The sequence below is a fragment of the Quercus robur genome, chromosome 2 (genome assembly GCF_932294415.1).
Source record: "Quercus robur chromosome 2, dhQueRobu3.1, whole genome shotgun sequence".
Lineage (NCBI taxonomy): Eukaryota > Viridiplantae > Streptophyta > Magnoliopsida > Fagales > Fagaceae > Quercus > Quercus robur.
The window spans coordinates 59,676,295-59,738,473 of record NC_065535.1 but is presented as its reverse complement, the minus strand read 5'-3'; the positions used below and the strand labels follow the sequence as shown (position 1 = coordinate 59,738,473).

The 62,179-nt window shown below is 33.7% G+C and overlaps 3 protein-coding genes across 20 annotated transcripts; all 3 read right to left on the bottom strand.

The window, feature by feature from the left end:
• Window positions 1-1,829: 1,829 nt before the first annotated feature.
• LOC126714282 (caffeoyl-CoA O-methyltransferase-like) lies at window positions 1,830-22,370 on the bottom strand. The gene is made up of 4 exons (XM_050414366.1): window positions 22,266-22,370; window positions 3,824-3,892; window positions 3,645-3,724; window positions 1,830-2,022 (listed from the first exon to the last, which is right to left on the bottom strand). The coding sequence occupies exons 2-4, from the start codon at window positions 3,890-3,892 to the stop codon at window positions 1,851-1,853; spliced, it is 321 nt and encodes a 106-aa protein (XP_050270323.1). The 5' UTR covers window positions 22,266-22,370; the 3' UTR covers window positions 1,830-1,850.
• On the bottom strand, window positions 8,690-39,232 carry LOC126714279 (probable caffeoyl-CoA O-methyltransferase At4g26220). Of its 18 annotated transcripts, none has more exons than XM_050414353.1 (10): window positions 38,988-39,232; window positions 37,235-37,474; window positions 31,864-32,220; window positions 30,189-30,620; window positions 17,991-18,059; window positions 17,769-17,848; window positions 16,010-16,154; window positions 15,795-15,926; window positions 15,536-15,683; window positions 8,690-9,031 (listed from the first exon to the last, which is right to left on the bottom strand). In XM_050414353.1, exons 4-10 carry the CDS (start codon window positions 30,240-30,242, stop codon window positions 8,889-8,891), a joined length of 771 nt encoding a protein of 256 aa, XP_050270310.1. In that variant the 5' UTR covers window positions 30,243-30,620; window positions 31,864-32,220; window positions 37,235-37,474; window positions 38,988-39,232; the 3' UTR covers window positions 8,690-8,888. The 18 variants fall into 18 exon arrangements, with proteins under 18 accessions (XP_050270310.1, XP_050270309.1, XP_050270308.1 ...); XM_050414352.1 differs by lacking the exons at window positions 17,769-17,848; window positions 17,991-18,059 and adding exons at window positions 29,004-29,083; window positions 29,183-29,251 and having other exon boundaries at window positions 38,988-39,208; XM_050414351.1 differs by lacking the exons at window positions 16,010-16,154; window positions 17,769-17,848; window positions 17,991-18,059 and adding exons at window positions 27,645-27,789; window positions 29,004-29,083; window positions 29,183-29,251 and having other exon boundaries at window positions 38,988-39,207.
• Window positions 39,233-52,797: 13,565 nt separating this feature from the next.
• LOC126714278 (uncharacterized) lies at window positions 52,798-59,227 on the bottom strand. Its single transcript, XM_050414347.1, has 7 exons — window positions 58,976-59,227; window positions 58,656-58,788; window positions 57,885-57,988; window positions 56,696-56,867; window positions 56,471-56,611; window positions 56,071-56,317; window positions 52,798-55,953 (listed from the first exon to the last, which is right to left on the bottom strand). The coding sequence occupies exons 1-7, from the start codon at window positions 59,005-59,007 to the stop codon at window positions 53,003-53,005; spliced, it is 3,780 nt and encodes a 1,259-aa protein (XP_050270304.1). The 5' UTR covers window positions 59,008-59,227; the 3' UTR covers window positions 52,798-53,002.
• Window positions 59,228-62,179: the final 2,952 nt, after the last annotated feature.

Here is a 62,179-nt window from a genome sequence, read left to right as displayed (position 1 = left end):
AAAAAATGTCACTACATTGATCAATTATATATAATTATATATAGACAAGAAAACAATCGGAGCTAGACAAAGAGAGTAAACCAGACTTGGAGATGTTTTGTACCACTAGTTGCTCTTGTGGATTCATAGAAATGAGACTCTCATGGGATTTCGAGAATTGTGTTCCTCCCCAGATGTTTTGGTTCGGAAAGTAGCTGATTTCAAGATTCAATTCTTGGAACTGAATGATGGAAACATTATAGGGTTGCATGATATGTTTCAAAACTTTGTGTAAAGCTCTGTACTAGGGCTACTCTTGGGTTGGTAGTTTTGCTATAGGGCTGCAACTTTTCTACGGTAGGACTAGGATGGCGGAATCCACCTCCATCCATGTTTCTTTGAGTTTTTCGTACTCAGGTTGTACAGGTAATATATAGTTTCTGTTGGTGCAAAAATGCTAGAACATTTTCTCTTTCAATAAAATCTTCTATTGATTTTTTTTTTTTGAGCAAAAATAAAAAAGATCTTAAGTTTCACTGTGCAGGCCATTATATAAATAGAGATGGCTCATTTTCGCTTTTATATATATATATATATATATATATTTGTTTAAGGATAATGGAAGATCTCTTCTAATATTAAGTTTCCTAAAAAAACACATGAAACCTAGGACAATTGTTAATAAATCTCGTGTTAATTATTTTCATAAATCATAAGAAGTAGTTAATATAAACAAGGGTCATGTTAACGGATGCCTTCAAGACAATTGCTAATAAACCATATTAGGAAGGGTTTTACATAACTTTTATAGGAAATATAAAAAGTTGTCAACAAAATTAATTGATTTATTATTTTTTCATAAAATATTTCTAAAAATGGTTCTTAAATCAAAGTCCTTATGTCGTTTTTTAACATTTCCCTATAAACAAAACCTATGTTGTATATTTTGTTAAAACACTTATTATTATTTTATTTAAAGAAGTTGATAAAAACAAATACGTTGTTTTTATCTAAAAAAATTGTTGCAATTTAGTGTAGCCACTTGGCATAATCACGACTTGTATATATGCCCAAATTTTATTATATAGTATATAATACGACGTTCTTGCGACAAAATTAACCAGAGTACATTCAAAGTCTCTTACAAAATAGTCCAATTCTTTAGCAGTTGTTATTGAACAAAGACTGATGACAAATCATGGTCCAGTTTTTATTTCTGATTTCAACAGGTTCACAGAAAGCCTTGTCTGCACACATTTTTAGTCACAACTGAGTGAATATTTAGCAAATTCGCCTGCAGATCAGGACGCCATCACCCACTGAAGCATGAGATATTTCAACACGAGGGTCAGCAGAGATGGAGTTACTGAACTCAATTGTAGATTGCCTCCCAGCTCTTTTCTTTTCTGGAACATCCTCTTCAGGCAAAGCAACATATCCTCCCCACAGTGTGTTATCGTAGATAATTATCCCTCCAACTTAACCAATCTCATCATCCTCTCATGGTAATTCCAATAATTAACTTTGTCAGCATCAACAAAAGCAAAGTCAAAACTCCCTTCATTCTTTGGCTGCAATGTAACATATATAGAGTAAAACATTCTAATTCTTGAAAAGTGATCACGAAAACTAGAACATTTTTTTGGTGAAACTTAGAAAGTGCAACCACTACTAAAGCTTACATCTTGTAGCAGTTCATTAAGAATTGGTAAAGCTCGTGACTCGATAAAGTTAATTTTGTGCTCAACCCCCGCTTTTTGTATAATTGGCAATCCTATCTCATATTTTGTTCGATCAACATCTATGGCTGTAATCTGCAATTAGGCATTACAAGGCATAAGGATTTTGCCAAGACAATGTATTTAACATACCTACTGATCATGAATGGTTTGCATGCCTGCCATCATCAGGAATTGTAAGGGCCTTGAGGAGAGAGAGTATCCTGTAAAGACCCCAATTTCAATTGTCTTCTTTGCATTCACTATCTTCAAGAACATAGCAATAATTAGCTGACCTGCATCTGGTGATGTACCAAAGTATGCCCTGGACAAGATATTTGTCACTCAACCTGTTAGAAGTAATCACGTGAAAGTATAGCCCAGAGTCAATGAAACCATGGAAGTTCAAGTAAGTTTAAAGAAAAGAACCTTCTAGGACGGTTCATAGTTTTCCAATACCCCTACATACTTCTTTATTTACATATATACCGGGTGTGATTCATTTTTTAATAACCATTAACCATATTTGAACTTAGTATTTAGTAACCAATCTCATAATTACATCACTTATTCACTTTTTAAGGAATTTATTTTTATACTCTAAAAATAATTAATTTAAATCAGATAGTATACATACATACATATATATATATATATATATATATATATATATATATGGTGCATAAGCCTGAAACGGTGCATTGGAACACATCCACATTGAAATTTTCCGTTCCCCTAGTCAACCCTAAACGCCTTTTGGAACGGAATTCAAAATCTTGATTAGAACCATAAAATAAGGGAATGAAGTAGTTGTAGCAGAAAGTTTGCTCAATCATCTCTATTTAGTTGCAGTTGCGACAGATTATGGAGAGATCTGAATTATTCAACAAGTTCACCATGTCTCCATTGCACAGAGAAGGAGAGAACTTACAAGCTCATGCAAAGGCCAACCATAAAAGGCATTGTGGCAATGGAGGATCACAAAAGACTGGTAATACGTACAAAAGGAGGAAAACTATAGTTCCAAAAGGATTGCCAAGTCATTGCGGCTAAAAAGTAAAAAATATGTCTTAGAAGGATGGACAAGTATGAAGTATCGTCACAAAAAACAAAAAAAAAACAAAAACAAAAAGTTCCAACAAATATACCTTTATGTCATTCACCAAGGAAAATTAATTCATGTTGGAGGTTGATCGAATCCAAAAAAGACAACATGTAAGAAACCAAAGAAAGTTACCTCGAGGCGAGAGAAGACAAAAGAACCATGAGGAAAAGAGTGTCTTTTTAGAGGGGACGAATGTTATAAGTCTAATTTATTTTAGTTAGTATTGGGTAAATAATGACAGATAAGTTTTATTGGTTCCCTCGGAAAAACTAATCAAGATTCATCCTAATCAAATGGAAGTTAGTATTTATCTTTTATCCAAATGGAAGTATGTTCCTTATAAATTTAGATGTTGACAATAAGTATAGTCATGATTTTTTAAGTTATAAATTGTTAGTTAGTTTAACTGAGAGGACTAGACTCTCAAAATAGTTAATTATATCGAATTTGGAGTTCTTTAGCAACCAATAAAAAATTGTATCCCTTGTGACATTGTTTGTACAGATGCAAGGAAAAGTTGACAGTCCATTACTTCATATCAATAATGCTTTCAAACAATCTCTAATGGTCCGATTGGATTGAGGGAGAAGGAGGGGAAGTAGAATAGAGTAGAGTAAAGTAGATTTGGCACAAAATTTACTTATTTTTAGCCAATTTTACTCTACTCCCCTCCACTCTCCCTCCTTCCTTCCTCTATCCAAACAAGCCATAAATGATTTTGATGTGAATCATGTGAAGACAAAAGAAAATGAAGAGAGAGAGAGAGAGAGAGAGAGAGAGAGAGAGAGAGAGAGAGAGATATTTGGTGGTTTAGCGTAGTTTAAGATAGAAAGAACTATTACAATGGTTGGGTTGCAGTAGCTTTCCTCAGCTCCTTAAGAGGCTCTGGTTCTCGTGGGTACACACTAGTGGCCAGAATGTACTGCTAGATTAATGAAAAATTAGATTGAACGTCATTGACTTAAAAAGAGACAAAACAGCTAAACTCAAGAAAAAATGTCAAGAAGATAATAGACAGTACCTCATATAACTCCTCACTCTGCAAAATTAAAGGGTTTGTCAGATTTCCTTGCTTTTTTGTGTTCTCCATCTATATCCATGTGCACAAGAAATTATGACATTTCTCTAAGCCTTCGTTTGGGAGGAGGGAATGGAATGAAATGGAAATTAATGAAAAAAATAATTTTATAATATTCTTCACTTCCCTTTTTTGAGAGTTTTAATTGAGGGAATGAAAAATCCATTCCATTGTTCGAGAGTTAGATTTAACAGGTAAAAGGGAACACTCATTCCTCTTTTTTCCTTTAAAATCTCAAATTTTCATTCCCCCGAAATTGGAAGGAATGAGAGAGAATAGAATTAGATTTAATGAATTTTTTACTAAAACTCTCAAAATACCCCTATATATTCAACCATTTATTTTAAAATAAAGGTCTAATAGTAATATTGTTATAAAATGAATTCATTTCATTCCTTCTATTTTACTCCTAAACAAGATTACTTACATTTCATTTAATTTCATTCATTTCCATTCCTTTATTTTAACACATCCAGTCAAGGTTACGTAATTCCATTTTATTCCATTCCTTTCCCTTACTTAAATACATTCCATTCAATTTCATTTCATTCTATTTCATTTTATTCACTTATGAACTCCCAAACAAAGCTTTAGGAAAAAAAGTTGCTAGTATAATAACTTTTCTCAAAGGTATTTAAATTTTTTTTTGCTAAAACTTGTCTACTATAGTACTCCACATTCATGCTAAGAGAAGACACACACATATGACAAATCATAGTCTCTTAATTATGAGAAAGATTTTGGTTTGGGTTTTTTCAAAATTTCAAAATTTTCTTCTTTGTATGAATTTTCAAATTTTTTTTTTTTTAGTTTTTTTTTAAACAGTGTCATTTTGGAGGTTGGAGGACTGAAATAATCAAATTTATTTATTTTTCCTAGGACGCTTTGTGAGAGCTATAGCCACCTTGACGTACTAGCAAGGGGAACAGGTTCAACAAAAGTCACAATAAAGGAAGTTCATTGGGTTTGTGTTTTGCCTATAGTTGATGGTTTGAGCCCAACTCACAAAGTTATAGGACTTGATTGAATTCTGAGCAAAGTTAAGAGGTACAATTTGTAATCTAGCCAAAAAAATTACCAAGCATCTCATAGTCTAATGGCATGTTTGGTTAGGTTGTGTATTAGTGCCGGTTTGTTTCAACGTTTTCAATCCAAAAAGCTCGTTTTGAAAAAAGCTGGAGTGGAAAGCCCGTTTGGTTTAGCATAAAACGCAACTTTTTGGAAAAAGCTGTGTTTTGGGCCAAGGCTGAGAACACGCAAGCCATTATGGAGCTTTGGAGGTCCATTTTAGAAAAGTCCATGCGCGTTCTCAGCTATCCGTTGGACTCTTCGAGCAATTACCAAATTACCTTTCAATAAATCATGTTAATTTCCTCAGTTCTCACGCCTGTCCCTCATTCCTCTCATCTCATCTCTCTGCTCTGTCTTTTGCCCTAAAGCTCACTCACACCTCTCATCTCTTGTCTCTACTTTGCCTTCTCCGTGTTGCTACAAACACAGCACCACCTAACTATCACCAGTCTACCACCACAACCCATTTCAACATTTGATAATCCAAACACAAAATCAAACCAAAAATAACTCAAAATCAACACAAAAGTACAAAACAACTTAGAATCAACTCAAACCCATCCCAAACCCAACTCAAAATCAACCCAAAACAAAATCAAACCCAAAATCCACAGAAAATCAACTCAAAATTAAACCGTTAACTGAAAACCCATAACCCAAACCCAAAATCAAAATCAAATACAAACCCAATGGTGGCAGAGACTTAAGGGATCTGAGAATTAAGGAGAGAGATGAAGGATTTCCTTATGTTTCAATCCTTCATCTTCATCATCATCATCATCTTCTCTCTTCGCTTTCGAACTGTCCAAAAAAAAAAGCACTATTTAAGAGGTAAATTACCAAAAATGACAATGTATATATCATTTTGAGGGGATAAAAACAAAGGACTTGTCTCTTCATATCCTTTACCCAAATGTATACATTGTCCTTTGTTTTTATCCTTTACCCAAAGTGTATATCATGCCTTGTCAAAATAAAAAGTATGATAAATCATTGTTGACAAAAATTCACTCATGTCTATTCCACTGTCTTACTGCATTCCAGTTCTTTTTCCTTCCATTTATATATTAAACACTTAGATTTTTTCAAATTCAAGTTTTAAACTTTAACAAAATATAATTAAAAAAAGGACACCATAGAGAAAAATAAACAAGAAAACAATTGAAGAAAAGTCCCAAAACGACAAATTTTTTATAATTTGACAAAAATATTGAATTTCTTTTCCTTTTTTTTTCCTTCTTTGTTCCTTTGAGGTAGCATGTTTTTTTTTTTTGGTTTTATTTTTTTTTTATTATTTGTTTCCTGAACCAGCTCTCTGAACAAGGCTAGAAGCCAAAACAGAAATTAAAAAAAAAAAAAAAGTTCATACTATGCTCCATCAAAGTCCCTTCTAAAAATCCTTTTCGCTTCGATTCATTCATCCTCAACCTCTCTCTCTCTCTCTCTCTCTCTCTGTACATTTACTTATTCGCTAACTACCACAATTTAAAGAAAAAAAAAAAAAAAACCAAAGACCCAGTTTTTTTTTTTTTTTTTTCATCTCCTTCACAACTAATCGATCCTACTAACTCCGATTCTCTTCACAACCACTTCCCTAAACCCATCTTCACCTCTCATACCCATGTTCATACCCATATTCATACCCATACAAATCCCAGACCCAGCTCCATTTGCTCCTTTAACCCGGTCATATAACTCCTCACTTCCTTCTTTATCATCTCCTGCATCACCGCCATTAACTCAGCACTCAATTATATATGAAAGAATGGATATAATATAATAAATAAATGAACGAAGCAATCAAACACTCTGGTTTCCTGAACACAAGACCATGTGAGAGAGGGAGAGAAGATGAAGATGATGATGGATAGAGAGTTAATGCTGTTTTATATTTTTCTATTTTTAATAAGAAGAATTAATGACTTAGTTACTAATTTTTAGGGAACAATAAATACATGATTATAAGTGTTTTTTCACTTTTAGATCTAATACAAATCAATGGTCCAAAAAAATGTTTACACCATGTGTAACTTGAACCCATATATATATATATATGTGTGTGTGTAGGTATTAATTTTAGCAATTTTGTTCCATAAATTTACACTTTGCCCCCTCAATAATATCATTAATTCTTTTGAGAGTAATGCTATAGTAACAAAATTTTCTACAATATTTTTACAAACCGTTAAGTTAGCAAATTCTTATTAGTTTGCATCTGAGACTACTACTCAAATCACTTTTTTACATAACAATAACTACTAACCACATCAGCAATTTATAAAAACGTTTGTAACTCTAGCATTTTCATCATTTTAAAGACTAAAAATTTATTTATAGATATAAAATCTAAAACAAAATATACAAGCCCAGAAAATTAGCCTAGCAATAAAAATTACCAATTGCAAAAATAAAAATAAAAATAAAAATTAAGCTCAGTCAACCAATTTTACTCAAAACAAACAACTCGGCCATTAAAAAAAATTTTAACCAACTAATTTTATCCTTACCTAGCAGTACACATTAAAGACACACAAAAAAAAAAAAAAAAAAAAAAAAAAAAAAAAAACCCTCACAGCTAAACAGCAAATTTAGAAGCCAAAACCAGTCAATAGCAAAACCACCCCCCTAATTCCAAGTCCTGGCTACGTCCCTATCTCCACCCCTCTATGTCTTTGAAGACTTTAGGACGATAGAAATTATTTCGTTAATTAACATCCCATTGAGCAGTCTTTTTTTTTTTTTTTGAGATAAATATCACTTTGGGAAAATTATCTATTTGTTCCCATACCTTTTAAATGTGTTGATATTGTGTCAAAAAAATGATCCTTAAAGTGATAAATGAAAAATGCTATCCTATTTCTCAAGAAAAAATAATAAAAAACTAACTTGATTAACAGCTAAAATAAAATATTAGTTTCATTCCATGTAAATTTCCACCTGCACTGCCATGTTACGATTGCCTAAATGAAATAAAAACTTGCTTAGTGAGTAAGCTCACGTGCAAACACATGAGGTTTAATTTGGGATCAAAATCCCTCACAAAAGTAGTACGATGTTATTGGTGACTGGACTGCTTCACTTTCTTCAATTATGAAAGAAATTCATTTATTGTCATAACTTAATGACATATATATATGCAATTGTGAGTGGTGGAGAACAAATATGATCAATGGTTCATCAATCATAGTCACACATGTCATCAAATATGAAAAGTTGTGGCAATTGGCAAAGTGTGTGGTATAGAATAACTGCTTTTATATGAGTCCACTATTGAGACTATTTTATTGTGTATCAATAATAGCTTGACACATTAGTTGAGTCATGAGTGTAAAATTTGGTGTATCCCTAGATTTATAGAAAATATTTTAGTTTTTCATCATGTATATTTAGCACAAGGAATAGAAAAGTGAAATGATAGATATTAAATTACTATTATGCCCTTATTGCAATTTGAAACAATGAGGTAATGAGGGTAATTTTTTAATTTCATTATTCATGGTCACTTCTCAAGTTGAAAGGAAACAAATTGGTGGGCGGGTGAAAATCACCGATCACTATTTTATTTCCAACCAAAAGATAGATAATATTAATTCCTCTCTCTCTCTCCAGATTGTAATTTTGTTTATGTTTTTTCTTTTAATTTATTCTTTATCATTTGGGTGTAAAGTATATAGACTGTATATTTAATTAACTAAAAAGGAAATTGGATTTGCAAAATTTTAATTATTTGGTCTTCGATTGAACAGAAGAATCAAAATTCATGCAAACTTAAAGGGATGAAAACAATAAAAAAAATTGTCCTTCCGACAAAACCAGAGCACATTTTCCCTAAACATTCCTATGAAATAGTCTGGTCCTTAAGAAATTCATAATAAGCACTCGTGCTTGTAGGGATGAAAAGATTTATTAATGAGTTCAACTAGTTGTCTAGAAATACTTAGCAAATTCGCCTGCAGATCAGAACGCCATCACCCACTGAAGCATGAGATATTTCAACACGTGAGTCAGAAGAAATGGAGTTATTAAACTCAATGGTTGACTGCCTCCCAGCTCTTTTCTTTTCTGGAACATCCTCTTCAGGTAAAACAACATATCCTCCCCACAGTGTGTTATCATAGATAATTATCCCTCCAACCTTAACCAATTTCGTCATTCTCTCATGGTAATTCCAATAATTAACTTTGTCAGCATCAACAAAAGCAAAGTCAAAACTCCCTTCATTCTTTGGCTGCAATGTAACATATATAGAGTTAAACATTCCAATTCTTGAAAAGTGATCATGAAAACTAGAACATTTTTCTAGTGAAACTCAAAAGGAGCAAGCACTACTAAAGCTTACATCTTGTAGCAGTTCATCAAGAACGGGTAAAGCTCGTGACTCGATAAAGTTAATTTTGTGCTCAACCCCCGCTTTTTGTATAATTGGCAATCCTATCTCATATTTTGTTCGATCAACATCTATGGCTGTAATCTGCAATTAGGCATTACAAGGCATAAGGATTTTGCCAAGACAATGTATTTAACATACATACTGATCATGAATGATTTGCATACCTTGCCATCATCAGGAATTGTAAGGGCCGTGAGGAGAAGAGAGTATCCTGTAAAAACCCCAATTTCAATTGTCTTCTTTGCATTCACTATCTTCAAGAACATGGCAATTAGCTGACCTGCATCTGGTGATGTACCAAAGTATGCCCTGGACAAGATATTTGTCACTCAACCTGTTAGAAGCAATCACATCAAAGTATAGCCCAGAGTTCCCACTATCTTTTTTTGGGTACAAATGGAAATATTATAGATTAGCTACAAATTAGTCCAGTATAGAAAAATGGTCCACTAGTCTCACTTAGAGATTTGGACTCCCTCAAAATAGTCCATTATCAAATTTGGAGGTCTTGATTTCCTCGAAACAACATATTAACACTAGGTATGGAGCCAAAGTTTTGAATTTCATTCCATTTTGGCCAGAATTTTTCATTCCGGTGGACAACCCAGTGCTTTCGGCTCATGCTCACTAATATCCTTAATGGGGTTGGGTGCACAACTATAACTCATCCGGATCTCCTGCTCCCGTAAGCCTAGGCCCAACGGGTAGAGTGTCACTATATTCACGCCTAGGTGGAAGACGCCAACTTCGGTTCCTCCCCTCTACCCATTTTTCATTCATTTAAAAAAAAATGATAAATATGTTTTATTGATTCAAATAAATTAGTGTGGATTAGTATGAATCATGATTAGTTTACTGAGGGATTATAGGAAGTTAGTATTTATCTTATATCCAAATGAAAGTATTTCTATAAATTTTGATGTTGACAATAAATGAAGTATAGTCATGATTTTCTAAGTTACAAATTGTTAATTAGTCTAACTTGGAGGTCTAGACTCCCAAAATAGTTAATTATATCAAATTTGGAAGTTTTAATTCCCTCGGAGCAACCAAAAAAAAAAATTTGTATCTATTGTGGCATTGTTGGTACAAATGCAAGGAAAAGTTGAAAGTCCATCACTTCATGTCAATAATGCTTTTAAACAATCTCTAAATGATTTTGATGTGAACCATGTGAACAAAAGAAAATGATGAGAGAGAGAGAGAGAGAGAGAGAGCAATTTGGTAGTTTAGTGTAGTTTATGATAGAAAGAACCATTACAATGGTTGGGATGCAGTAGCTTTCCTCAGCTCCTTAAGAGGCTCTGGTTCTCGTGGGTACACACTTGTGGCCAATATGTACTGCAGATTAATAAAAAATTAGATTGAACGTCATTGACTTAAAAAGAAACAAAACAGCTAAACTCAAGAAAAAATGTCAAGAAGATAATAAACAGTACCTCATATAACTCACTCTGCAAAATCAAAGGGTTTGCCAGGTTTCCTTGCTTTTTTGTGTTCTCCATCTATATGCAAGTGCGCAAGAAATTATGACATTCCTCAAAGAAAAAAAGTTGCTAGTATAATAACTTTCCTCGATGGTATTTTCAATTTTTTTTTTTTTATCAAACTTGTCTACTACAGTACTGCACATTCATTCTAAGAGAAGACACACATATGACAAATCATAGTCTCTCAATTAAGTATACTCGAAGGTATAATTACCGTTCCAACATGTCATACACTTTAAGAAAGTGATCTGTCAGAGACTTCTGAATATCCATGCTTTAACACGGTAAAGAACTAACCAAACCAAAGCCCTGAACCTGAATCACTGATATTTTACTTTGCTCTTAATTTCAACGACTTCCTTATGTTTCTTCAATATGGATTCGGTTCCACCATTATGATTTGTCAAATCTCAATTACGTATGCAGATGATTCGTGACCTCCCAATTTGAAAGAGTTTCCCACTCAAGATATTTAGATCTCTAATTTTTACCACTAATGCCAATTTTATGGTAATCACTAATCACAAAATGTAAATCCCAATTGTGTACAAGATTAGCCAATTGACATTAGCATGCATGGATAAACATTAAATAAAGCAAAACCACGTAAGATCACAATAACCCACAAGACAACAAAGTGTTTACGAGGAGGAAAACCCGAGTATTAGGTGGAAAAATGTTTCTGAGGCATCACAATATCAAATGATCCACTAAAAAAAAAAATGGTTGTAGCATATCTTACATACAAAGTCCTTTAAGTAAAGAAGTAAAAAAAATATATTCAATACCTCCAAGCTCCTGCTAGCAACCGATTTCTCGAGTCCTTTCTCTACTCTAGTCACGAAATCTACAATTGAGCCTCCAATTGCAAACTCCAATGCGTCCCAAGTGAATTGACACAAAAACTCGAAAGGTTGGTTTGTGTGAAAGATTTGATCTCCTCTCAAGAATTAGGCAATGGTGAGAGCAAGAAGATGAGACTTTGGGGTAACAAATTTGTGGGAAATGGAGCTTATATCGGTGGGCAAAAAGGTTGTATCTGTAGAAAAAAAAAGGTAAATGAATTGTCGGGTTCAGTGATGTACATCAATTCACAACTTCAATTTCAGCCCATGATCTTTTCACCTCACCAACTTAATACAAATAAATTTGCACAAACAAATGGAAATTTAGACCAATAAGATACAAATAAGTTTGACGTGGAATTAACCAACAATTATAGACCTTACACAATGGTGCTCATGACAAGTCGTAAGTGCCCCTAAAAAGCCATAGTAAGTTCTTGACAAAGAACATCGTTATAATTATATTACTAGTAGACCCAAAATTTTTGATATAACTATTTTTAATGGAGTATAATTAAAATAGTATATTAGAGCATTCCGGTTATGCAAAAATATATATATATATATACATTTTATTTTACTAAAACCCATTTTATCTATTTTACAATGCACTATACATCTATTCTATATTTTATAATATATCACATTAAAATAATCTTACTTTAATGCTACAATGGGAGAGAGAAGAGAGAAAGTGAGACAAGAGAGGAGGCTGAACATAAAAAGAGGAATAAAAAAAAATTTGCATGTTACAATGCTTATGTATATTTGCTTAAGCACTATAGCAAGTTGTAAATTTTTTCGCATTTTAGCCCAATGGATGGTGTCTTTTGTGCATTTTTGGTAAATAGTGTTATATATTAAGCACTATAGCAAGTTGTTAATATATCATTTATTTTGGCCCAAAAATTTTAAAAATTTAAATGAGACATATGGTGCAAAATTGAGAATCCCATTAAAATCTAATTGGATTTTATTTGAACTTTACCTCTTAATATATATATATATATATATATATTTTACCATGTGAGCACATTACAAATTATAGTAGAAAATCTATCATATATCCGATACATGTATTTATTTTCTCACATGAAGGTGAGTTTCACAAGTATGAGATCCACTCATATATGAGAGTCTGAGAGGGTAGATACATGCAACCAATAAATGTAATACCATGTCCAAATGATTAGTCACCCAATTATGTATCCTTGAAAGTAAAAGCTACCGATTATAAAATAAAATAAAAAAGTAAAAGTTACCGTGCCTACACATCAATCTCAATCACAAAATCCCCAAGAAAAAGAGAAACGGCATACCCAAACGACGAGACATTTTTAACTATACTGTATATCAGATTATAAAGCTACAAGTGCAACAAAAACGTGGTGTCAAGAGACTTCTGAATATTCATCCTTTAACACATAGTGAAGAACTTAGAACTAACCAAACCACAAAGCCCTTAAAATTTAGCAACCCCTTCACCCCCCAAAAAAAAAAAAAAAAAAAAAAAAAAAAACCATGCAAATAAAATGAAGAGAAGGAGGCATACCTTGTAACTTCTGGCTTGGGGAAAAGAAGAAGAAAGTATTTGAAGCTTTGAATTGTTAAGAGTCTATTGTTTCAACAACTTCCTATTGTTTCTTCAATACAAACTCAGTTCCACCATGAAAGCTCTCTTATAGACTTTGTTTTAGACTTTTAGTCAAGGGCCTCTCGCAAGCTTTGGCAATTTTCAACTTTCACCTATAATAATGTTCCCTTGCATAAGGCTTCCTCAGTCCCTTCCTCTAGTTTTTTATTTTATTTTTATGTTTTCCATAAGAATATTTCCAAGCCAATGTCATCAAAAGCGTCGGTGACTGGTATTTTTTTTTTCGAAATGGTACGCATGGTACAGCTAGCTCACGTATGCTACTTTGACAAGTAACAAGTAAACCAGATTAATTCCCAAGGAAAACAATTTTTTTGCTCTTTTCGTTGGCTGCCAACCATTTTAATATGTCAAACTTCAAATAACGTAAGCAGATGGAATAACCAATCCATTCGGTGCTCAAGAATAAGTCGTAAGTCACTCAAAGGGTATAAAAGTTCGTCAAAACGACAATTGTTGTTATTATTATTAGTATATTATTGTTATTAAATTCTTGGAAGGACAATTATTAAATTACATGAAAGATATATTAAGCTACAGTAGCACTAAACAGGCTTGCATTTCTGCAAATAAAGACAATAGTGAGTTTGACAGCATCTAATCCCTCAACATGATCCTGTCCATTGCTGAACTAAAAGTTTACGATAAACTCGAACCTGGTTATTTACGATAAATCTAATAACACAAAATTTTCACAACACTTTTTCATAACTTAATGTGATTGGTTTAATAAAAATGATGTTCATAATTGATCCACATGTAAAGATGATGTTTATCCAATCAAAAGACATCTCTAGTGGGGGTGGCAAATGGACGGGTTGGGTCATAAATGGGTTAGGTGTATAATTACCCAACCCATTTAATTAGTAATCTATCTATTTAACCCAATATGACCCAAATACTTCTAAAACTACTTGAATACCCTTTTACTTCAAAATACCCTTAAATACCTAAAATGACCCAAATACTCCTACACTTCCAAAATTACCAATATACCCTTGGACATCCAAAATTATCCCCAAAACCACTAAAATGACCAAAATATCCATGAAACCTCTAAATGACAAAAATACCTCCAATATCTCTAAAATCACCAAATATGCTCAAAAACCACTAAAATGACCATAATATCCCCAAAATCTCTAAAATGAGGAAAATACACATGAAACCTATAAAATGACTCAAATACCCCTGATATCTCTAAAATCACCAAATATACTCAAAAACCACTGAAATGACCAAAATACTCCAAAATTTATAAAATACTCCAAAATTTATAAAATAACCAAAATACCCCCAAATCTAAGTTTCACTGTGCAGGCCATTATATAAATAGAGATGGCTCATTTTCGCTTATATATATATATATATATATATATATATATTAGTTTAAGGATAATGGAAGATCTCTTCTAATATTAAGTTTCCTAAAAAAACACATGAAACCTAGGACAATTGTTAATAAATCTCTTGTGTTAATTATTTTCATAAATCATAAGAAGTAGTTAATATAAACAAGGGTCATGTTAATGGATGCCTTCAAGACAATTGCTAATAAACCATATTAGCAAGGGTTTTACATAACTTTTATAGGAAATATAAAAAGTTGTCAACAAAATTAATTGATTTATTATTTTTCCATTAAATATTTCTAAAAATAGTTCTTAAATCAAAGCCCTTATGTCATTTTTTAACATTTCCCTATAAACAAAACCTATGTTGTATATTTTGTTAAAACACTTATTATTATTTATTTAAAGAAGTTGATAAAAACAAATATGTTGTTTTTATTTAAAAAAATTGCTGCAATTTAGTGTAGCCACTTGGCATAATCACGACTGATATATATGCCCAAATTTTATTATATAGTATATAATACGATGTTCTTGCGACAAAATTAACCAGAGTACATTCAAAGTCTCTTACAAAATATTCCAATTCTTTAGCAGTTGTTATTGAACAAAGACTGATGACAAATCATGGTCCAGTTTTTATTTCTGATTTCAACTGGTTCACAGAAAGCCTTGTCTGCACACATTCTTAGTCACAACTGAGTGAATATTTAGCAAATTCGCCTGCAGATCAGGACGCCATCACCCACTGAAGCATGAGATATTTCAACACGAGGGTCAGCAGAGATGGAGTTATTGAACTCAATGGTAGATTGCCTCCCAGCTCTTTTCTTTTCTGGAACATCCTCTTCAGGCAAAGCAACATATCCTCCCCACAGTGTGTTATCGTAGATAATTATCCCTCCAACCTTAACCAATCTCATCATCCTCTCATGGTAATTCCAATAATTAACTTTGTCAGCATCAACAAAAGCAAAGTCAAAACTCCCTTCATTCTTTGGCTGCAATGTAACATATATAGAGTAAAACATTCTAATTCTTGAAAAGTGATCACGAAAACTAGTACATTTTTTTGGTGAAACTTAGAAAGTGCAACCACTACTAAAGCTTACATCTTGTAGCAGTTCATTAAGAATTGGTAAAGCTCGTGACTCGATAAAGTTAATTTTGTGCTCAACCCCCGCTTTTTGTATAATTGGCAATCCTATCTCATATTTTGTTCGATTAACATCTATGGCTGTAATCTGCAATTAGGCATTACAAGGCATAAGGATTTTGCCAAGACAATGTATTTAACATACATACTGATCATGAATGGTTTGCATACCTTGCCATCATCAGGAATTGTAAGGGCCGTGAGGAGAAGAGAGTATCCTGTAAAAACCCCAATTTCAATTGTCTTCTTTGCATTCACTATCTTCAAGAACATGGCAATTAGCTGACCTGCATCTGGTGATGTACCAAAGTATGCCCTGGACAAGATATTTGTCACTCAACCTGTTAGAAGTAATTAATCGCGTGAAAGTATAGCCCAGAGTCAATGAAACCATGGAAGTTCAAGTAAGTTTAAAGAAAAGAACCTTCTAGGACGGTTCATAGTTTTCCAATACCCCTACATACTTCTTTATTTACATATATACCGGGTGTAATTCATTTTTTAATAACCATTAACCATATTTGAACTTAGTATTTAATTAGTAACCAATCTCATAATTACATCACTTATTCACTTTTTAAGGAATTTATTTTTATACTCTAAAAATAATTAATTTAAATCAGATAGTATATATATATATATATATATATGGTGCATAAGCCTGAAACGGTGCATTGGAACACATCCACATTGAAATTTTCGGTTCCCCTAGTCAACCCTAAACGCCTTTTGGAACGGAATTCAAAATCTTGATTAGAACCATAAAATAAGGGAATGAAGTAGTTGTAGCAGAAAGTTTGCTCAATCATCTCTATTTAGTTGCAGTTGCGACAGATTATGGAGAGATCTGAATTATTCAACAAGTTCACCATGTCTTCATTGCACAGAGAAGGAGAGAACTTACAAGCTCATGCAAAGGCCAACCATAAAAGGCAATGTGGCAATGGAGGATCACAAAAGACTGGTAATACGTACAAAAGGAGGAAAACTATAGTTCCAAAATGATTGCCAAGTCATTGCGGCTAAAAAGTAAAAAATATGTCTTAAAAGGATGGACAAGTATGAAGTATCGTCACAAAAAACAAAAAAACAAAAAGTTCCAACAAATATACCTTCATGTCATTCACCATGGAAAATTAAATTCATGTCATCTTAAAATAAAAGGAATGAAGAATTCAAGAAAGGGAGGTTGATCGAATCCAAAAAAGACAACATGTAAGAAACCAAAGCAAGGTACCTCGAGGCGAGAGAAGACAAAAGAACCATGAGGAAAAGAGTGTCTTTTTAGAGGGGACGAATGTTATGAGTCTAATTTATTTTAGTCAGTATTGGGTAAATGATGACAGATATGTTTTATTGGTTCCCTCGGTAAAACTAATCAAGATTCATCCTAATCCAAATGGAAGTTAGTATTTATCTTTTATCCAAATGGAAATATGTTCCTTATAAATTTAGATGTCGACAATAATTATAGTCATGATTTTTTAAGTTATAAATTGTTAGTTAGTTTAACTCAGAGGACTAGACTCTCAAAATAGTTAATTATATCGAATTTGGAGTTCTTTAGCAACCAACAAAAAATTGTATCCCTTGTGACATTGTTTGTACAAATGCAAGGAAAAGTTGAAAGTCCATTACTTCATATCAATAATGCTTTCAAATAATCTCTAATGGTCCGTTTGGATTGAGGGAGAATAAGGGGAGTAGAATAGAGTAAAGTAGATTTGGCACAAAATTAACTTATTTTTAGCCAATTTTACTCTACTCCCCTCCACTCTCCCTCCTTCCTCCTTCTATCCAAACAGGCCATAAATGGTTTTAATGTAAATCATGTGAAGACAAAAGAAAATGAAGTGAGAGAGAGAGAGAGAGAGAGAGAGAGAGAGATATTTGGTGGTTTAGCGTAGTTTAAGATAGAAAGAACTATTACAATGGTTGGGTTGCAGTAGCTTTCCTCAGCTCCTTAAGAGGCTCTGGTTCTTGTGGGTACACACTAGTGGCCAGAATGTACTGCCAGATTAATGAAAAATTAGATTGAATGTCATTGACTTAAAAAGAAACAAAACAGCTAAACTCAAGAAAAAAATGTCAAGTGCCTTCTTCAGTCAAAAAAAAAAAAAAAAAAAAGTGTCAAGAAGATAATAGACAGTACCTCATATAACTGCTCACTCTGCAAAATTAAAGGGTTTGCCAGATTTCCTTGCTTTTTTGTGTTCTCCATCTATATCCATGTGCATAAGAAATTATGACATTTATCTAAACCTTTGTTTGGGAAGAGGGAATGGAATGGAATGGAAATTAATGAAAAAAATTAATTTTATAATATTCTTCACTTCCCTTATTTGAGAGTTTTAATGGAGGTAATGAAAACTCCATTACATTGTTCGGGAGTTAGATTTAATGGGTAAAAGGGAACACTCATTTTTTTTTTTTTTCCTTTAAAACCTCAAATTTTCATTCCCCCGAAATTGGAAGGAATGGGAGAGAATGAAATTAGATTTAATAAATTTTTTACTAAAACTCTAAAAATACCCCTATATATTCAACCATTTATTTTAAAATAGGGGTCTAATAGTAATATTGTTATAAAATGAATTCATTCAATTCCCTCTATTTTACTCCTAAACAAGATTACTTATATTTCATTCATTTCCATTCCTTTATTTTAAAACATCCAATCAAAGTTACTTAATTCCATTTCATTCCATTCCTTTCCCTTACTTAAATACATTCCATTCAATTTCATTTCCTTCTGATCATTTTATTTCATTCCATTTTATTCTCTTATGAACTCCCAAACAAAGCCTTAGGAAAAAAAGTTGCTAGTATAATAACTTTTCTCAAAGGTATTTAATTTTTTTTTTTTTTGCTAAAACTTGTCTACTATAGTACTCCACATTCATGCTAAGAGAAGACACACACATATGACAAATCATAGTCTCTTAATTATGAGAAAGATTTTGGTTCGGGATTTTTCAAAATTTCAAAATTTTCTTCTTTGTATGAATTTTGAAAAGTTTTTTTTTTTTTTAAAGTTTTTTTTAAACAGTGTCATTTTAGAGGTTGGAGGACTAAAACAATCAAATTTATTTATTTTTCCTAGGACGCTTATTGAGAGCTATAGCCACCTTGACGTACTAGCAAGGGGAACAGGTTCAACAAAAGTCACAATAAAGGAAGTTCATTGGGTTTGTGTTTTGCCTATAGTTGATGGTTTGAGCCCAACTCACAAAGTTATAGGACTTGATTGAATTCTAAGCAAAGTTAAAAGGTGTAATTTGTAATTTAGCCAAAAAAATTACCAAGCATCTCATAGTCTAATGGCATGTTTGGTTAGGTTGTGTATAAGTCGAGTTGGATTATGGTTGTGGTATTTTTCAACCCAACTCAACTTCTCTTGTTTTAGAAATCTTTAACCCATAACAACTTTAAAAACTGAACCTAATTCGTAGTGATAGAATTAAATTGGGTTAGGTTGTCACATCGAGACCCACTTTTCTAGACCTAAAACAAGAAGGATATCATTCAAATATTTAAGTTAATCATTGATGGTTTTTTAATTTTCTTTTATTTATAAGTGATTAATTATTATAATTTACATAATTCAAATTTCATCAAAACTAAATCTCAATAATCAAATAAATAAATAAATAAATAAATGTAAAATTCATATATTCTTTAAATGGTAAAATGCAAAAGTCTCCCCGGATTTGGGTCTATTGCAAACTAACCACTATATTATCAATTTTGTATTATAATTAACCTCCAAGGTTTAAGAATTATCCAAAATGACCTCTTCATCTTAATTTCATTAACTATAATTGATAGAATATTGTCATTTGCTATGCACATATTATTTTTAAAACATTGTTGGTTTGTTCTGATGGGTGTATGAATTTGTGTAGAGCTTTGTCGTTATATTTAGAAGATGGATTGAGAAAAATAAATGAATTAATGATATATTGACAAACCAATTTTTTTTCTTCTTTCACAATTGAAACCTATGCAAAATGAAGTTTGGAAAAAATATGTTCAAAAGCAATTTTTAACCTTTTTTTTTTTTTTTTTTTTTTTATAATGTGAACCAAATAGTCCCAATGATATGAAAATTTCCTAACTCCAATATAAATCTTTTTTTTTTAAAGTTATAATAGTCATGAAAAGGCTAAGAAAACAACAATAGAAGGAGATATACTTTACCAATTAATTAAGTGTAAACATTTGTTGTTGGTCTAGTGGCTATAGTTCTTAATGTCTCATGAGATTCACAAGGCTATGAGTTTAAAACCTCTAGCTACCATCTTTAGACCTTGAGATTCTTTTCCCTAATTATTTCCTGTGTGCTAAGACATGAGTACTGTATACATTTTAGAGAATAGTCAGGTACTCGAAAAAATATAAATACCCTCGTAAAAAAAAAAATAGAGATGGTAGGAATCGAGGGAAAAAAGAGAACTAAAAAGATAAATTACCAAGCTGGTTTTTTTTTTTTTTTTTTTTTTTTTTTTTTTTTTTTTTTTCACATTAAAACCTATATAAAAATATGCTTTGAAAAGAAAAATATTCAAAACCACTTTGTACCCTTTTTGGAAACATACATATTCTAAAAGAGATTAAATTAGGTCAGGAGCTGGCGTAAAAGTCGTGATTTACGCCAGCCAATCCTGACTTGACACGTCAGTAAATAATAAAAAAACATTTTTCTTCTCCATCTCCCTCACTTTACCATAAACATTGAAGGCTTGAAACAACGTTGAAGGAGCCACAGGACACCCTCAGCAAACAAAGCCAAGAACAACAACTGAATCATTTCTCTCCTTCAACAAAGCAAGCCTTGATTTTTCTTTCTCTCCAATGCCAATTAATATTCAAAAAAATTTATAAAAACCCACTTCACCAAAAACAAGTTTTAAGCTTTAAAAAATGAGGTTTTTTCAAATCCATAGATCCGCAGACCCATCCATTAACAAAAAGCAAGAAACTTTCTTGCAGAGACCCATTTGCTCTTTCTGATTGGAACAAGAAAAAAACACACCAGAACCATATCAGCAGTAAACAAATGCAAAAGCCTTAATTTTCCTAAAATGGGTTGAGGAAATAAAGGAAACCCACTTGAAAAAACCTGGTTTTATCTTAAAACAATGAGGGTTTAACGCCATAGATCTGTGCATTTAGTCATATGTAGATAGAAAGAAAGAAAGAAAGAGCAGAGACCCATTTGTTCTTTTAATGGCTTTTTTGTGAAAATTGATTTGGTAATTTTGGCTTGGGGATTAACGGGGTTGTAAATAGGCCAATTGGTTTTTTCTCATTTGCTTTTTTTAGGCCAAAAGGTATAAAAGGGGCCAAATGAAAAGAATGTAGACACTGCTGGGTTGAATTTTTTTTTTTTTGGGTGGATCTGAGTTTGTGGGATGGGTTTTTCACTGTATTTTTTTGTGAGTTCCATTGATGGATGGTTTGGGTGCGTGAACAGCTCCTTTGCTGGGATAATTTTAAAAAATTTGCAGGCTTTAAGAGGATTTTGGATCCCGTTTCGATTTGTCCAGTGGAATGGAATATTTCGGTATCAGCCAATTTCGACGTACTGTTTCAGGGTGTTTTGGAGTTCTTAAAAGATAATTTATGTATATTCTTATAGAACATAGAATTGTCAATTCTAATAAATAAATAACTAAATATCAAATAATAAAAATCATTTAGTCTTAACTCTTAAGTCTTAAACATCAATAACTTGAAATATAACATCAATTTAACATCACACAATAAGAAGATTACAAGACAATAACTAAATATCAAATAATACAAGATTTGCTCCTCCTCCTCATCATCATCCATGAGAGAAGGATCAAATTCATCATCAAAAGAACTCCCAAATATAACTTTTTTTTATTAAAAAAAAAAGTTAATAACAGGCCAAATCTGGTATCGGTTGAAATTTGCATCTCGGCCGGAATTGGCCGAAATTGGCTGGAATGATTGGAATGGACCGAAACGGCCCGAAATTTGACCCGAGGTGGAACGTGGGGTATTCCGGTACCAGTTTGCATACCAGTACGAAAAATTTCAGCCGTTCTGGCCGGAATGGAACGGAATCAATAACAATGGTCTTGAAAAGGCTAAGAAAATTAACCATGTAGATGTAGAAGGAGATTTCTTTTACCAATTCCCACGAGATGGATGGGATCTTTCATACTCATAGACCTTGATACGTAACTTGGCTTTTTGAAACTATCTCATAACATGGGAATAGTCATTATTATTCTAAAACAATCTCATAATATTCAGGTTTCTCACTCATGATTAAAACAATAACAATATTATTATAAAAAAAACATGTTGACGATCCAAATGATTTGAGTGCTTGAGAAGAATATAAAATTTTATTAAAAATTTAAATTTGGCAATAGAGATGGATGGAAATTACCCGGATCGAGGAAATGGTTGAGGACTCACCCTGAGTCTTGAGTTCCAGCACCAGAAAAAAATGAAATTGATTCAAGTACCATTCTGGAACCACACATTTATGAAATATCTGTAAAACCAAAAACAATATTAAAAAAAAAAAGTACCCAAATCATTGTAACAAAACAGTAAGGTGTGTCTCAGTGTGTGTCCCCACTCCACCCAATGACAGAACCACTCCTCCATGTGTTAAAAATACTTAATATTCTCAAAAGAAAAAATAATGAATTAATTCCACATTGAAAAATAAGCGTGAGTTAAAGAGATTTAAAACCTGTGCTGTATAAACCTTCTCCCCTCTTCCCGTGTGTATTAAAAATACTTAGTATTCTAAAAAAAAAAAAAAATTAGTATGTATATATATGAGATGTGTTCAAGTTACAGTGTAACTTCATAAGAGTTACACATTTTTTAGATCATTGATTTGTGTTAGATCTAAGGGTAAAAAAAAACCCATTATGTGTTCGTTTGGATTGAGCTTATTTTTGCTGAAACTGAAAACACTGTAGCAAAATAATTTTAAATGTGTGAATAGTACCGTGGGACCCATTTTTAATTTTTTTATGAATAAAGTGGCTATGGGTCCCATGAACAGTGTGTGAACAGTACTAGAACAGTGTGTGAACACATTTGTCTCATAAACAGTAAATTTTGTCTCCTCCCTGAAACGGGTGAAAGCAAAAAAAAAAAAAAAAAAAAAAAAAAAAAAAAAAGAGAAAAATGCAACGCAGGATTCAACCGCTGAATCCAAACGGCATCTACATGTCATTATTGTTCCCTAGAAATTAGTAATTAAGTCATTAACTCTTATTAAAAAAAAAAAAGCATTAACGCTCTACTCTCCATCATCAGCATTAACTCGGTGAATGTTATCTATTTAAGCATCACATTCACTGACCCAATTTGACACAACCCTAGCCCTAAACGATTGACTAAAAAAATCATTGTACTCCCTGATTAAAATTACACACCAACAAGCGTGATATGATCTACCATTCCCAGCCATTAACTTGCCTTTGTACACATGACATGAGCAGTAACTGACAATTGATGGTTTTTGTTTTTGGGTCAAGGTTAGGTCCAATGTCCAGTAGTACTAGACCCGTTAAGATGATGACATGTGTCCACTTTTGAACACGTGTCATTATCTGACCGGGTCCAGTGCACTGGATGCATTGAACCTAAACCAAGTCCTTTGTTTTTATCCTTTACCCAAAGTATATATCATGCCTTGTCAAAATAAAAAGTATGATAAATCATTGTCGACAGAAATTCACTCATGTCTATTCCACTGTCTTACTGCATTCCAGTTCTTTTTCCTTCCATTTATATATTAAACACTTAGATTTTTTCAAATTCAAGTTTTAAACTTTAACAAAATATAATTAAAAAAAGGACACCATAGAGAAAAATAAACAAGAAAACGATTGAAGAAAAGTCCCAAAACGATAAATTTTTTATAATTTGACAAAAATATCGAATTTCTTTTCCATTTTTTTCCCTTCTTTGTTCCTTTGTGGCAGCATGTTTTTTTTGTTTCCTAAACCAGCTCTCTAAACAAGGCCAGAAGCCAAAACAGAAATTAAAAAAAAAAAAAGTTCATATTATGCTCCATCAAAGTGCCTTCTAAAAATCCTTTTCGCTTCGATTCATTCATCCTCAACCTCTCTCTCTCTCTCTGTACATTTACTTATTCGCTAATTACCACAATTTAAAGAAAAAAAAGAAAGAAAAAAAAACCCTGTTTTTTTTTCATCTCCTTCACAACTAATCGATCCTACTAACTCCGATTCTCTTCACAGCCACTTCCCTAAACCCATCTTCACCTCTCATACCCATACCCATACCCATGTTCATACCCATACAAATCCCAGACCCAGCTCTAGTTTGCTCCTTTAACACGGCCATATAACTCCTCACTTCCTTCTTTATCATCTCCTGCATCACCGCTATTAACTCAGCACTCAATTATATAGGAAAGAATGGATATAATATAATAAATAAATGAACGAAGCAATCAAACACTCTTGTTTCCTGAACACAAGACCATGTGAGAGAGGGAGAGAAGCTGAAGATGATGATGGACAGAGAGTTAATGCTGTTTTTTATTTTTCTATTTTTAATAAGAAGAATTAGAGCCTGTTTGGCCAACTATTTTTTATCACTCAATTTCCATAACTCATCACTCATAACTCATAACTCATCACTCATCACTCATCACTCAATTTTTCACACCCGTTTGGCATCATCACCCAATTTCCATCACTCAATATTTTTCACACTATTTGTGGGCCCATACCTGTCAGCCGGTGTAGCTTTTTCTCTTTTTTTTTTTTTTTTTTTTTTTTTTTTAGTACCCAAACTCACCGAAGCTAAAAAAAAAAAAAAACGAACTGAAGACCGAACTAGTGAAAAAAAAAGAAGTCAAAAGGTGGTCAAAAGTTGCGGCTGTGGGTCCCTCCATATATGTTTATTTACGAAAATGCCATTGAGTTATGAGTTATGGAAACTGAAAACAGCCTTTGGTAAGGTTGTTTTCAGTTTCCAAAGGCTGTTTTCAGTTTCCATAACTCAAAAATCAGAGAATTGAGTGATGGAAACAGAATTATTGTTTGGCCAAACAACTTTTTTGCTATGGGTCCCATTATTTTTGAGTTATGAGTTATGAAAACTGAGAATTGAGTTATCAAATTTAGTTGGCCAAACAGCCTCTTAGTTACTAATTTTTAGGGAACAATAAATACATGATTATAAGTGTTTTTTCACCCTTAGATCTAATACAAATCAATGGTCCAAAAAATGTGTACACCATGTGTAACTTGAACCCATCTATATATATATATGTAAGTATTAATTTTAGCAATTTTGTTCCATAAATTTACACTTTGTCCCCTCAACAATATCATTAATTTTTTTGAGAGTAATGCTATAGTAACAAAATTTTCTACAATATTTTTACAAACCATTAAGTTAGCAAATTCTTATTAGTTCGCATCTAAGACTACTATTCAAATCACTTTTTTACATAACAATAACTACTAACCACATCAGCAATTTATAAAAATGTTTGTAACTCTAGCATTTTCATCATTTTAAAGACTAAAAATTTATTTATAGATATAAAATCTAAAACAAAATATACAAACCCAGAAAATTAGCCTAGCAATAAAAATAAAAATTAAGATCAGTCAACTAATTTTACTCAAAACAAACAACTCGGCCATTAAAAAAAAATAATTTAACCAACTAATTTTATCCTTACCTAGCAGTACACATCAAAGACACACACCAAAAAAAAAAAAAAAAAAAAAAAACCTCACAACTAAACAGCAAATTTAGAAGCCAAAACCGCAGCACACAGTCAGTAGCAAAACCACCCCCCTAATTTCAAGTCCTGGCTATGTCCCTGTCTCCACTCCTCTATGTCTTTGAAGACTTTAGGACGATAGAAATTATTTCGTTAATTAACATCCCATTGAGCAGTCTTTTTTTTTTTTTTTTTTTGAGATTAATATCACTTTGGGAAAATTATCTACTTGTTCCTATACCTTTTAAATGTGTTGATATTGTGTCAAAAAAATGATCCTTAAAGTGATAAATGAAAAATGCTAACCTATTTCTCAAGAAAAAATAATAAAAAAATTGATTTGATTAACAGCCAAAATAAAATATTAGTTTCATTTCATGTAAATTGCCACCTGCACTGCCATGTTACGATAGCCTAAATGAAATAAAAACTTTCTTAGTGAGTAAGCTCATGTGCAAACACATGAGGTTTAATTTGGGATCAAAATCCCTTACAAAAGTAGTACAATGTTACTGGTGACTGGACTGCTTCACTTTCTTCAATTATGAAAGAAATTCATTTATTGTCATAACTTAATGATATATATATATATATATATATATATGCAATTGTGAGTGGTGGAGAAAAAATACGATCAATGGTTCATCAATCATAGTCACGCATGTCATCAAATATGAAAAGTTGTGGCAATTGGCAAATTGTGTGATATAGAATAACTGCTTTTATATGAGTCCACTATTGAGACTATTTTATTGTGTATCAATCATAGCTTGACACATTAGTTGAGTCATGAGTGTAAAATTTGGTGTATCCCTAGATTTATAGAAAATATTTTAGTTTTTCATCATGTATATTTAGCACAAGGAATAGAAAGTGAAATGATAGATATTAAATTACTATTATGCCCTTATTGCAATTTGAAACAATAAGGTAATGAGGGTAATTTTTTAATTTCATTATTCATGGTCACTTCTCAAGTTGAAAGGAAACAAATTGGTGGGCGGGTGAAAATTCACCGATCACTATTTTCTTTCCAACCAAAAGATAGATAATATTAATTCCTCTCTCTCTCTCTCTCTCTCCAGATTGTAATTTTGTTTATGTTTTTTCTTTTAATTTATTCTTTATCATTTGGGTGTAAAGTATATAGATTGTATATTTAATTAACTAAAAAGGAAATTGGATTTGCAAAATTTTAATTATTTGGTCTTCGATTGAACAGAAGAATCAAAATTCATGCAAACTTAAAGGGACGAAAACAATAAAAAAAAAAAATTGTCCTTCCGGCAAAACCAGAGCACATTTTCCCCAAACATTCCTATGAAATAGTCTGGTCCTTAAGAAATTCATAATAAGCACTCGTGCTTGTAGGGATGAAAAGATTTATTAATGAGTTCAACTAGTTGTCTAGAAATACTTAGCAAATTCGCCTGCAGATCAGAACGCCATCACCCACTGAAGCATGAGATATTTCAACACGTGAGTCAGAAGAAATGGAGTTATTAAACTCAATGGTTGACTGCCTCCCAGCTCTTTTCTTTTCTGGAACATCCTCTTCAGGTAAAACAACATATCCTCCCCACAGTGTGTTATCATAGATAATTATCCCTCCAACCTTAACCAATTTCGTCATTCTCTCATGGTAATTCCAATAATTAACTTTGTCAGCATCAACAAAAGCAAAGTCAAAACTCCCTTCATTCTTTGGCTGCAATGTAACATATATAGAGTTAAACATTCCAATTCTTGAAAAGTGATCATGAAAACTAGAACATTTTTCTAGTGAAACTCAAAAGGAGCAAGCACTACTAAAGCTTACATCTTGTAGCAGTTCATCAAGAACGGGTAAAGCTCGTGACTCGATAAAGTTAATTTTGTGCTCAACCTCCGCTTTTTGTATAATTGGCAATCCTATCTCATATTTTGTTCGATCAACATCTATGGCTGTAATCTGCAATTAGGCATTACAAGGCATAAGGATTTTGCCAAGACAATGTATTTAACATACATACTGATCATGAATGATTTGCATACCTTGCCATCATCAGGAATTGTAAGGGCCGTGAGGAGAAGAGAGTATCCTGTAAAAACCCCAATTTCAATTGTCTTCTTTGCATTCACTATCTTCAAGAACATGGCAATTAGCTGACCTGCATCTGGTGATGTACCAAAGTATGCCCTGGACAAGATATTTGTCACTCAACCTGTTAGAAGCAATCACATCAAAGTATAGCCCAGAGTTCCCACTATCTTTTTTTGGGTACAAATGGAAATATTATAGATTAGCAACAAATTAGTCCAGTATAGAAAAGCTCGACTTTATCAAAAGCTAGCAAAGTAACCGACACTAGCCGTGGGGAATCAAAAGTAGCAAAGTCTAGCACTCAAGAGTCCCCAATAATAAAGATATGTTTTATTGGTTCAAATAAAATAGTTTGGATTCTTATTAGTTAGATTTTTTTGAATTAGGATTAATTCTAATTGAAGTTAGTATTTATTTTTTATCCAATTGAAATTTTGCCATGTACAAATTCATATGCTGACAAAAAATAAAGTATGATTCCCCAAGTGACAAATGGTCCGCTAGTCTCACTTAGAGATTTGGACGCCCTCAAAATAGTCAATTTATCAAATTTGGAGGTCTTGATTTCCTCGAAACAACATATTAACACTAGGTATTTGAGCCAAAGTTTTGAATATCATTCCACTTCGGCCGGAATTTTTCATTTCGGTGGACAACCCAGTGCTCTCGGCTCATGCTCACTAGCGTCCTCGATGGGGTTGGGTGCACATCTATGACTTATCCATATCCCTTGCTCCCGTAAACCTAGGCTCAGCGGGTAGAGTGTTACTACAGTCACGCTTAGGTAAAAGACGTCAACTCAGGTCACTCCCCTCTACCCATTTTTCATTCATTTAAAAAAAATGATAAATATGTTTTATTTATTCAAATAAATTAGTGTGGATTAGCATGAATCATGATTAGTTTACTGAGGGATTATAGGAAGTTAGTATTTATCTTTTATCCAAATGAAAGTATTTCTATAAATTTTGATGTTGATAATAAATGAATTATAGTCATGATTTTCTAAGTTACAAATTGTTAGTTAGTCTAACTTGGAGGTCTAGACTCCCAAAATAGTTAATTATATCAAATTTGGAAGTTTTAATTCCATTGGAGCAACCAAAAAAAAATTGTATCCAATGTGACATTTTTGGTACAAATGCAAGGGAAAGTTGAAACTCCATCACTTCATGTCAAAAATGCTTTTAAACAATCTCTAAATGATTTTGATGTGAACCATGTGAAGACAAAAGAAAATTATGAGAGAGAGAGAGAGAGAGAGGGCAATTTGGTGGTTTAGTGTAGTTTAAGATAGAAAGAACTATTACAATGGTTGGGTTGCAGTAGCTTTCCTCAGCTCCTTAAGAGGCTCTGGTTCTCGTGGGTACACACTAGTGGCCAATATGTACTGCCAGATTAATAAAAAATTAGATTGAACGTCATTGACTTAAAAAGAAACAAAACAGCTAAACTCAAGAAAAAATGTCAAGAAGATAATAGACAGTACCTTATATAACTCCTCACTCTGCAAAATCAAAGGGTTTGCCAGGTTTCCTTGCTTTTTTGTGTTCTCCATCTATATGCAAGGGCGCAAGAAATTATGACATTCCTCAAAGAAAAAAAAGTTGCCAGTATAATAACTTTCCTCAATGGTATTTTCAAATTTTTTTTTTTTTTTTTGGCTCAAACTTGTCTACTACATTACTGCACATTCATTCTAAGAGAAGACACACACATGACAAATCATAGTCTCTCAATTAAGTATACTTAAAGGTATTTGGGGTATTTAAACAACGGTTTTTGTTGTTTAAAAAATACAACATGTATTTCCACAATACTTTTTTATCTATACATATTTTCAAAAAACTTAAATAACGTTACTAGAACAACATTATCAAACGGGCCTATAATTACCGTTCCAACATATCAATCTTAATCACAAAATTTCCAAGAAAGGGAAAAACAACAAACACTCAAGATAAGACAAAACGTGGCGTCAAGAAACAGAACATATGTAAACAAAAAGAAAATAAAACGTGTCATACACTTTAAGAAAGTGATCTGTCAGAGACTTCTGAATATCCATGCTTTAACACAGTAAAGAACTAACCAAACCAAAGCCCTGAAACTGAATCACGGATATTTTACTTACTCTGCTCTTAATTTCAACGACTTCCTCATGTTTCTTCAAAATGGACTCGGTTCCACCATTATGATTTGTCAAATCTCAATTACGTATGCAGATGATTCGTGACCACCCAATTTGAAAGAGTTGCCCACTCAAGATATTTAGATCCCTAATGTTTACCACTAATGCCAATTTTATGGTAATCACTAATCACAAAATATAAATCCCAATTGTGTACAAGATACAAGGAGGAAAACCCGAGCATTAGGCGGAAAAATCTTTCTGAGGCATCACAATATCAAACGATCCACTAAAAAAAATGGTTGTAGTATATCTTACATGCAGAGTCCTTTAAATAAAGAAGTAAAAAAAATATATTCAATACCTCCAAGCTCCTGCTAGCAACCGATTTCTCGAGTCCTTTCTCTCCTCTAGTCATGAAATCTACAATTGAGCCTCCAATTGCAAACTCCAAGTCTCTTCGGCTGTTTTGTAGTGGCTCCAATGCGTCCAAGTGAATTGACACAAAAACTCAACAGGTTGGTTTGTGTGATAGATTTGATCTCCTCTCAAGAATTTGGCAATGGTGAGAGCAAGAAGATAGAGAGATTGATTTGGGTTTTGCTCTAAAGTTATGGGTTCTCTCAAAAATTTTCAAATGAGACTTTTGGGTAACAAATTTGTGGGAAATGGAGCTTATATAGGTGGGCAAAAAGGTTGTATCTGTAGACAAAAACGTAACTGAATTGTCTCAGGTTCAGTGAAGTACGTCAATTCACAACTTCAATTTCAGCACATGATCTTTTCACCTCACCAACTTAATACAAATAAATTTGCACAAACAAATGGAAATTTAGACCAACAAGATACAAATAAGTTTGACATGGAATTAACCAACAATTATAGAGACCTTACACAATGGTGCTCATGATGAGTCGTAAGTGCCACTAAAAAGCCATAGTAAGTTCTTGAAAAAGAACATCGCTATAATTATATTACTAGTAGACCCAAAAATTTTGATATAACTATTTTTAATGGAGTATAATTAAAATAGTATATTAGAGCATTCCGGTTATGCAAAAAATAGAAAAAATATACATTTTATTTCACCAAAAACCCATTTTATCTATTTTACAACACAGTATACATCTATTTTATAGTTTACAATATATCACATTAAAATAATCTTACTTTAATGCTATTATGGAAGAGAGAAGAGAGAAAGTGAGACAAGAGAGGAGACTGAACATAAAAGAGGAATAAAAAGAAATTTACATGTTGCTACAATGCTTATGTATATTAGCTTAAGCACTATAGCAAGTTGTAAATTTTTTTGCATTTTAGTCCAATGGATGGTGTCTTTTGTGCATTTTTGGTAAATAGTGTTATATATTAAGCACTATAGCAAGTTGTTAATGTATCATTTATTTTGGCCCAAAAATTTTAAAAATTTAAATGATACACACTGTGCAAAATTGAGAATCCAATTAAAATCTAATTGGATTTTCTCTGAACTTTTCCTCTTAATATATATATATATATATATAGATTTTACCATATGAGCACATTACAAGTTATAGGAGAAAATCTATCATGTATCTGATACTTGTATTTATTCTCTCACATGAAGGTGAGTCTCACAAGTATGGGGTCCACTCATATGTGAGAGCCTAAGATGGTAAATATACGCAACCGATAAATGTAATACCATGTCCAAATTATTAGTCTCCCAATTATGTATCCTTGAAAGTAAAAGCTACCGATTATAAAATAAAATAAAAAAGTAAAAGTTACCGTGCCTACACATCAATCTCAATCATAAAATCCCCCAGAAAAAAGAGAAACAGCATGCATACCCAAACGTCGAGACATTTTTAACTATACTGGCAATCCTAATATCAGATTATAAAGCTACAAGTGCAACAAAAACGTGGTGTCAAGAGACTTCTGAATATTCATCCTTTAACACACAGTGAAGAACTAACCAGACCACAAAGCCCTTAAAATTTAGCCCCCCCAAAAAAAAACCATACAAATAAAATGAAGAGAAGGAGGCATACCTTGTAACTTCTGGCTTGGGGAAAAGAAGAAGAAGAAGAAAATATTTGAAGCTTTGAATTGTTAGGAGTCTATTGTTTCTTCAATACAAACTCAGTTCCACCATGAAAGCTCTCTTATAGACTTTGTTTTAGACTTTTAGTCAAGGGCCTCTCGCAAGCTTTGGCAATTTTCAACTATAATAAAATTCCCTTGCATAAGGCTTCCTCAGTCCTTTCCTCGAGTTTTTTTTATTTTATTTTATTTATTATTATGTTTTTCATAAGAATATTTCCAAGCCAATGTCGTCAAAAGCGTCGGTGACAAGTATTTTTTTTTGGGAAATGGTACCCATAGTACAGCCAGCTCACGTATGCTACCTTGACAAGTAACAAGTAAACAAGATTAATTCCCAAAGGAAAACTATTTTTTTGTTCTTCTCGTTGGCTGCCAACCATTTTAATATGTCAAACTTCAAATAACGTAAGCAGATGGAATAACCAATCCATTCGGTGCTCAAGAATAAGTCGTAAGTACTAAGTACCACTCAAACGGTATAAAAGTTCGTCAAAAATACAATTGTTGTTATTATTATTAATATATTATTGTTATTAAATTCTTGGAAGGACAATTATTAAATTACATGAAAGATATATTAAGCTACAGTAGCTCTATAAACAGGCTTGCATTTCTGCAAATAAAGACAATAGTGAGTTTGACAGCATCTAATCCCTCAACATGATCCTGTCCATTGCTGAACTAAAAGTTTATGATAAACTCGAACCTGGTTATTTACGATAAATCTAATAACACAAAATTTTCACAACACTTTTTCGTAACTTAATGTGATTGGTTTAATAAAAATGATGTTCATAATTGATCCATGTAAAGATGATGTTTATCCAATCAAAAGACATCTCTAGCTAAATGGTCATTTTTGAACAATGTTTTTGGATCTTTTGATGTTGGTTTTGGCCCTCCCTGTTTTGAGATTATCATTAAGGATGAGGCTCTTGAATCCTCTTTGTAGTTCGGTTTGGTCTTGTGAATAAAATTCTTGTTCATAAAAAAAAAAAAAAAGACATCTCTAGTAGGGGTGGCAAATGGACGGGTTGGGTCATAAATAGGGGTGGCAAATGGACGGGTTGGGTCATAAATGAGTTGGGTGTATAATTACCCAACCTATTTAATTAGTAACCCATCCATTTAACCCAATATGACCCAAATACTTCTAAAACTACTTGAATACCCTCTTACTTCAAAATACCCTTAAATACCTAAAATGACCTAAATACTCCTACACTACCAAAATTTCCAATATACCCTTGGACATCCAAAATTATCCCAAAAACCACTAAAATGACCAAAATATCCCCAAAACTTCTAAAATGAGCAAAATATCAATGAAACCTCTAAAATGAGCAAAATACCCATGAAACCTCTAAATGACCAAAATACCTCAAATATTTCTAAAATCACCAAATATGCTTAAAAACCACTAAAATGACCATAATATCCCCAAAATCTCTAAAATGAGGAAAATACACATGAAACCTGTAAAATGACTCAAATACTCCCGATATCTCTAAAATCACCAAATATACTAAAAAACCACTGAAATGACCAAAATACTCCAAAATTTATAAAATGACCAAAATACCCCCAAAACCTCTAAAATGACCAAAATACCCCAAAGTCTAAAAAATGACCGAAATACACTCTAAACCTAAAAAATGATTTTTTTTTTTTGCCATTTAGCATCATTTTAGATACAATTTCGTTAGTTAGCATGTTTTTGAAACATTTTAGCAAACTAACATCTCGAGTTTTTTGAACTCGATTTCAATTGACGAAATCGAGTCTCACGCACTCAATGTTGATGCTCTAGAAGGCTGATGTGGAAATTTTTATACACCTAGAACTCGAGTCTCACGCACTTGATTTAGTTTTACTGATCTAAGAAGCAAAGAAGAAGAATGAAGCAAAAAGAAGGAGAAGAAGAAGAAAGAAGGAAAAGAAGAAGAAGAGACCCACCCCATGAAGTCACTTGCAAAACCAAACCCACCCACAACAAAACCAAATCCACCCCTTTGTTGCCATCTCTACCTGCAAAACCAAACCCACCTGCAAAAGAATCTTTCTTTCTTCTTCTTCTTCGTGTTCTCTAAATCCAAAGCCTAAATTGAGTGTATTAGACTCGAGATCCACATGTACAAAAAATCCACATCAGCCTCTAGCAGAGCATAAATCAAGTGTATTAGACTCAATTTCCTTAGTTGAAATCGAGTCTAACAAACTCGAGACATTAGTTTACTAAAATGTTTCAAAAACATGCTAACTAACGAAATTGTTGCTAAAATGATGCTAAATGGGGAAAAAAAAAAAAATCCCCTATAAAATGATCGAAATACCCCCAAAACTTGAAAATGACCAAAATATCCCTAAAACTTGGAAAATGACCAAAATACCTCCAAAACTTGAAAACTACCAAAATACCCCCCCCCCCCCCCAAAACCTAAATGACAAAAATGCCCCTGAAACTTATAAGATGACCGAAATACACCCTAAACCTAAAAAATGGCCAAAATACCCTCAAACCTATAAAATGACCAAAATACCCCTAAACCTTTAAAATTTCCAAATACGCTCAAAACATCTAAAATGATTAAAAAAAAAAAAAAGAGGAACCCGAAACCTCAAAAATTACCAAAACTTCCCTAAAACCTATAAAATGACCAAAATACACCCAAAACCTCTAAAATGACAAAAAATAACCCAAAACCTCAAAAATTACCAAAATACGGGAAAACTTTCTTTCTTTTTTTGGAATACTTTTAGCTAAAAAAAAAAAAAAAAAGTTACTCTAATTATGCCTACCCTAGTTGGAAAATCAGTTTGGAACCAATTCTTTTCTCCCATATAAATTTGCTGTAGATGAGTTTTGCTTCATATAACGATAAATCTACCTTCACAAACTTGAAACCATTTGATTACTTGTATTACCTAGTAACTGATTATATCTTATGCTGAAAAATAAATGGTTTTACCAAGAAAAAAAAAATTAAAGGAAATGTATTTGGAGTAAACATAAATGTATTTCATCCAGGGTCACGAAAACAATGTAGATCGATGTAAGAAATGATGGTGTACTTTGGTGATGCCTTGTATTGGTACTTTTCTAGAAAATTAATGCACTTTCAAAGTGGTAGGGAAACCTATACTGGCCATCAAAGAGGATCTGCTACTAAAATTGGTAAGAAAACAAGAAGAGTAACATTTAGGGTATAAGCACAAATGTGCTTAACCATTTCCTTGGGTCATGAAAAATCTTATCAGACCTAATAATTGCGTAACACCTAACACCATTCTACAGTTACTACAAAAAATAAGCTCCTAAAAATTATCGAGGAACAACAAAGTGTAATACGAGGGCAAAATCTGTTACATTTTGCATTTTGCTAAAGCGAATTGCCACACTTATAAGTTAGTGCAAAATCAATCAAATTTTACAATCAAAGGGGAAAATCGATCGAGTATGACTGATAAATGAACAAGAAGATAGCTCCTCACCATTACAATAACCCTTCAGCGTAATTAAACTTTACATGCAATCAAATCGGAAAAGGTCTAGAAATTTATTATAATGAAAATACAGCTTCAAAAAATAATAATAATGATGATGAAAATACAGGCCTCCCTTCCTTGGGTTTCATTTTTTGTGAAAATACTAAGCTAAATATATTTTAGGTTTTGGGGGTATTTTTGTCATTTTATTTAGGTTTATGGGGTATTTTGGTCATTTTCAAGTTTCAAGGGTATTTTAGGTATTTTCTTAAGTTTCGGAGGGTATTTTAATCATTTTTTAGCTTTCAAAGGCACTTTGGTCATTTTTTTAGGTTTAGGGGATATTTTGGTCATTTTTAGGTTTCAGGGGTATTTCAATAATTTTGTAGGCTTAGGGGGGTATTTTGGTAATTTTAAGTTTTAGGGGTATTTCGGTCTTTTTCTTTGGGGGGGTATGTTGGTCATTTTTGAGATTTTGGGGGTATTTCGATCATTTTTTAGGTTTCAGAGGTATTTTAGTATTTTTTTTAGGTATCTTGATTTCAAGGGTATTTTGGTCATTTGATAGGTTTTGGGAGTATTTCAATCATTTTTTAGGTTTAGGGGGGGGTACTTTGGTCATTTTTAATTTCGGGGGTATTTTGGTCATTTTTTAAGTTTCGGAGATATTTTGATCATTTTTTAGGTTTAGGGGGTATTTTGGTAATTTTTAGGTTTCATGAGTATTTCAGTTATTTTTTAGGTTTTGGGGCATTTTGGTCATTTTTTTTAAGTTTTAGGGATATTTTAGTCATTTTTTAGGTTTAGGGGGGGTATTTTAGTAATTTTTAGGCTTCTAGGGGTATTTTGGTTGTTTTTTAAGTTTCGGGAGTATTTTGGTCATTTTTTAGAAATTTATATTGTTTGTTGTTTATTTAAATTTTAGATGAGTTTTAGTGAGTATTAGTAGGTTTATCCATTAAGACCCATATAATTAAATAACTTAATGGGTCTTTACCCATTTAACCCAAATGTTTAAATGTGTTGGGTTAAGACTTATCCAAATTAAGTGGGTAATGGATAGATTTATGAATATGGATAAAAATTGACACCCCTAATCTCCAATACTTTAAAACATCAGGCCTGCCTTTCTTTGGATGTCTAAGAGCACCTAAAAATTAAATAGACATTGTACTGGACAAATGTAAGCCAGTTACAAGTTAGAATGACATGCATAAACTAGGGAGGTTCACATTCTTACCATTTTGATATTTAAAGTCAACCAAGAGAAAACAATTCATTACGCTACAAGATCGTTCAAGCCAATGTAACCTTATATTTTTATGGTACAAAAAAGAATATAAGAATGACAAAAAAATATATATATATTAATTGACATGACTCGTTTTGGACAAGGAAACTATAATCTTACACATCCTATAAGGCTATAACCAACAAAGCTATTTGGGTTCTCGGATAAAAAATGTAATTACAAACATACACATTGTAAAAGAGTTTCCCACTCAAGATATTTAGATCTCTAATTTTTACCAGTAATGCCAATTTTATGGTAATCACTAATCACAAAATGTAAATCCCAATTGTGTACAAGATTAGCCAATTGACATTAGCATGCATGGATAAACATTAAATAAAGCAAAACCACGTAAAATCACAATAACCCACAAGACAACAAAGTGTTTACGAGAAGAAAAACCCGAGTATTAGGCGGAAAAATCTTTCTGAGACATCACAATATCAAATGATACACTAAAAAAAAAAAATGGTTGTAGTATATCTTACATACAAAGTCCTTTAAGTAAAGAAGTAAAAAAAATATATATTCAATACCTCCAAGCTCCTACTAGCAACCGATTTCTCGAGTCCTTTCTCTACTCTAGTCACGAAATCTACAATTGAGCCTCCAATTGCAAACTCCAACGCGTCCCAAGTGAATTGACACAAAAACTCGAAAGGTTGGTTTGTGTGTTGCTCTAAAGTTATGGGTTCTCTCAAAAAATTTCAGATGAGACTTTGGGGTAACAAATTTGTGGGAAATGGAGCTTATATCGGTGGGCAAAAAGGTTGTATCTGTAGAAAAAAAAAAAAAAAAAAAAAAAAAAAAAACGTAACTGAATTGTCTCAGGTTCAGTGAAGTAAATCAATTCACAACTTCAATTTCAGCACATGATCTTTTCACCTCACCAACTTAATACAAATAAATTTGCACAAACAAATGGAAATTTAGACCAATAAGATACAAATAAGTTTGACGTGGAATTAACCAACAATTATAAACCTTACACAATGGTGCTCATGACAAGTCGTAAGTGCCACTAAAAAGCCATAGTAAGTTCTTTAAAAAGAACATCGTTATAATTATATTACTAGTAGACCCAAAAATTTTGATATAACTATTTTTAATGGAATGGAGTATAATTAAAATAGTATATTAGAGCATTCCGGTTATGCAAAAAATAGAAAAAATATACATTTTATTTCACTTAAAAACCCATTTTATCTATTTTATAACGCACTATACATCTGTTCTATGTTTTATAATATATCACATTAAAATAATCTTACTTTAATGCTATAATGGGAGAGAGACGAGAGAAAGTGAGACAAGAGAGGAGGCTGAACATAAAAGAGGAATAAAAAGAAATTTACAGGTTGCTACAATGCTTATGTATATTTGCTTAAGCACTATAGCAAGTTGTAAATTTTTTTGCATTTCAGTCCAATGGATGGTGTCTTTTGTGCATTTTTGGTAAATAGTGTTATATATTAAGCACTATAGCAAATGTTAATATATCATTTATTTTGGCCCAAAAATTTAAAAAATTTAAACGAGATACATGGTGCAAAATTGAAAATCCAATTAAAATCTAATTGGATTTTCTCTGAATTTTATCTCTTAATATATATATATATATATATATATAGATTTTACCATGTATATGATATATATTTATTTATTCTCTCACATGAAGTGGGTTTCACTAGTGTGGGGTCCACTCATATGTGAGAGCTTAAGAGGGTGGATACATGCAACCAATAAATGTAATACCATGTCCAAATTATTAGGGCCTGTTTGGTTAGTTATCTCTAACTAACATTTTCACATTTTAAACAATTTTATACATTTTTCAATACACTTTTTCACCAACACGTATATAAAAAACACTCAAATAATATTACTCAAACTAACTTACCAAACAGGCCCTAGTCTCCCAAATATGTATCCTTGAAAGTAAAAGCTACCGATTATAAAATAAAATAAAATAAAGTAAAAGTTACCATGCCTACACATCAATCTCAATCACAAAATCCCCAAGAAAAAGAGAAACGGCATACCCAAACGACGAGACATTTTTAACTATGCTGGCAATCCTAATATCAGATTATAAAGCTACAAGTGCAACAAAAACGTGGTGTCAAGAGACTTCTGAATATTCATCCTTTAACACATAGTGAAGAACTTAGAACTAACCAAACCATGTATCAAAAAAAAAAAAGAACTAACCAAACCACAAAGCCCTTAAAATTTAGCCCCCCCCCCAAAAAAAAACCGTGCAAATAAAATGAAGAGAAGGAGGCATACCTTGTAACTTCTGGCTTGGGGAAAAGAAGAAGAAAATATTTGAAACTTTGAATTGTTAAGAGTCTATTGTTTCAACAACTTCCTATTGTTTCTTCAATACAAACTCAGTTCCACCATGAAAGCTCTCTTATAGACTTTGTTTTAGACTTTTAGTCAAGGGCCTCTCGCAAGCTTTGGCAATTTTCAACTTTCAACTATAATAATGTTCCCCTGCATAAGGCTTCCTCAGTCCTTTCCTCTAGGTTTATTTTATTTTATTTATTTTTATGTTTTTCATAAGAATATTTCCAAGCCAATGTCGTCAAAAGCGTCGGTGACAAGTATTTTTTTTTTTTGAAATGGTACGCATGGTACAGCTAGCTCACGTATGCTACTTTGACAAGTAACAAGTAATTAAACAAGATTAATTGCCAAAGGAAAACTATTTTTTTGTTCTTCTCGTTGGCTGCCAACCATTTTAATATGTCAAACTTCAAATAACGTAAGCAGATGGAATAACCAATCCATTCAGTGCTCAAGAATAAGCCGTAAGTACCAAGTACCACTCAAATGGTATAAAAGTTCGTCAAAAAATTGTTGTTATTATTATTAATATATTATTGTTATTAAATTCTTGGAAGGACAATTATTAAATTACATGAAAGATATATCACTAAACAGGCTTGCATTTCTGCAAATAAAGACAATAGCGAGTTTGACAGCATCTAATCCCTCAACATGATCCTGTCCATCGCTGAACTAAAAGTTTACTATAAACTCGAACCTCGTTATTTACGATAAATCTAATAACACAAAATTTTCACAACACTTTTTCATAACTTAATGTGATTGGTTTAATAAAAATGATGTTCATAATTGATCCATGTAAAGATGATGTTTATCCAATCGAAGGACATCTCCAGTAGGGGTGGTAAATGGACGGGTTGGGTCATAAATAGGTTGGGTGTGTAATTACCCATTTATTCATTTATGACCCGTTTATATATAAATTAATTACCCATTAACCACCCAACCCATTTAATTAGTGTCGAGGGCGAAAAAGTTTTCCTTCCGACAAATGAGATTTATGTTGGGTTGGGGGCTTAAACTGAAACTCGACAATGGGCTTAAAGCATGGCCCAAATGCTATCAATGAAGTTTTTGAAGAGTTTGCCCTCTTTTCATACCTTGGGCCTAGGATGGGACTGACAAGGGTTATGAGATGGCCCAAAAACACTTCCTACAGCAGACACGTCAACACAATAAAAAGCATACTGCAATAAAGAAATAACCCAGTAGTAAAATATTTCAGCAATAAAGTATCCCAACGGTAAAGTGAAACAAAGCAGAATAAACCTCCAGCCGTTAGATATTCACAAATTAAGGAAAATATCTATATCTTCAAACTCATCATCCGTGGACTCTGGAGAAGAGTCTTCTAATACAATAATACGAGAAAAAAACTCTATAGTAACAGTCACGTCATAACCTTCAATAGTAAATGAATAAACAAATATCATAGGTTCTATTATAACAAGTAATGAGGAAACTTAGTGTGAGATGAAGGGAGAAAGAGAGACTCCAACTAGCACAGCAAGATCATTGTGATGTCAGGACATGCTCATGGATACAGAATATGTAGTGAGTAGTGAGGGTCATTTGTGGGTAGTATGAGTAGTGAGAGAGAGTGTTTAGTAAAGCTGCTGGAGCTTTCTACTAGAGATAGATGAGTGTTTATAGATAGAGGTATGAGGGGTATTTATGAGCTAGGAGCTAGAGAACTTAGTTTCTAAGCTTGAAGCTAAGAACTTAGTGACTCAGAACTTTGCCAAAGCTTAGAGAAGGCCAAACAGAGAAGTTAAGGAAGAACTCTTTTCTATTAGTGTATCTCTTAGTGTGTGTTGAAGTGTTAATGGAGAGTTTCATTTATAGTTGAGTTTGAGGGGGTAATTAGCAAATAATCTTTGTTAAATCATCCTTAATCTTCAGAAAATCCATAGAGAATCATTCCTAGGATTTGGCCAAGAGTAGTAAGCTCAGCTTTAGGATGTTCTTTGTTGTTTTGGGTAATGACAGCTGGAGTTCTGACCTAGCATTGAATGCTGATTGGCCTTAGCTGATGGGATTAAAGCATGCATTAGGCTAATGATCTTGGTTATGCTGCTACTAGAATCATAGCTCCTTAGGTCAGATTGTATCTGATGGAGATCAAGGCACCGCATCGAAGGATCTCGTTCAAGTACCAATTGGGCCGGTTACGAGAGCACAAGCAAAGAAGTTCAAGGATGTACTTAACGAACTCATCCAAGAGTTATGGGCTCAAGCAAATTTGTGGAGGCCCATTGAGCATGATCCATGTGGGCAACAAAAAAATCGTCACCTTGATTCAAGTTCTAGAAGGATCCGGTCAAGACTAAGAATTGGCATAAAATATTTTGGGTCTATGTAAAAAACGTTATTCTAGGTTTAGGTGATTTATTTCCTTGTTTTTAGGTGCATTTAATGCTTTTTAGGTCAAACTTTATTCCTAATATGGTTAGGTATCAATTAGGAGTTATTTTAGAATATATTTTCTTGTCTGTCAAGTTTTAAGGAGCCCTTAAATAGTCATCTAAGTCTGTAAACGTTTTTCAGATATTATTGATAAAACTTGTGAGGTTTATTCTCTTTGGTTCTTTGAAGAACTACTCGAACTTATCGGGAATTCCCGTGGCGTTCATCTCGACTTATCAAACGGAGTTTCCACCACCGTTTATGGCGTCTTCCTTATACCGAGGTTCTTGTTTGTTATAAACAACGGGTCGGGGTCTCCCATTTGAATCTGTCCATAGAACGATCTTGGGTTCCCTTTCGTTGTTGGGTCTCGTTATTCTTGACGGGGTTCACATCATTTGGTATCAGAGCAAGGTTTCTAGTTCAGGTTTGCCTATCCTTTAACATATTTATCTCTTTTTAGCTGAATTTCCTTTACCCTATCTGTTCAAATCTTGGTTTGTCTTGTTGATGTCTAAACTATTGGTCTAGTCTCACATCTCTTAGTTATTTCGAAATCTTATTTCATTATTCTCAAAAGCTAGTTGCTGATCATAAAATAAAAATAAAAAAATAATAAATAAAATAATAAATAAATAAAGAAGAAGAGAGAGTCAAAGAAGAAGACAGAAAGGAGTCCGGAAAAAAAAAAAAAAAAATTTCACTATTTTGTGCTTCCAAAATTCCAAAACTACCATGTTCCTTCTAATTCTAATCTGAAAATTTCCATATTCCTTACGTTCAAATATGAGATTCCTTGATTAGTTCTTGGTGAATTGTTGCTGGAAATTTTGAGTTGTTTGTTTAGTTTCAAAAGAATTGAAAGAGAATTATCGAGTGGAAAAAGGCAAGAGTGGTGAGAACATCAGAGGGTAAAAGCCATATTATTTTGAGTGAAACACGAGTGGAGAGTGATCCACATTCTTGAGTGTAAACACGTAAGAGAGTGACTCGTGAGGTTTCTTTTTTTTTTTTTTCTTTCTTCTAACCTTTGTTTTGCAGCAATCATGTCTCACGATAGTGGTAAGAGCATTGCCAAAGATGATACAAAATTGGCTGATTTGAAAATGTTTTTTGGAGGCCATGATGAGTGAGATGAGGCGTGTGATGAAGATGGAGATGGCGCAGGTTCACGAACGGATAGATCAGATGGAGAATAGACGTAAGGAGCAACCACAAAACGGTCGTAATTTGCATAGAAGTTAAAGAGTTCCACCGAGGGAGGAGGATGAAGAGCGTTATGGGTCTGGTTTTGATGAAGAAGAAGATTGGGATTCCATTGTTAGCAATAGAAGACCTGAAGGAAGATTTAGAGAAGCTAGGAATCGCGAAGATAACAACCTGGGTGGTATTAAGATGAAGATTCTATCCTTTCAAGGTAGGTTTGAACCTGAGGCATATCTTGAGTGGGAGAAGAAGATGGAGTTCGTGTTTGATTGCCACAATTACTCCAAGACAAAGAAGGTAAAATTAGCCGTGATTGAATTTTCTGAATATGCTATTACTTGGTGGGATCAGCTTGTGATAAACAGGAGGCAGAATAGAGAACACCCAATAGACATATGGGAGGAGATGAAAGTAGTGATGAGAAAGCGATTCGTTCCAAGTTACTACTACCGAGAGTTGTACAAAAAGCTACAAGGTCTTAGACAAGGGAGTCGAAGCGTAGAGGACTACTAGAAGGAGATGGAGATTGCTATGATCCGTGCTAATGTAGAGGAGGATCGGGAGGCTACAATGGCTAGATTTTTGCTTGGCTTAAACCGGGAGATCCATGATAAGGTAGAGATGCAGCATTATGTGGAATTGGAAGATATGGTGCATATGGCTATCAAAGTGGAACAACAACTCAAGAGAGGGAATGGGACACGAGCAGGCCATAACTCTAGTTCTACCTCTTGGAAATCGAGTCATGTTAAGCCGTTGGACAAGTCACAAACGCCCAAACTCGAGCCCAAGTCCTCGACCACCAGCCACGTTCCTCAAGGTAAAACCGAAGCCTCTACCTCTAGGAATCGTGATATTAAATGTTTTAGATATCAAGGCAGGGACCACATAGCAAGTCAATGTCCAAACAAGCAAGTCATGGTGTTGCAAGCCAATGGTGAAATTGTGACCGATGATGAAGATTCCGACATCGACGACATGCTGCCATTAGAGGATATTTCCGAGGAGTATTTAGCCCCTGGCGCATTGACATTGGTAGCGAGGAGAGCATTGAGCTTGCAAGTAAAAGGAGTTGATGAAATACAGCGGGAGAACATCTTTCACACTAGGTGCTACGTTAAAGACAAGGTATGTAATGTGATTATTGATGATGGTAGTTGTACTAATGTTGCAAGCACAATTATGGTGGAGAAATTGGGATTGCCCATGGTAAAGCACCCTAGACCGTACAAGTTGCAATGGCTAAATGATAGTGGTGAGATCAGGGTGAACAAGCAAGTGTTAGTTGCATTTCGAATCGGTAAATACGAAGATGAAGTGTTGTGTGATGTAGTACCAATGCAAGCGGGACACTTATTGCTAGGGCGTCCATGGCAGTTCGATAGGCAAGTAAAGCATGATGGCTTTACGAACAAGTACTCTTTTGTACTTAATCAACAATCAATCACTCTTGTACCATTGACACCGCAGCAAGTATACGAGGATCAAGTAAGATTACAAAAGGAGAGTGATCAAAAGAAGGAGAGTGATCAAAAGAAAGAGAGTGAGCAAAAGAAAAAGAGTGAAAATCAGAGAGAGGCCGAGAAAAATGAGGGAGAAAAAGAAAATCAAATTTCGGCCCTTGAGAGAAAATCAGAGAGAAAACAGAAGAATTTCTATACAAAAGTGAGTGAGATCAAACGAGCAATGTTTTCAAATAAGCCGATGATTGTACTTTTGTACAAAGAGGCACTTTTAAATACTAACGAACTTGACCTTACTTTGCCTAGTTCTATTGTTTCTTTTTTGCAGGAGTACGAGAATGTCTTTCCCAAGGAAACACCACATGGGTTACCTCCAATCCGAGGGATTGAACATCAAATTGATTTTGTTCCCGGTGCAACCATTCCAAACCGACCAGCTTATAGGAGCAATCCCGAGGAGACAAAGGAGCTTCAACGGCAGGTAAGTGAATTGTTGGAGAAAGGGCACGTGAGGGAGAGCATGAGCTCATGTGCATTTCCGGTCTTACTTGTACCTAAGAAGGATGAGACGTGGAGAATGTGCGTTGATTGCCAAGCCATCAACAACATAATGGTAAAGTATCGTCATCCTATCCCACACTTAGATGATATGTTAGATGAGCTGCATGGTTCTTGCATATTTTTTAAGACTGATTTAAAAAGTGGTTATCATCAAATTAGGATAAAAGAAGGAGATGAATGGAAAACCACCTTTAAAACAAAATATGGTTTATATGAATGGTTAGTTATGCCTTTTGGTTTGACTAATGCTCCGAGCACCTTTATGAGACTTATGAACCATGTTTTACGTGTATTTATAGGCAGATTTGTTGTTGTCTATTTTGATGATATACTCATTTATAGCAAAAACATAGACAATCATGTAGTACATTTGAAATTCGTTTTAGATGTGCTAAGGAAAGAAAGGTTGTTTGCTAATTTAAAGAAGTGCACTTTTTTCACCGATAAGCTTGTATTTTTGGGATTTGTTGTTAGTGCACAAGGTATACAGGTTGATGAATAGAAGGTACGTGCAATCCAAGATTGGCCGAGTCCCACAAGTGTAGGTAATGTTCGTAGTTTTCATGGACTTGCTAATTTCTACCGGCGGTTCGTGAAGGACTTCAGTAACTTAACCGCACCACTTACCGAAGTGATCAAGAAGAACGTTGGATTTCGGTGGGGAGAAGAACAAGAGAAGGCATTTCAATTAATCAAAGAGAAGCTGACTAACGCACCTTTGTTGTCTTTGCCCAACTTTTCTAAAACGTTTGAAATTGAATGTGATGCTTCAGGTATTGGTATAGGAGTTGTTCTTATGTAAGAAGGACGACCAATTGCTTACTTCAGCGAGAAACTCAGCGAGGCAGCCTTAAACTACCCAACTTATGACAAGGAGTTGTATGCATTGGTTCGGGTTTTAGAGACGTGGCAGCACTACCTATGGCCTAAGGAGTTCGTGATTCACACTGATCATGAGTCCTTGAAACACTTGAAGGGCCAACACAAGCTAAACAAAAGGCATGCGCAATGGGTGGAGTTCATAGAGACGTTTCCATACATCATTTGGTACAAGCAAGGTAAGGAGAATGTAGTCGCCGATGCACTTTCTCGTAGGTATGCCTTACTCTCCACACTTGATGCAAAATTGCTTGGTTTTGAACACATTAAAGAATTATATGCTGAAGACCACGAATTTTGTGAGAAATATCGAGCTTATGATAAAATCGCCTCTGGTAAGTTCTTTAAGCTTGATGGATTCCTATTTCGAGAAAATAAGCTATGCATGCCTAATTGTTCTATAAGGGAGTTATTAGTGCAGGAATCACATGGTGGGGGATTAATGGGACATTTTGGAGTTGCAAAGACTTTAGCTATTTTGGAACACTTCTATTGGCCTCACATGAAATGAGATGTCGAACGGATTTGTGGTAGATGTGTCACATGTAGGCAAGCTAAATTCAAAGTGCAGCCCAACGGTTTGTATACTCCTTTACCAATTCCTAGTGAGCCTTGGATTAATATTTCAATGAATTTTGTATTAGGATTGCCTAGGACTAAACGTGGAAGAGATTTAATTTTTGTGGTCGTGGATAGATTTTCTAAAATGGCACATTTTATTCCATGTCACAAAACGGATGACGCTTCACATGTTGCTGATTTGTTCTTTAAAGAGATTGTGAGATTACATGGCATGCCTAGGACTATTGTTTTAGATAGAGATGCTAAGTTCTTGAGCTATTTTTGGAAGACTTTGTGGTGTAAGCTATGTACTAAGCTATTGTTTTCCACTACTTGTCATCCACAAACTGATGGTCAAACTGAAGTAGTAAATAGGACTTTGTCTACTCTATTGAGGGCAATCATTAGAAAGAACATCAAAACATGGAAAGAATGTTTACCACATGTTGAGTTTGCATATAATAGAGCTGTTCATTCTGTTACCAAATTTTCGCCATTTGAAATTGTGTATGGTTTTAATCCTTTAACTCCATTGGATTTATCTCCTTTACCTTTGATGGAGCACATTAATTTAGATGGCAAAAAGAAAGCTGACTTTGTGAAGCAGATTCATGAGAAAGCAAGACTCAACATTGAGCGAAGAACGGAGCAATATGCCACACAAGCCAACAAGGGACGTCGCAAACTAGTTTTTGAACCCGGATATAGGGTTTGGCTGCATATGAGAAAAGAAAGATTCCCGGCGAAAAGATGTTCCAAATTGCTCCCAAGAGGAGATGGTCCCTTCCAAGTACTTGAGCGTATCAATGACAATGCTTACAAGCTAGATTTACCTAGTAAGTACGATGTAAGTGCCACTTTTAATGTTACTGATTTGAGTCCTTTTGATGTAGGTGATGATTTGAGGGCAAATCCTTTTCAAGAGGAGGGGAATGATGGAGATCAAGGCACCGCATCGAAGGATCTCGTTCAAGTACCAATTGGGCCAGTTATGAGAGCACAAGCAAAGAAGTTCAAGGATGTACTTAATGGACTCATCCAAGAGTTATGAGCTCAAGCAAATTCGTGGAGGCCCATTGAGCATGATCCACGTGGGTAACAAAAAAAATCGTCACCTTGATTCAAGTTCTAGAAGGATCCAGTCAAGGCTAAGAATTTGCATGAAATATTTTGGGTCTATGTAAAAAACGTTATTCTAGGTTTAGGTGATTTATTTCCTTGTTTTTAGGTGCATTTAATACTTCTTAGGTCAAACTTTATTCCTAATATGGTTAGGTATCAATTAGGAGTTATTTTAGAATATATTTTCTTGTTTGTCAAGTTTTAAGGAGCCCTTAAATAGTCATCTAAGTCTGTAAACGTTTTTCAGACATTATTGATAAAACTTGTGAGGTTTATTCTCTTTGGTTCTTTGAAGAACTACTTAAACTTATCGGGAATTCTCGTGGCGTTCATCTCGACTTATCAAACGGAGTTTCCACCACCGTTTGTGGCGTCTTCCTTATACCGAGGTTCTTGTTTGTCATAAACAACGGGTCGAGGTCTCCCATTTGAATCTGTCCATAGAACGATCTTGGGTTCCCTTTCGTTGTTGGGTCTCGTTATTCTTGACGGGGTTCACATCAGCATCACCCTAAGCCAGGTGTCAATCTTGGAGCCCTTTGTTGGTAACTTTGCTGGAGATCCCTTTAATGCCCTCCAAACCACATTTCCCTAAGTTTCCCCATTTGAGGTTCATGTGCTTGGCCCATGTACCAGAGTTCATGTTTTTGGCATGAAAATGAACTGATTTCCAGTTGTTCCAAAAGCTCTCACCACCTGGTTATGGCTGCCCTTAGTCCTTGACCGCATGAGTTGGAGAAGAAAGGCAAGACAGTTGGTTAAAGCTTCTCAGCCTTATGTCATGTCATCCCAGCTTTGTGTCACATGAGAAATGATAGAATTCAACTTGGTAAGGAAGGGTTTAACCCTTGCTGGACATGTGTCCTCTTCTGATCTAATTGGACAAGCTAGAACTGATGGCCATGAGCCCCAGCTGTCAGGTTGTGCTGAAGCTTCACTGGACAGCTCACGTGAGCTTCAGCTGCTGGGATTTGTATGTGAGTTGGGCTGGCTCAGCTGGGCTTTGTAATTGAGCTTCTTTGGGCTTAGTCAACCCTACAAAAATGAATAGTTTTGCCATGGGTGATATACATAGGCTTTTATATATTTTGTAAGAGAAGTATTTTTTTTTAGGGATGAGTAATTATTTCCCATGAATTAGAGACTTTAGTATATGTAAAATAGGTGCCAAAACAATATTGGGCTTTGTAAAATAGGTGCCAAAATAGCATTTGGGTTTTGTAAAATAGATGCCAAAATAATATTGGGTTTTGTAAAATAGGTGCAAAATAATATTTGAACTTTGTAAAATAGGTGCCAAAATAATATTGGGCTTTATAAAATAGGTGTCAAAATAATATTTGGGCTTTGTAAAAATAGGTGTCAAAATATCATTTGGGCTTTGTGAAATTAGGTGCCAAAATAATATTGGGGCCTTGTAAGATTTTGCAAAAATATTGCCGTATAGCAACGGACTTTAGAGGTGCCATGTAGCAATGGGTTTTTAAAGTGTCGTGTAGCAACGGGCTTTTAGAGGTGCTGTCTAGCAACAGGTTTTTAGAGTGCCATGTAACAACGAACTTTTAGAGATGCCATGTAGTAACAGGCTTTTAGAGGGTTTTGTTGGGCTTTTTGGGTTTTGCCCACATGGTAAATGAGTTTGGGCTTTTTATAGAGATGGTATAATTTTGTGGCCCAATATAGTAATGGTATGGTGAGTATTTGTGTGGGTCCAAAATAATTTATGGGGCTTGTATAGAGAGTATTTGTGGGATATATTTATGTGGGCTCAAGATGGTTTATGAGCTTGTGTGGATATTTTTTAGTGAGTGGGCTAATGAAATTAGAGTCCTAAAATTTGTACCTCAACAATTAGTAACCCATCCATTTAACCCAATATGACCCAAATACTTCTAAAACTACTTGAATACCCTCTGACTTCAAAATACCCTTAAATACCTAAAATGACCCAAATACCCCTACACTTCCAAAATTACTAATATACCCTTGGACATCCAAAATTATCCCCAAAACCATTAAAATGACCAAAATATCCCCAAAACTTCCAAAATAAGCAAAATACCCATGAAACCTCTAAAATGACCAAAATACCTCCAAAACCTCTAAAATGAGCAAAATACCCATGAAATCTCTAAAATGACCAAAATACCTCCATTATCTCTAAAATCACCAAATATGCTCAAACACCACAAAAATGACCATAATATCCCCAAAATCTCTAAAATGAGCAAAATACACATAAAACCTCTAAAATGACTAAAATACCTCTGATATCTCTAAAATCTTCAAATATACTCAAAAACCACTAAAATGACCAAAATACCCCCCCCCCCAAATCTAAAAATGACCGAAATACACCCTAAACCTAAAAAATGACCGAAATACACCCTAAACCTAAAAAAGGATTTTTTTTTTTTTTTTTTTTTGCCATTTAGCATTATTTTAGCAACAATTTCGTTAGTTAACATGTTTTTGAAACATTTTAGCAAACTAACATCTCGAGTTTTTTGAACTCAATTTCAATTGACGAAATCGAGTCTCACGCACTCGATTTTGATGCCCTAGAAGGCTGATGTGGAAATTTTTATACACCTAGAACTCAAGTCTCATGCACTCGATTTAATTTTACTGATCTAAGAAGCAAACAAGAAGAACAAAGAAGAAGAAAGAAGGAAAAGAAGAAGAAGAGACCCACCCCATGAAGTCACTTGCAAAACCAAACCCACCCACAACAAAACCAAATCCACCCCTTTGTTACCATCTCTACCTGCAAAACCAAACCCACCTACAAAAAAATATTTCTTTCTTCTTCTCTGTTTTCTCTAAATCCAAAGCCTAAATCAAGTGTATTAGACTCGAGATCCACATGTATAAAAAATCCACATTAGCCTCTGGCAGAGCATAAATCAAGTGCATTAAACTCGATTTCCTTAGTTGAAATCGAGTCTAACAAACTCGAGACATTAGTTTGCTAAAATGTTTCAAAAACATACTAACTAATGAAATTGTTGCTAAAATAATGCTAAATGGAAAAAAAAAAAAAAAAAAATCCCCTAAAAAATGACCGAAATACCCCCAAAACCTAAAATGACCAAAATACTCCGGAAACTTGAAAATTGACCAAAATACCCCCCAAAACTTAAAAGCTACCAAAATACTCCCACTCCCCACCCCCCGGGAAACCTAGAAAATGACCGAAATACCCCCCGAAACTTATAAAATGACAAAAATGCCCCTAAAACCTATAAGATGACCGAAATACACCCTAAACCTAAAAAATGGCCAAAATACCCTCAAATCTATAAAATGACCAAAATACCCCTAAACCTTTAAAATGACCAAATATGCTCAAAACCTCTAAAATGATTATAAAAAAATAATAATAATAATAAATAAAAAAACCCAAAACCTCAAAAATTACCAAAACTTCCCCGAAACCTATAAAATGATCAAAATACCCCTAAACCTTCAAAATGACCAAAATACACCCAAAACCTCTAAAATGACAAAAAATAACCCGAAACCTCAAAAATTACCAAAATATAGGAAATCTTTCTCTCTCTTTTTTGGAATAATTTTAGCTAAAAAAAAAAATTAAGTTACTCTAAATATCCCTACCCTAGTTGGAAAGTCAGTTTGGAACCAATTCTTTTCTCCCATATAAATTTGCTGTAGATGAGTTTTGCTTCATATAACGATAAATCTACCTTCACAAACCTGAAACCAATTGATTACTTGTATTACCTAATAACCGATTATATCTTATGCTGAAAAATAAATGGTTTTACCAAGAAATTTTTTTTAAAGGAAATGTATTTGGAGTAAACATAAATGTACTTCATCCAGGGTCCCGAAAACAATGTAGATCGATGTAAGAAATGATGGTGTACTTTGGTGATGCCTTGTATTGGTACTTTTCTAGAAAATTAATGCACTTTCAAAGTGGTAAGGAAACCTATACTGGCCATCAAAGAGGATATGCTACTAAAATTGGTAAGAAAACAAGAAGAGTAACATTTAGGGTATAAGCACAAATGTGCTTAACCATTTCCTTGGGTCATGAAAAATCTTATCAGACCTAATAATTGCGTGACACCTTTCTACAGTTACTGCAAATAATAAGCTCCTAAAAAATATCAAGGAACAACAAAGTGTAATACGAGGGCAAAATATATTACATTTTGCATTTTGCTAAAGCGAATTGCCACACTTATAAGTTAGTGCAAAATCAATCAAATTTTACAATCAAAGGGGAAAATCGATCGAGTATGACTGATATATGAACAAGAAGATAGCTCCTCACCATTACAATAACCCTTCAGTGTAATTAAACTTTACATGCAATCAATTGGGGTAAGGTCTAGAAATTTATTATAATGAAAATACAGCTTCAAAAAATAATAATAATGATGATAAAAATACAAGCCTCATCCCTTCCTTGGGTTTCATTTTTTGTGAAAATACTAGGCTATTTATATTTTAGGTTTTAGGGGTATTTCGGTCATCTTTTTTAGGTTTATGGGGTATTTTGGTCATTTTTAAGTTTCGAGGGTATTTTAGTTATTTTTTAATCATTTTTTAGCTTTCAGAGGCATTTTGGTCATTTTTTAGGTTTAGGGGATATTTTGGTCATTTTTAGGTTTCGAGGGTATTTCGATAATTTTGTAGGTTTATGGGGGGGGGTATTTTGGTAATTTTAATTTCTAGGGGTATTTCGGTCATTTTTGAGGTTTTGGGGGTATTTTGGTCATTTTTGAGGTTTTGGGGGTATTTCGGTCATTTTTAAGGTTTCGGAGGCATTTCAATCATTTATTAAGTTTAGCGGATATTTTGGTAATTTTATAGATTTCAGGGTTATTTCGGTATTTTTTTAGGTTTCAGGGGTATTTTGGTCATTTTATAGGTTTCGGGGGTATTTTAGTCATTTTATAGGTTTTAGAGATATTTCGATCATTTTTTAGGTTTAGGGGTATTTTGGTAATTTTCAAGTTTTAGGGGTAATTCGGTCATTTTTTAGATTTTGGGGATATTTTGGTAATTTTTAGGCTTCTAGGGGTATTTTGGTTGATTTTTAGGTTTCGGGAGAATTTCAGTCATTTTTTAGAAATTTATAGTTTGTTATTTATTTAAATTTTAGATGGGTTTTAGTGGGTATTAGTAGGTTTATCTATTAAGACCCATATAATTAAATAACTTAATGGGTCTTTATCCATTTAACCCAAATGTTTAAATGGGTTAGGTTAAGACTTAACCAAATTAGATGGGTTTATAGATATGGATAAATATTGCCACCCCTAATCTCCAGTACTTTAAAACATCAGCCTGCCTTTCTTTGGATGTCTAAGAGCACCTAAAAATTAAATATAAATTGTACTGGACAAAAGTAAGCCAGTTACAAATTAGAATGACATGCATAAACTAGGGAGGTTCACATTCTTAAAATTTTGATCTTTAAAGTCAACCAAGAGAAAACAATTCATTACGCTACAAGATCGTTCAAACCAATGTAACCTTATATTTTTATGGTACAAAAAAGAATATAAGAATGACCAAAAAAAATATATTAACTGACATGACTCGTTTTGGACAAGGAAACTATAATCTTACTCATCCTATAAGGCTATAACAAACAAAGCTATTTGGGTTCTCGGATCAAAAATGTAATTACAAACATACACATTGTAAAAGTATAACAACCCACAATAATCATGTAACAGTACCTATATTCTATGTGGTAAGTAACTCAATTTATTACCGACTCTGTCGGAGAGACTGGAAGTGTGCACTTATGGCATCATAGTCGGGAAGCTTTGGGTGAACATGACTACCCTTTTCCTTAGATGGAGTTTCTGCACTTGAACTTGGAGACCGTGGAATTTCAACTGAGGTTGATCTCTCCGGAAGAGAACCGGATGAATGGTTTCCTGTAGATGACTTCAGACTTTCCCCACGCAAGGACCTCTTGGATTCTGGCATTGGCTTAGAGGCTACCTGCTCTGTTGACCGACGCTGCTTAGCACTTACCAAGCTATCTAAGCTCTTGGTCTGAGATGAGGGCTTTGTTGGAGCTTCACTAGCATACGAGCTCCTTGAAGAGGCTTTCCTTTCAGTGCTAACAGATGTTAATATCTCTGGAAGAGATCCAGATGAATTATTCCTTGCGGATGACTTTAAACTTTCCTCATACAAGGACCTCCTGGATTCTGGCATTGGCTTGGAAGCTGCCTGCTCAGTTGACTGACGCAGCTCAACATTTCCCAAGTGTTCTGAGCTCTTGGTCTGAGATGAAGGCTTTGTTAGAGCATCACTAGCATAGGAGCTCCTTGAAGGGGCTTTCCTTTCAGTGCTAACTGAAGTTAATATCTCTGGAAGAGAACCAGATGACTGTTTCCTTGTGGATGACTTTAAACTTTCCTCATGCAAGGACCTCTTGGATACTGGCATTGGCTTAGAAGCTGCCTGCTCTGTTGACTGACGCTGCTCATCACTTCCCCAGTGATCTGAGCTCTTAGTCTGAGATGAGGGCTTTGTTAGAGATTCTCTAGCATATGAGCTCCTTGAATAGGCTTTCCCTTCCACTCCATAGTCAGGAGTCAATGATTCCTCAGGAATATCTGTAGCCTTAGAATAAGAACTTCTACTGGTACTTGAAGAAGGGGCTTTGGTCCTCCGCGACAATCCAGTAATTGGTCGAGCATTGCTAGAGGAAGCCTGTTTAGGAAGATCTTCCTCAGAATCACTAGTATCTGCACCAAAATATTTAATTGGGACCCTTGAGCTTGAGTTTTTATTTACTTTAGTGCCTGCTTTCTGATTGTATGGCTCTCGGCTACTGCTAATAGATTGTTGTGAGAGCTCCTCCTTCGAATCATCATTATCAGAATCAGAAGATGAGACCAAGACTGTTGAGTATGGTTCTTTACTTTGTTTTAAAATCACCTTCTGATTGTGTGGCTCTTCATTGCCAACATCATAACTAACTGAAGTCCTGCCCATTACAGAAGAAGAGGATTGCTCGATTTTGGAAAAAGTATCATCTGATGGTTGTTTGAGTGATGAGGCACTGCCTGATGGACTCCTAGTATAAGGTGGATGCCTGAAACCCTTATTTCGAAGGCCTCCTTTCAACTTTCCAAAGTTCAACTCACTACCACTATCTAGACTAGATTCTTTCAGAAGTTCATCATCTTTCCTAGCATCAGTTAACTGTGGCGTGTGGTCATTGTACTTGATGCTCAAGTCTGATTCTGATTTCTTATCTCTTGGAGATGGCACGTCACCATAACCAAACTTTTTCTCAGATACAATACTAAATTTATTTCCTTGGTTTGTATCAAAGCGTACTTCCATGGGGTCTGAATCAACTGAAGAGGTTGGTAACCATGGCTTTCTGTTAGATGCCACATTTTCCTTCTCTACAGATGAAGATCCTGTTAACCCATGACTTGCACTCTGGTTCAGATCAGAATTTCTGTCGTAAACATTCTGTTCACGATGATATATATCAGAGTCACTCCCAACAAGCTTTGATTTGTCTAGCTCCTCTTCACCATCAGAACTTGGGCCCTCTGAATCATCATAAGTTACATGTGACAGATCATGTGGCTGTGAAGGAGCTGTAGAACTTGTCAAACTTTCAGAAAAAACCACAGAAGAAGAAGGCTGCTCACTGAAAGAATGTGATTGAAAAATAGAATCTTCCAAGGACTCACCAATGTTTCTCCTGGGGCTCCAAGCATTTGTATTTTCGAACAGATTTACAGGTGATTTTCTACCTGGTGATGAAAAAAACAAACTAGATTCTTGCCTTGTGAACTCATTCTCTTCATCAAATTTGTAGTTATTATCACCAGAACCATATCCATCAAAAACTACAGCAGCATTGTCATAAGAAGTCGTCTCCTCATCATTTGTGCCGATATTCACTTCATCAATAACAGGAGAGTCCTGATCAGCATCATTCCCTAACATTTGGTGGTTCAAATTCAAAATATCAATGTGTTCATCACTAGAAGTGCTTGAATGAGAGGAAGCTCTGCTTGATTGTTTTCTGATTCTTAAATCTCCAACATAATCAATTTTTTCAGATTTCATACCATCATTCAGGTCACTAACAAATTCTACCTTATTATTACTGGATTGTTTCTTCACACTCACTTCACCTACAGAGTCACTGTTCTCTAGTTCAGATGAGTTCCTTTGAGTATATCTATCTGTCTTTTGGGAAACATTAACCAATGGGTTATTATCAACGGAAGCTGACCAGGTAGATTTCTCAGTGTTCTTATGATCATCCCTGTAAAACCTGTCAGCTGCTCCTGCCAAATTATCTTGTTCAGTATGATCAACTTGAACATCTTGCTTCCAAGAATTTCTTCTAGGAGAGGCATTACTAATTGGACCTTTGGCAAGATGTCCACCTTGCAACTTTGACTCCGCATATTTTTGAGACCCTTCATGGCTTAGACCATAAGCAGAAGACTTTGGTGATTCCATAGAATATTGCCCAGTGAACTTTTCACGACTTGAAAGTTCGGCAGCTGCTCTGGCAGCCATGCTTGCACGCTCTGCAGATTCAGCAGCTGCCTGTGCAGCAGCAGTAGCATCTTTAAATTCCATATTCCAATTCTGCCTACTCGAAGAAAAAGCATTACTATCCCCAGAATATGACTGCCTAAATTCTTTCTCTTCACTTCCAGTTCCTACAAGAAAAATGATCCCATAAATCCACCTTTAGAAAAAGTATATATTAAAAGTTTCCACTATGTAAGACCTTAAAGAGTAAGCATTTACAATCTTCAAATGAATACTTCACATACCTGAAGATCCTGCTTCTGCATTAAAGGTGCCAAATGTTGTTGCCTTATTGGCACTGACATCTGCAGAATTAAAATTTTGGGAGTGAGGCGATCTTGAATTGTGGAAGTTTCCAGATACATCATGCTTTGCTTCATGTTTAGGTGAAACTTGAACATTAGGAGGTCCCCTGTAATCATGATTAGGTGGAGCTTGGACGTGAGGTTCCACATACGTTTTACTGGCCTTCTCGAAAGTGTTTGGTCCACTCTGCTCAAATATATGGAAATGACATTAACAAAGAAACCATATAAACAATGACACGCATATATAGATTACTCCTCACCCTCAAATTAGCTATATGCTTTATGAAAATCTCACACCAAGCAATGTATGGACCAATTAGATATGATTTAAACTTACCAGCAAATCCTCATTAGACTTTGTATCTTTCTCTTGCAATGAGTTAGGATCCCATTTGAAGTTATGTTCCTCAGCAATTGCACTCAAGATTTTGATCTTGGTCTGGCTATCAGGTGCTTTGGCAGATAACTTCTCAACCAACTGAATTGGAAAACATTAAAAATAAGCATTGATCTCTGACAGAGATTATGTTATTATCTGCGATTTCAACATATGCAAACTTACCATACGGCCTACACCACAATCTGGACGTAATTCAACAGCAGCAGAGACAAATTCTTTTCCATATTTAGCTGTAAAATGTTTGCGGACGTCCATGAGCTCAGGAATGTCCGCACACCTTGGAGATGCAAATATTACACTTGCAACTGCTTCCTTCAGATCAATGGGGCAGTTTCTGGAAAAATATGAAATATATCAACACAATGCAAGCTCTCAGAATGATCTCCTTACGTAAAGTCAATATAAACCTCTATACACGGAACCCTTCACAATTAAGATCATAATGTTGCAAGTTACAAATTCTGATAGCTTTTGGAGTCGGCTGTCAACATAATTTAAACTATTATACTAAATCAAACAGTGGAGCACCTACAAGACTGCAATTCATGTCTCACTCAGCAGGACTGAAGCTAAGCCATATCAGTGTGTGGACACCATAGAGCCACATGATTGACAGGAATTTAAATGACATCAGACATTTTCCCAAGAAAGGGCTGTCTTTCTTTATTGCTTCTAACTTTATTGCAAAGTTATGATCTACCACATTGAAACGCGTGTCTCTGGCTAGGGGTTTTGATTTTGTTGATTGGTGCATTATTTGTTGTTGTGGGGAGACTGTGGATCATTTGCAGCTTCATTGTGAGAAGGCTCATTGATTGTGGAGCTTTGCTTTAGATCTTTTGGGATTTGTGAATCCTACCAAGAATGGTTCCAGATGTTCTTTTTGGTTGGTGGAATTGGTTGGGGAAGTAGTAGTCTAACATTTGGAATTTAGTTCCGTTGTGCTTAATGTGGTGTATAAGGAGGGAGCGTAATTGGCGGACTTTTGAGGACATGGACAGTTCCGAAGACCAGTTGCTTGCTCCTTTTAGTGGTTCTATGTTTGGCTGGTCTTAGGCTTGGAGACTCGCATCTAGTGAATCTCTCCATTTGTTCCTTTGTTCTCTCCTTTTTTGTAATTAATTTTCTACTTTGTTTTTTTCTCTTCCTCTTAATTTTTAGACTGCTTTGTGCTTTTTATGCATAAAGCAGCTTTTTGAATATACATCTTTCTTACTTATAAAAAAAAAGGGAATTAAAAAAGGAAATGTTTTTACCTACACACACTAATATTGTTTGGTGTACATAATTATGCATGCTAGCAAGGGTGCTATAAATCAACATAACTATTAACTTTTACAAATTCACATACTTTTGTGACTCAATGATTGGTAAGCGTGCTGCAATGAGTTCGCAGTATATTTCAATAAGTTCAAATGCTGCTATTGTCTTCTCCTCCCTGACAACATGTTCAACCTGAGACAAAGAATTAAAAACATAAGTTAGAAGAAAGAGAAGTCAAAGATAGGGAAACAGGAAGGGGAGAGGAGCATTCGGTTTCGACACACATTAATACCTTAACAAAGTATAAAAATCAAAGACACAGATACAATTTACCTTTAAGGTAAGATGTCATATGCAAAATTCCAGAGCATGAAGTGAAATCTTTGCTAATTTGCTACTTAACCTTATAAAAAGTCAAAATTGATGGCTGCAAATTTTCCACTTAAAAAAAAATTATAATATTTCATATCCACAATAAAAATCCTCATATCAATTGAAAATCATCCGAGCCCATATATTTTTTTTTCCAAATTTTTCCATCATTCACTTATCATTGAATGGTGGAACATTTCCCATTGCATAATTCCACATGGGTTATTAAAATTACCGATGCCACTAAGTTACACATGCATTCAGTGAGTCTTAAACACAGTTGACTATACGCGCACAAGCTAAATAGCTTGATTATTGATTCCACGCTATTGATAGCAACAATATCCATACCAATTGTACTCAATCGAAAAGAACCAAATGACAAGTAAAATCATAACAAGCACAACAGAATGATTAAAAAGTGACCAAAACCTAAATGGAAACTCAAAAAAACCAATAAAAACAACAAGGATCTTGAATAACATACACGAATCATAGCAGTCCGTTCCTGCCCAGACTCTAGCAATTGAGCCACATCCCTTTTCAACTGCTTCACCTGTGCATCCTTCTTATTCTTCAACAGCTTTATCCGCGACGCCGCAAGCTTCAACGCTGTTTTGCTGAATACCAAAAAACCAAAAACAATCCAAAATTCAACAAAATTCTCATATCCAATTCCATCAATCGAACAGTAAAATCCGAAATTCCTCTTAATCGCTTAAAACAAAGGCAAATAATAAAGAATCTGATTTCTCGGAAACCAAACAGAGTCTGAAAATTAGCAAGAAAAAAAAAGTCATAGATTACCATTTCGCGGGCTTGAAACTCCTATGTAGCATAGTTGTTCAAGATTTGTGACGAAAAATAAAAAAAGAGGTTTCAGATCGTTGGAGTTGCAGAGCAAAATTAGGGCTTTCTGAAAGGGACTGATATGTGATTTTGAATTTTCTGATTTTTTTTTTTTAATTCCAATAATATGGAATTTAAATCAAAGAAGAAAAAGAGAGAATCTTAGGGACGAAGAAGAACATGTGAAAATGAAAGCGAAGGGAATTATTACGCGGAATATTAGTAACTAATACGTGTGGAAAAAGATATATATGAAAAATTTTAAATTAAAGCGATTTTTTGTTTTGTTTTTTTTGGGAAAAAAAAAAAAATGAAAGCGAGTTTTTAATTGGGAGTTCCGTAGTCAAGGTTGGAACCCAGCAGTTCAACAAACAAGACTTTGGTACATGGAAGGTGCAGGGAAGGAACTAATTCTGAAGTTGACTTTTCTATTTTGACTAAATTGCCCTTTTTAATGTATTTTTTTTTTTTTTTTGAATGGTTTTCTTTTTAGGAAATGTTCAGCAACGCCAGATATATTTTTAGAAATTTTTTTATAAAAAAACAGATTATTTTATTGTCAATTTTTTCTATTTTTCATGAAAGTAATTAATTTTCTTAAAATAATTTAGTAATAAATATTTTACAAAATTGTTAGATTCATAATATTTTCACAACAAATTATAAGTGATAAGTTATTGTTAGTTCTAATTTGAATTTACAACTTAAACTAATTTTTTTTTTAACCCGTATGTAACAACCAATAACAACCTATCACTTATAATTTGTTATGAAAGTGTTGTAAGTATAGCATTTCTTAATATTTTAAGAGCACCTTGGAACTTTTTTTTTTTTTCAAAATATAAAAAATTCTTCTTTGTGTCCTATTTGTTGGCCTAACTTGGTCTTATCACAATATCATGTGAACTAAAAATTTTATTAGCAAATTATTAAGTAGTTTTTCTTTATATATATATATATTCTAACCTCATCACACGTGCTCTGTACCTGCAATGAAATTCTTTTTTATTATTTTGAGTTTAATGTAATTTTTCAATTTATATTTATCTATTGTTAGTGAGTTTACACAGGAATGAATTTTTAAGAAACTAAAATTTAGGATTTAAAAATAAATAAATAGCTAGATTTAGCGTATGCCAGTTTTTAAGGAAAAAAAAAAGTATTAAATATGCGTGAAATATATTCAAATAGAAAGTATGCAAATTTTTAGGAAAAAAAGTTTATCTAATAGTTTAATTTTTTTTTTAAATTTTGTGGAATTACAATTTTAACTCTATTTTTATTTTTTTTTAAAGAATAAAGATTATCTAATTAAATTAGGGGTATTTAGGGGTGTTCACTAAATCGCATAAAACCACACAAATTGCAAAAATCGCACCAAAACCGCCCGCAAAATGGCATAACCGTACCGTACCACACCGTATGGTGTAGTGCAGTTTGTGATTTTATAATAAGAAAACCGCACAAACCGCACCGCATTGCACCCTCTTTATATATTTATTTATTTTAATATTAAATATATTATTAATATTTTAATAACCCTAGTTTTCAAAAAAAAAAAAAAGTTTAATAACCCTAGCAAGCGTTGACTAGAAAAGCCAACTCAAAATAAAGAAAAACTAGCTCAATAATAAAAAACTTGGCCCAAAAAAAAGGAAAAATTAGTTTTGGGCTGAGTAGGAAAAGCCCAAAATTTGAAAAATATACTGACTTCAAACTGCATCTTATACATGGTATCGCACATGTGACCGTAAAAATGAGGTGCGGTATAGTTATGGTTTTGGTTAAACTCTAAACCACACCACACCACACTGCACATGTGACTGCAAAAATAAGATGCGATGCAGTTATGGTTTTAGCTAAATTGTACCGCAAAGTACTGTGCTACAAATGGCCTAAAACCGCACTGCACCGCGAACACCCCTAGGTATTTTCACATTTTTTGAAGTCATAACTAACTTTCTAAATCTTCTTAATATATAGAGATATTTATAATAAAAAAAAAAAAAAAAGTGTGCTCACTGCTCTCAAGATACAAGTTGAAATATATTTAATGTCTTATTCAGTATAGTTAACATAACCCTTGGTTTTTTTTTTTTTTTAGCTTGAATGAAATAATTATAAATAACTAAGTAATAAGTAGTATTTTGAAAACATTCATGAGCTCTCGAGTGATGTGTTTAGTTTTTTAATGGAAAATATGAAGAGTCTTATAATCAAATTGTCACTTTGTGGTATTTTCAACTAAAATACTCATGATTCATATCCTCCTTCTCTCAATTATTGAATAACTCAATTAAACTATAAAATAAAATTTAAAAAAAAAACTCTCCTAAAATGTTGTACTTGACCAAATAATCAACAATTTTATATTTAGATAGGATAGATTTTGAAGTTATATATAAATAAAATAAAAAATAAAATAAAAAAGAATTTATTGAAGTTGCGGTTTTGTCTACTAGTTACTTGTTAGCATCAATCAAATACATTAATGGTTTTTTTTTTTTAAAGAAGTTGAGCTAATTAAAAATTAACTAACAGATTGCCCTATAAAAGGTGTCAAAAAACAAAAATTTGACATTATGTATACAAGCGATATACTATATGCATAGAAGAAAAAACTTATACAAAATTTTTATTACATAATGTAATTATGTAAGACAAGAAATCATTTCATAAAAACCTTCTTTCTTCTTCTTTTTCTTTTCTAATTTTAATGCTATATTTTTACATTTGTCAGAAAATTATTAGGTTCTCCCGAAGTACTATAAATACGTACTCTCTCATTTCATATAAATGGTAGATCTTACCATAAATTTAATTAGCGGGACCTACCATTCATATGAGAGGAGGGAGTACCCCCGCACACCCTTGGTGCGATAGTCATTACACAAGTATAAGTGCTTGTGGGGTGTGAAGGGCAAGAGTCGGGGTTCAAGTCTTCAGGAAGGAGCTTCACACACATATACACTTAGATTAGGCTAGAGTAGAATTCTATCTTATATCAAAAAAAAAAAAAAAAATATATATATATATATATATATGAAAGGAGGGAGTATGCATGTATAGTACTCCGAGAATACACAATAATTTTCCACATTTGTCTATCATTTTTCTTACCATAAATGACCAAACTAGAAATCCTTCTAATTTATTTGAAAG

Excerpts from the sequence above, each read along its gene's own strand:
- LOC126714282 (XM_050414366.1), bottom strand. The coding sequence starts at position 3,892 with ATGGAGAACACAAAAAAGCAAGGAAATCTGACAAACCCTTTAATTTTG. Across the intron at positions 3,725-3,823 it reads AGAGTGAGGAGTTATATGAG|TACATTCTGGCCACTAGTGT; the intron begins GTACTGTCTATT and ends TTAATCTAGCAG. Across the intron at positions 2,023-3,644 it reads GCTACTGCAACCCAACCATT|GGCATACTTTGGTACATCAC; the intron begins GTAATAGTTCTT and ends TATCTTGTCCAG.
- LOC126714279 (XM_050414353.1), bottom strand. The coding sequence starts at position 30,242 with ATGACTAGAGGAGAGAAAGGACTCGAGAAATCGGTTGCTAGCAGGAGC. Across the intron at positions 16,155-17,768 it reads GCTACTGCAACCCAACCATT|GGCATACTTTGGTACATCAC; the intron begins GTAATAGTTCTT and ends TATCTTGTCCAG. Across the intron at positions 15,684-15,794 it reads TTAATGAACTGCTACAAGAT|CCAAAGAATGAAGGGAGTTT; the intron begins GTAAGCTTTAGT and ends GTTACATTGCAG.
- LOC126714278 (XM_050414347.1), bottom strand. The coding sequence starts at position 59,007 with ATGCTACATAGGAGTTTCAAGCCCGCGAAATG. Across the intron at positions 56,868-57,884 it reads CCAATCATTGAGTCACAAAA|AAACTGCCCCATTGATCTGA; the intron begins GTATGTGAATTT and ends ATATTTTTCCAG. Across the intron at positions 56,612-56,695 it reads ATTGTGGTGTAGGCCGTATG|TTGGTTGAGAAGTTATCTGC; the intron begins GTAAGTTTGCAT and ends TTTCCAATTCAG.